General features: G+C 47.9%; 11 protein-coding genes; 4 read left to right on the top strand and 7 right to left on the bottom strand.

Moving 5' to 3' along the window:
* Positions 1-2,025: 2,025 nt before the first annotated feature.
* Positions 2,026-4,404, bottom strand: GSTUM_00004345001 (uncharacterized protein; the record flags this gene model as incomplete). XM_002835571.2 has 1 exon in its annotated part: positions 2,026-4,404. The coding sequence occupies one exon, from the start codon at positions 4,402-4,404 to the stop codon at positions 2,398-2,400; it is 2,007 nt and encodes a 668-aa protein (XP_002835617.1). The 3' UTR covers positions 2,026-2,397.
* Positions 4,405-10,910: 6,506 nt separating this feature from the next.
* On the top strand, positions 10,911-11,159 carry GSTUM_00004344001 (uncharacterized protein; the record flags this gene model as incomplete). The annotated part of the gene is made up of 1 exon (XM_002835570.1): positions 10,911-11,159. One exon carries the CDS (start codon positions 10,911-10,913, stop codon positions 11,157-11,159), a length of 249 nt encoding a protein of 82 aa, XP_002835616.1.
* A 646-nt stretch (positions 11,160-11,805) lies between these two features.
* On the top strand, positions 11,806-12,120 carry GSTUM_00004343001 (uncharacterized protein; the record flags this gene model as incomplete). The annotated part of the gene is made up of 1 exon (XM_002835569.1): positions 11,806-12,120. The coding sequence occupies one exon, from the start codon at positions 11,806-11,808 to the stop codon at positions 12,118-12,120; it is 315 nt and encodes a 104-aa protein (XP_002835615.1).
* An 8,315-nt stretch (positions 12,121-20,435) lies between these two features.
* On the top strand, positions 20,436-22,919 carry GSTUM_00004342001 (uncharacterized protein; the record flags this gene model as incomplete). Its single annotated transcript, XM_002835568.1, has 1 exon — positions 20,436-22,919. The coding sequence occupies one exon, from the start codon at positions 20,436-20,438 to the stop codon at positions 22,917-22,919; it is 2,484 nt and encodes an 827-aa protein (XP_002835614.1).
* A 12,333-nt stretch (positions 22,920-35,252) lies between these two features.
* On the bottom strand, positions 35,253-38,430 carry GSTUM_00004341001 (uncharacterized protein; the record flags this gene model as incomplete). The annotated part of the gene is made up of 4 exons (XM_002835567.1): positions 35,253-36,903; positions 36,959-37,899; positions 37,959-38,096; positions 38,164-38,430. The coding sequence occupies 4 exons, from the start codon at positions 38,428-38,430 to the stop codon at positions 35,253-35,255; spliced, it is 2,997 nt and encodes a 998-aa protein (XP_002835613.1).
* A 1,409-nt stretch (positions 38,431-39,839) lies between these two features.
* On the bottom strand, positions 39,840-40,674 carry GSTUM_00004340001 (uncharacterized protein; the record flags this gene model as incomplete). XM_002835566.2 has 1 exon in its annotated part: positions 39,840-40,674. The coding sequence occupies one exon, from the start codon at positions 40,672-40,674 to the stop codon at positions 40,471-40,473; it is 204 nt and encodes a 67-aa protein (XP_002835612.1). The 3' UTR covers positions 39,840-40,470.
* Positions 40,675-56,192: 15,518 nt separating this feature from the next.
* On the bottom strand, positions 56,193-56,700 carry GSTUM_00004337001 (uncharacterized protein). XM_002835565.2 has 1 exon: positions 56,193-56,700. Exon 1 carries the CDS (start codon positions 56,636-56,638, stop codon positions 56,369-56,371), a length of 270 nt encoding a protein of 89 aa, XP_002835611.1. The 5' UTR covers positions 56,639-56,700; the 3' UTR covers positions 56,193-56,368.
* A 1,506-nt stretch (positions 56,701-58,206) lies between these two features.
* Positions 58,207-59,309, bottom strand: GSTUM_00004336001 (uncharacterized protein; the record flags this gene model as incomplete). XM_002835564.2 has 1 exon in its annotated part: positions 58,207-59,309. One exon carries the CDS (start codon positions 59,307-59,309, stop codon positions 59,091-59,093), a length of 219 nt encoding a protein of 72 aa, XP_002835610.1. The 3' UTR covers positions 58,207-59,090.
* A 1,493-nt stretch (positions 59,310-60,802) lies between these two features.
* Positions 60,803-61,138, bottom strand: GSTUM_00004335001 (uncharacterized protein; the record flags this gene model as incomplete). XM_002835563.2 has 1 exon in its annotated part: positions 60,803-61,138. The coding sequence occupies one exon, from the start codon at positions 61,136-61,138 to the stop codon at positions 61,019-61,021; it is 120 nt and encodes a 39-aa protein (XP_002835609.1). The 3' UTR covers positions 60,803-61,018.
* A 4,670-nt stretch (positions 61,139-65,808) lies between these two features.
* GSTUM_00004332001 (uncharacterized protein) lies at positions 65,809-68,268 on the bottom strand. XM_002835562.2 has 2 exons: positions 67,934-68,268; positions 65,809-67,873 (listed from the first exon to the last, which is right to left on the bottom strand). The coding sequence occupies exons 1-2, from the start codon at positions 68,158-68,160 to the stop codon at positions 66,253-66,255; spliced, it is 1,848 nt and encodes a 615-aa protein (XP_002835608.1). The 5' UTR covers positions 68,161-68,268; the 3' UTR covers positions 65,809-66,252.
* A 999-nt stretch (positions 68,269-69,267) lies between these two features.
* Positions 69,268-70,401, top strand: part of GSTUM_00004331001 (uncharacterized protein) — a 2,240-nt gene continuing 1,106 nt past the window's right edge. The window contains exons 1-3 of the mRNA XM_002835561.2: positions 69,268-69,904; positions 70,057-70,252; positions 70,354-70,401. The exon at positions 70,354-70,401 is cut by the window's right edge and continues 248 nt beyond it. Coding sequence (XP_002835607.1) covers positions 69,790-69,904; positions 70,057-70,252; positions 70,354-70,401 — 359 coding nt within the window. The 5' untranslated portion in view covers positions 69,268-69,789.

Here is a 70,401-nt window from a genome sequence, read left to right as displayed (position 1 = left end):
CATCAAGCAACGGAGAGGAGACCTTAACAATATAATATTGTTTTTACGATTCTACCCTACTTTACCTATTTTACTTCGCTCCTAGTAGTCATAAACGAAACGAGTAAAGTCCGAGCCTTCCTAGACAATCTCCGTCTACAGAAACGAATCTCGATTGGCCTAGACAACCTTGAAGTCTATCAAATTGTCTCCGCCTAACACTATAACAATAGCGGTACTAGGGTAGATCATGAATTCATGGTACGGAGCAGGGGTGGTGCCAGATGTTTTAAGGTAGCACTTTGGTACACTACAACCGAAGCAACATTTCAACAGAAAAATATGTGTTATGGTGCAGAACCTCTTAAACTAAACCTTTACCAATATTTCCTCTCATCTCCAGTTGATGGTGTTTTTGGCTACAACATCCCTAGAAAAGAAATAAAATATTAAATAGTAGACCAATATATCCTCTAAATATGGGTAACAAAATTTCAAGGAATTGTACAAACCCCTTAACAGAATTTTGTATCAATCAATAGTTCCTAAAGTGTATAAAATGCAATCAGGATTTAAGGAGTTACTTACCACACTACAACCAGCCCCTAGGAGTGTTTATTTTTATGAGCTCATGAATTTATCAATATTCCTTATCATAGTTTTGCTTGATTGATCTTCCTGGTCCAAAGAGAAATCATTATTCTAATGATGTTTTATTTGAAGCGTACTACATCTACTGAGACATTACTAGTGCGGTGTACAGTACCATGAATTCATGATATACCCTAGTACTGGTGCTGCGCAAGTATCTTGAGATACCAATTGCCCGATTCAGTACTATGTCCTAATTTGTACTTGTGCTCGACATTTCTTAAAGTTTCCTGAATGTGAGTCGCGTGTCCGTATTCCCGAGCTACTGTACCCCCAGCGGAGATCTGGGCCGTGAAGCCCATGTTCCATAAGTTACCAGAAGATAACCATTGAACCAATTTCCGGCAATTACGATACCACAGTACAGTAAGCAATACACCCCCTCCCCACTCAAGCACCGTACCGTCAGTATCCCATTTCCCGATACGGGGATTTGGGGGGGTGTCGGGGACGTCGGATATACTCTGGGGGACCAGGAAAATACACAGCGGGAACCACCCCGGCTGTTCGTAGTCTAGCTTCACATGGCTCAGCCCCTGTTTGGAATGGGCTGCGTATTTCTGAGCTGCCAGGCGTAGCTTGCATTCCGCCATAATTTACCTAGCCAATGTGACTCAACCCCCCGAATCCAAGCTCCCTCTCCGTAGTCATCTTTTCCCTAACTCCGATAGCGTTACACACACCACTCAGTCTGGCCATATGTGCCATCTCACCTTCTGCACTAAGAAGGATAAAATAGTGCCAGAATCGCTTTCAAGATCATATACGGAAGGAAGGAGAGAGAGAAGGCTCTCATAGTGCACACTCGAGTAAGCACTCATGCACTTTCTGCAAGAAAGGTAGAGCGGTACAACCACTGCGGCACTGCGGTCAGGAATGCTCAACCATCACTCGGTTTTGGTCTCTCTCTTTTTTTTTTTCCCTTTCTTTCCACAAAACTCCTAGTTTACCCACCATTTCACGCTTCCGAATGGTTCAGGTGCAGAACCGCTGGTCGGTGAGAAGGAGAGTGGGGTGATACTTAGACTAGAGTTTGTTATCCCACCATAATATAAGCTTAGGAAGTATAAATATGGATCTCGGTGGAGTATATATCAGCAGAGAACACGAACCCTGAGATTTCTTCTCCCGTCTCAAAAGGTTTTCGGGGAAGGCTGGAAACTGCAAGGGTGTGGGATCTAACGCTCTTATCAAGGGAACCCGGCCTCACAAGCCTTGGGGATGCGGCTCCATCAAAATTCACACTTCATGCGGCGACCTCTTGTATGATGCTCTGCGATGCCCAGACCATTCACTAAAACTGCGGGGTGACGAATATGGCCACAGAGTTGGGAAACTGCTCATGGCGGTTCGTTCTTCAGCTACGCCGACAAAGGCTCTAGAGATTCGCGGACATAAACCCAAACACAGTACTAATTACCACACCAAATCCGTGAAATCTAACCTATCTATCGGTAACTGCCTGAACCCGGCTCCCCCTAATGCAATGCTCCCAGTAGTCTCTCTGAGAATATACGAAACCCTTTAAAACCCGACCCACAAACACAAAGAGACATGAGAGGAAGAAAGAAAGACAACCAAGAGAGAGAGTGAAGAGGTATATGCTACAGTACATCAAACGCTAAATTCGCCGGTAAAATTCTCTAGACTAATGCCGGGCCCTCATGCTTAGCCTCATCCAATTCGTCTAGGATTGCTTGAATAAAGGCTTTGATCTTTGAGACCTCCCATCTCTCTCCACCAATCCCGCAACAGCCTTTGATGACCCTAGCGACTCTCTGGCTTTTGAGTTCGATATCCTTTGGAACCTGACCACCTTCGGAAAGCTTGGACAAGACTTCCACACGTTCCATACCTGAGGGAAGTCAGCAAATGCAACACCACGTTATAGAAGGGCTTCTGAATCAACTTACGAGTCCCGAACTTCACAAGCAATTCTAGCAGTATAACTCCCAACGCAAAAACATCTCTTCCAACAACGTCACCTTGAATGGCGGGATCGAGATCCACAGGCTTGTAAAACTTAGTACCGACAGCCGCCGTGCTGTCATGACCATCTTTGCCAATACTAGTCCCAAGTCCGAAGTCCCCAATATGCGGTCGAACCACAGCTTCTCCGCAACGACAGCCCCTCCTAGAAGGTTCAACGTCTAGGAATATATTACCAGGTTTTAAATCCCGATGCGCAATCCCTTGAGAATGAAGATACTGGACACCGTCTAGAAGGCCTAAGAATATGTCGAGTGACGACTTGACGCAGAAACAATGCCTTGGGGTAGTGGGGCGAGCAGATGTCGAGATAAACGAAGTAAGGGTAAACGAGTGAAGGGACATCTGGATATAGAGAGTCAGGCCAGAAGATGTAGAGGACGGTTTTTTCCCATGACCATTGGCAGTAGACATAATTAGTGCCCCACCACCGGAGAAGATACTTGATCCTGAGACCTCGGGCCCTGAGAACTCGGACCCTGGGTCAGGGTGCGATGAGATATCGAATGCGACTTTCGGTTTTCCATGCTGCGCGTCGGGCTGGCTACGGCGGCGTCTAAGATAGGATCTGGGAATTAACTCAATAGAATCTTCCAAATCATCGCTGGCTTGACCGTTGGCACCGGCGATGGTGGTAGCCTCCTCAACCGTTTCGATCCCCTCGTTTTCCCCAGAATAAGCGAATACTATTTCAGCACCGATGTCTTCAATCTCGCTTAAAACCTCTGCTTTAGGTGACCGATGGCCTTGCGCATTTTGAACCCCCACGTGATCTCCGATGAACTGGGAAGCAGTCAACATGTCTTCAATCACGCCCTCAATCCAACTGCAGAAGTAACGAACGATGCCAACATGATTGAGCTGTGCCAGTGTCTTGATTTCATTCATAACTCTCTCCAGACCATCCTTCCCACCTAGCTCATTTTCAAGGATACTTTTCTTAATAACGACCTTCTTAACCGCGTATTCGACCCTATCAAGGCGATTACGAACATGATAAACTGAACCATAACCCCCCCTGCCCAACGGTGCGATCTCAACAAAGTCATTAACGTAACGAGACGGTAATAGAATGGTTGGTTGAATTGTCGCGGGAGTGGTTTGCGCATGTGGAGGCAAAAAGGGTGGGGTGGCAGTTCCAGCAACGGCTCCGGGAGCTGTGTCGGAGCTGTTTTTGCGGGCATCGCTCAGAACACTCAGTGAAGAGCTCCGATGGATAACCTGACGGTCATTAGGACTCAGGTTTTGAGTAGCAGTGCCTCTAAAAAGACGACGAAAGGTACGTCTCGTCTCAGCCCCATTACTAGATTCTGCTCCTCTCCTTCCCAAATCGCCAGCCAAGACTCTTGCAGCCCCATTTTCCTCGGTGATCTTTTCAATCTCTTGCGTCAGAATTTGGTCGAGGCCACGAATATAGCCTTGTCTAACGGGTGCAAGGCCTTCGCGTGCCAGATCCCCGCTGGTCTGGGGAACAAAACCTAGATTTCCAAGATGACGAGCGATAACGGCGAACACCCTATCAGCGAGTTCCGGATCTGAAGCTGGCACCCGGGATCTCACAAAGTGTTCTATCAAAGAGTTCATCAAGATGGCGCTATGGCGATTGGCCGAAGTTGTCGGGGGGATTGGAGAATAGAGTGTCACAGGGTTCACAGGCTCAAGCGCCTGTTCCGGGGTCCCCGCAGTCGGCTGACGAGAGGGATCTGAAGATGTGGATGGTGGGTCAGAAGATGGATCAACTTCATCCTCCGAAGAGGACGAAATCTCCGAAGGTTTACGAAACATGAGATTAATTGCCGAGATTGCGTGAGCGAGGTCTTAATCGGGAGCGCTTTACGGTTTGTGGAGATGGTGAGAAGGGAGGTATGTTTGAGATGGAACGAAGGATGAAGACGACGACTATCTCACAGATCAAGTCATCGTTAAATGGGGGGACTCGGCGCAGGACTCCCCAACCGCCGTTCTATTCGTCGGGGTCTATCCGTCGGGGTTTCTGTGCTGTCGCTACGGCGACGAAGTTGAAGGCTGGAGGTTGGAGTTGCAATGTGGATGGGCAACACGTATAAAGTAGTATCAATCTGGGGAGACGCGTTATTCGTGATGATAATGATGAGGCTCAAGGAATAAAACAACCGCTTTCGTCTGAAGCCACGGCTTCGTATGAGAGAAAGAAATCTCCAAATACCCGTATAATATACAAAGCCAGTCCTGCTGCAGTTTGTCCCCCTTTATCCTGTGAGATTTAGCAAGAGCAATGTCGAGTAGATGACACGATTTGGTAGAAGACTGTCGAATCCCGAAGATTCAATAGAATCCCGCCGATGTGAAACAGTGCAAGATAAGGTTGGGCCTTAGATCAGAATCTATGCTCAGTCTACTCCTTGTTATGATAAAGCGGGTGAGCCCTCAGCGAGGCACCACATGTCTTGGCGACAACCAAACCACATTTCACATAGAGCAACCAAATTCTTTTTTCTTTTTTCTCTTTTCTCAATACAACCTTCCCAATACCAACATCAGATTGCCTCCAGAGTATCAATCTACTTTGGAGGTTTTAACAACAAACCAGTGACAAGTCCACTGATTCAAGTTCCTTTCTGGGAGCAGAGGCTTAATCGGCCTCTGCTCCCTCTTCAAAACCTTCTTCTAGTTCGCGCTTATCAAATCCACTTTCTACCTCTTCCTCTGGACTTCCAATCAACCTTCTGGCCTCTCCTACATCTTGCATCAATTCTTCAAGATGTTTCTCGAATTTCTTCACCCTCCACTCGGCTTTAGCAACCTGTTCAACAAGTTAACCTCCTTCCTCTAATAGGGTAGATCCTGTTTTTCTTCACTTTGGTAGGTTTCCCTCTTCTTCTAACCTTTCTACCTCTGTTCTTTTCCTTATACATTCACCTAATTTTTGTTTTCTCACGGTGACTAGATGGATTGCATTATCATATCTCTTTTGAGTAACTTTGCGTTCCTCATTTGTTTGGAATTCAAAGAATCGTGCAATGTCCTCACACTCTATCTATGTCTTTCCTGCTATTGGTATTCTTGTTTGATTTGTAGTCTTTTTATGTTGAATTTGGACTAACTGTTGCTTTAGATTCTGCAGTTGACGTTCATTCTCTTCCACTTCCATGAGTGCTCTAGTTGCACTAACTACCAAATTACTAATTATCTTTTTTAGTCCCCAGTCTGTTGGAGTGTTTTGTGGTAAGGTTACAAGTGCGATCAATTCCTGTCTTTGGATTTCAACCTTACTTTGAGGTACCTCTAAGCTATCAATCTCCTGTGCTGTGAAGTTGCTTAATGGCTTGGAACTAGGAGATCTTGGTGGGATAGGTGGAGAAATGCTTAGTTGGATAGCTGTAGAGCTAGGATTTTCGGATGTCAAATAAGCTTCGGGGGAAATAGGTTGCATGGATTGGACTTTTGTGATAATTATTTGTCAGTTGATGGGAACAAGTACAGTATTTCAGAATCCACTCAGAATATTGACTTGGGTAAATTATGCTCGTCGTGCTATTATGAGGATCTCATAAAAGTTGTCTTTAAAGACTCCATACTCATTTTTCTCAAAACGGCAGGTGAGTTCTTTTCGATACTGATGCTTGTACGGACTAAAAATACAAACATCTAGAGGTTGCAATCGGTGTGTCGTATGGGGAAGAAGACAATAGGGAATAATCTTATGTGCAATACAGAATTCTAAAAATCTAATATTGATGTGACTGCTGTGCCCATCGAAAAGTAAAAGTTGAGAATTATCTCCCGCCTTTTATGCAGAAAAGCTATCAGGTCCGAAGTTTCGTTGTAGGTATTCGTAAGCTATATTTTCATTGGTCTACCCATTATGTGAATGTCCAAAAAGTATATCTTCTGGTACACCTTTTACCTTTCCAAACCATAGAGCTATAAACTCTTCTGCCTTTAGGATAATTGTTGAATTTAGAGATGTTCCATCTGCACAGATACCTTCAATAACTGTAACAAACTCTCATATACCATCTGATATATTGTAAGTACTTTTTCTTATCAATCTATTTTTAATATATACTAATTGAAAACTTACTTTGAGCATGATATTTCAATTTTCCATTCTCTCTTGGGTTTCTTATCACCTCCAATACATGTTCTGACTGACTAAGCCCCAGTAGAAATCCAACCTCATCAATGATATATGTATTTTCAGAATTTATTTCGTGCTTACTGATAATAGCTTTTAACTAAATATATAATCCAGAGTTAATATTTAATTTAAATTAAAACTAATTCAACTTAAAGTTATAATAAATTTTGAAAACTTGAATAGAAAACTATATTGACATATGAAATTAAAAAAATAATAATAATAAAATACCTCATCAAAGAAGCGATTCATTAATTCAAGATTATTTCCACGAATATTTCTGATAAAGTCCAACTGTTGACTAAATCATGTTTTCACCTCCGGATGCCTTTTCCTAAACTCCTCTTTCCATCTCTTGCCTAACCTCTCACTCGGATTTCTCCTTTGTACAACAGAGGTGGCAATTTCTTATAATTGTCATATTGTCGGAGGAAATCCCAACCCGCAGCGAAAGTAGCAGCGCTCAATCACAATCCTCTCCTCTTCCGGCAACAGCTTTTGCCTTCACTGTTCCTCCTCCTCTCGGTTTCTTCTTCCCTTCTGCTGATGCATAACCGTACTAGGTGCTGCCCCAACCATTGCTGCCACACTTCGAAGACTCGGAGCAGTTTCCACTGTGGCCATCTCAATAGCCATTTGTTCACCTACTTGGACTGGAACCGGATTCTTGTTTGGCACCATTATTGAAGTACTCTGGATAAAGGAGATTGAATCTTGTATTTGTTGGTACGTTTACTCTAGATTTTGTTATAAAATTTCATTTACTGATTGCGCTAAAATGCCAGGTCTCATAGTGCCTCGCTGAGGGCTCACCCGCTTTACTGTGTGCGCGCGCAGTTACAGTCATTGAGGTTGGCAGGTATCCGCAATACGCAAGTCAGTGAACTATTCGGAATGATTGGGCCCTGCGCACATCTCCGAACGTCTTCCAATTCTCTGGTTCTAGTATCATACCTACCCGGGGCCGGACGAGATATTAGACTACGCCTATGCCAAACACCCATACTTTAAAAAATATTTGTATTTTTTAAAAATACATATTATTGTCTTGTATGCAGCCAATTATACTAGTAATCATAAAACATATGATGTACACGCCGAACATTCCCTTATTCATGAATGCTCGTGGGAGAAGCTAACCCTGTGTATAACTACCCATGATACCTTTGAATTATGCTCCGATCCCAAAACATAGAAGGGATCACTATAGGAGGTATACCGCACCAGTCTATCACCTCGAGCGGTCAAAATTGCTGACGAGGTTTTTAGGTAAATTGTCAAGACAGCCATGCCGATGCCAATGAAACTGGGTAAAGGTAGCTCATATTTCACGCTTTTTATTTTTACTAGTTTCAGGGGTTTCGATATAGGCACGCGAGAGGCGGATACAGTATCGAAGGCTTATATTGCGGGGTCCTCTCAAGGCGAGCATCCTAAAACCCAAGGAAAGATAAAGCAAAAGCACAGAATCTCCCCAGCCGATTCCATACTTATGGTTACCCAGGTTTTACCGGGGATAACTTCTACCGCCGCTGACAGAATCCGATTTTACTGGGATCCTCCGCTGGGATTGGACAGTTTACCGTCCCAAGTGCCGTAACTATTAGTATAGCAGATTAGGATATATTTTCTAGAGCTGTGCAGTATTCTAGGTTCAATTGGAAAGTTAATGCGCGACAATATCTCTAACACCCACTTGTAGAGCAGCTAGAGTTTCTGGCCCGTTTCCTCCCGTAAAGAGTCCTCGACAAGGATAAAACGGACTCCTTCAATAAGGGTTTTACTGCGGACTCCGTTTGTAAGAATCCTAGAGTGCAAGATCAAGAGACGCCATTGTTCAAAAAGTCGAGTGATAATCCGTGAGTCGATAAGTGATCAACGCTTTGTCCAGAACCGAGAACAGCACTTGAAAGACTCTACTAAGACTCTGGCTAGAGTACAGAAAGGTGGCAAAAACTTGTGTTCTTGGCTACTTTACACCGGAAACTGGTTGTTTTCCGAAACTCATAGCTCGACACTGCACAAGAGATTTCAAGAAGCTGTAGGATCATGGGAGCAACTACTTCTTTCCATAATAGAAGTGGAGGGCCTATAAATTGATAGCTTGGGATGCCTTACACTATTGTATAGTGAGATCTAAAGGTAACTCGGGGAATTGTACAGGAGCCACACAAAAGATACCGGCCGCCTTTATTCAAGGTTATCGGTTGTTGCTCAATTCCATAAACCTTCCATCATATCCAGTTTCCCTTGCAGCCAACTGCCCCCCCTACTTGTTTCCCGGTTTGAATTGGCCTAAAATGGGGCTCCCGAGTCCGTCAGGGACCAGAAGACGGTCAGTGGAGAGGGCTCGGTTCCGAAAAAAAGAGGGCCACCTATGATATGACACCTGAGTTTCTATCCCTAGTGCTATACTTTTGATGTACCCTGGGCTTAGTGGTGGCAGCCCTATAACCTATGCTGCTACCCAACAGTCGAAGTATGATAGCCGCCCTACCGTCTCTAGTTGGGTCCAAGAACCGGCTGCTTTTGCCTTAGATGTTAGTAAGGAATCATCCCTTTTGGTGTTGCCTTTTATCAAAGTGCTCTGCTAATACCAAAAGTTTGACAATTTATTCACCAATCATGGTGACCATTCTAGACACCTGATACCTACCTGCAGAAACTCTGTTTCTTAATACCCCCTAAGGTTGCTGCCCTGGCCAATGCGCACGGCTAGTATATTATATCAGCCATTAGAAGAGGGTTAGTGAGCTGTACCATTACCGCTCTAATTTAATTTCTAGTCTATAGTATGTAATTTTTTCATTTAATATCCCCCTTTTGCTTTGCGAAGGAAGCATAGGATCCCGTTGTAACTTAGAGTATAGCACGGATAGTGCCTCAGCTGGAGCCTTCGTCAAGACTTTTGTCTAGTGACTGTAACCGCCCTTTACTAGTATGCGAAGTATCTACCGTAGTTCTGTGCAGTTCATTAGTATAATACTTTTTAGGTGCGTCCACGTCTGGCCTAGTACTTTAATTCTTAGAAACTAGGCTGGAATGCCGACTGACAGGAGATCAAGCGAGCGTAGAATATGTAGTCCAAAATCTGATCTATGCCCTCTATCAATAGAGATACGATACCGGTACCTTATTCTTGAAAGAGATCAAAAACCTACATAAGAAGCAAATGACACCAAGTTGAGCTCAATACGTAATCTGAATTTCACCATTATCACTCGAGCTATTTTCTCCACTGCTTCTAGTGTTTCTCATTGGGTGAGGATCTTGATCAAGCCTTGGGGCTTATTTGTGCCATGAGGGCCGCCGCGCCTTCTTAACGGCTTCCTTAGACGGAGCAGATCTCATGGCTTGAGCTCAACCCCAGAAACCTCAAGTAAAGTTATTATATATCAGGCTGAATTACCCCACTCAGCTGATAAAGTGGTAGCGTCCTAAATCAAACGTCCTAGACTGGGCCAAGAATCGGTTTAGTTTTCTGTTCTCGGTTAATACTTGACCCTTTTTCCTGCTGATCAATAGTTGAAGATGCTGGCTGTGAACTCCTACGCTGTAGCAGCATCCCGAAACCGTTAGCGGCACTAAACCTTACAAGCACTTAGTGGGGAATGACTAAGCTTCAAGGTAATCAACCTGTGCACCATGTGTTGCCTTGCATCCCTTGTTTTTTTTACTCATAATGCTGTCTGGATAAAGATAAGATACCTTTTAGGTAGCGATACCTGGGTTGACCGCCGATGCTTAATCTGTGACAATCCAAGCTCCATGGTGTATTCTAGGTCACTATGGGGGAATGGGGTTGGGCCAAAAAAAAAAAAAAATACGCAGCGAGAGGCACAGTAGAGAGCTTCCCAAGGGGATTGCGCAAGAGAGAGGAATGATATAAGTCTGAGCGGTCCGTCTGCGCCGAACTTGAGATGTGAATAGAAGGACTTCGCAAAGTTGAGTAAGGTATTGGCTTTCTTCTTCATACCAGAACCTGAAGATGACACCAATATGTATAGGATAAGTAATATCTATGGTACAATATTCTTGGGTAGGGATTTCGCATACCTGGATCATCAAGACTTACCAATCAATGATGCACACTGCCTTTGGCACAATTGGAGGTACTCTTTTCGTCTCGGCATTAGTTCCATGAGGGCCACGGATTGGAACCCGACAATTCATGGACTGTTTCGGTTCGCCCAATTCATGCCTCCGAGGGGATGTGTTTTTCTCTTTCCTTCCTTCCTTCAAACCAATCTACTCAGGTACTAAGGATGCCGAAGGACAAATTACCACTTCAATATTAGATGGGCCCTTTGCTGGTGCTGTGCGTGCTGGATATCTTTCCGATGTACTAGGTCTAAAACATGCCTTGCTTGTCACCTCCATTGTTTGGGCTATCGGATCTGTGGTCACCTTAAGTGCCTAGAATGTCGCCAATCTGGTCGCTAGTCGTGCTACCAACGGGTTAGCTGGTCAGTACCAACAAACCTACCAGTATACCACATTCCCATATTTTAACATCTCAATTGTATAGTTGGTGTAATGTACCGTACGTCTCCCTAAGCCCCTGTTTACTCCACCGAACTTTCCCTAAAAAACATCCTTGACTGAATCCTTGGTGCCCAGGAATATCCTATTGTTGCACTTTTATTAACGGGCAAGAACCTTTTAGATCAGCTTGAGGAATTCAAGCTATCCCTGCGCTATTATTGATCGCTACACTATTCTTCCCAGAGTCTCCACGTTAGTACATCTAGAAGGATTTCCGGGATGAGGCACTCGGTGTTCTTGCTCTGCTATATGGGGAGGGCAACATCCACGACCCACTAGTGTAGGTAGAGTTTGAAGAAGTGCTTAAGGCGCAAGCACTTGCTGCCCCTATAAGCGAACTGACAATCATGGGGTTGTTTGGGCCCAATATTCGGAGGTGGACTGTGTACTCGAGTACGCCTCTACCCATCCAATCCCACACCCTACCCTCTGCCAGCGCATTAATCGGTACCAAGCTCCTGTCTTTTCTGTAAAATCTAGCAACAGCTTCTCGGAGGCAATGTTATGATGTACTATATCGTATGTCTTCAACCCGGCCAAACTCACTAGAAATGTTAACTTCATGTCATCCTCGATCCAGTGCCACCACCGCGGCTACACTCCTTCTATTCGTGGACCTCCTGGGTGGTCGCCTATTGTTCCTCTGTGGCGGTATTGCTAGGGAGCCAAACTTTGCCATCGCTGGGTTGATCAAGACTGGTGGTCACCGCATCGAAGAAGTTGGCGGAAATGCAAACATCAAGTTGAGGGTTCTAGGAAGCTATGCGACAGGTGTAGTCGCCTGCAGTTATCATATGATACCATACACAAATATTTATGGCCTTTTATGGACTTGAGTTTGCTACCTGTATTATAAACTAACCCTCAACATAACCTAAACGCAACATATAACTCTAGTGCCTGCCGCCTATATTTTCATATCTAAAAATCTTCCCTCTTCAATGGCATGCTAAGTAGGTGGGTGTATCTACTGCCGTGGGTTGGGTCTCCAACTTCGCCCTTGAGTACTTTGCCCCTCCAGCTTTCCATAACACCCAATGGCTTGCGTAAATCACCTTCGGTGTGTTCTGCTTCTGTGGTGTATTACACAGTTATCGCACGTTCCCTGAGGAATTTCCCACTGCTAACATATCTTAGATGATATTCAAATGCTGCAATACTACACCAGGTTAGTGAAATCTCATTTAACCCCTAAGAAGGAAGTAGGAATTCCAGATTGGCTATTAAAATTATGATATCATAGTAGAAAAAAGCCAGGAGAATTCCATTCCTTTGCTTTTGGTGGGGTTCCGTTTGCGCAAGTTTTGTCACACTCTAAATTAACAGACTAGCGCCTGTTTCTCTTATTTAGGTTAATACGGTATGATACCCGGGGAAAAGAAACATACCATTTTACTGAGGTGTGTGGATTGCTGACCCAGTAAATGATAACATGGGGAAATGTACTCAAATGAGGTATCATACCCAGAGTTCCTATCCGATATTTGTATTAGTGATATCATAGATCTTGTTGAGGGATGGAAATCATAGTCCGCCACTCACCAAACTTTGGCTAAAGGTATTGTAAGACGGAGGAAATTATCAGACCAGAGGTTGTTCAGATCAAGATAAGAAGATTTAAAAGACACAAGAGTAATTGTGTTAGGGGAGAAGAAGTTCGTTGATTGTTCAATAATGTGAGGCGGACAAGGCAAAAACAAAGTTCTTAATGCTAGTGCATTTGTACTCGTAGGTACGCACTTATGTGGATATTTACAGCACAAGAGACTACTTGCAGAGTGGGAAGTGCTAGTAAAATGAGCACTTGTTCCATTAGCTGTTCCCAATATCTACACCAAATTGAAGGCGTTTTGAATCTTCTACTCTTGAATAATCCAACTTCTGCACAGCGTGATCTTGCAATAATTCCCTCCATAGCCCCACGACATCCATCCTCCTAACCACCCCAAAAATCACTAATAGCCCCATATCCACCACAAACACCCCTACACTTTCGGTCATTTGAAATACACCTGGTTTACCAAATCGCACCACCGGAATCTCTCCAGCCGAACCTACAGCACCATTGGCCAATCCATCAATCAAAGTCTCCCCCCTCCCCTCTATCCCCCAACCTCTTCAAAATCCCATCATTCCTTTCCGAGCCATAAGTAACACAACTCCACCCTTACACTCCCGATCTCCAATCACGTTCGCAACGTTTGATGTGACCTCTCCTTTCTGCCCCAGCGCCCCAAGCGATTTCGCCACACCCAGATCGAGCCTTCGGAAAGGTTAATTGGTGCAGAGTGCAGTATAGAGCGGTATAGTAGGTGACACGACATACGGACCACAGCATTTCAACCTTTGTCCCTTATGTTAGGGACCCAGGCCCGCCCTTGCTAGGCGCTAGGCGAGCGGTGGTGGCATAGCACTGCGCAAATGCAGTTCGGGGGTCTAGATATGGTTAGTGGGAGATTATTATGGGATGTAATGGGATTGTCATGTATTGGGAGTAGGGTAACAAGTTATAAAGTGTGATACTAGTGTGACTAGTGGAGCACAATACCTCGTGATACGGGGCCATCGGGACTTGAAGCTGTACTGCTTCTTTTATTGTCGATAAGAAACTTCGGGTGTTCTCTTTAGGTTTGACGTCGTATATTCCTTTGGGTCGGATTTGATGCCTTTTTTGTGAGCGGTATGATACCTTGGGTGATCAGAATGGAGTAGGAAGAGAGAGGTCCCGGGATCAAGCAAGCTGCGGTTCATGTCATAGGACTAATCAGTACTTCAGTCTTAGTTATCACCCTGCGGTTCCAAGGAATCGCTGTATAATACAAGTGTAGTATTAGGTCAATGATTTGACCCACAGCAAGCTGGTGCTGCCCGAGCCGATAGCGCTTCATCCCTGTATCTAGCTGCCCCTGTGAGTTTCGGGTAATCGTCTTTGAATATAGCATTTCTATCATCTTTTGACTATGCCGTGCAATTCTTCAATATGCCTGCCGGTGTATCCGAGAAAGCCGTTCCCGGAGGAAATATAAATATTCACAGCGCAAATACCCCAAAATGGAAGTCTGGATTCGATAGCTGGAACTCTGTTGCGAGTCCGGACCCCCTTTGGCCACCACACAGCGCCAAACCCTACTGACCTACGCCTTCAAAGGAGCAAGAAAAGAGGCTGGAAAGTTGCCATAGAGGAGGTTGCTGAATCCCAATGGGCGATTTTCGAAGCTAGTTTGCCTCCCAGATATATGTCTTTGAGGAATAATGGTGTTGATATGTATACACTTTGCAACCATTATAGAAAACGATAACATTATGGTCATTTTCTTAGTATCTGAGTCCAGAATGCGCTGGGTGGGGTTAACTTCGTGGAAATGATAATAAAACTCTAGAAGCGGTCTAAGTTTCCCCTGTGATACTATGATATCATACTTAGTCCGGGATGTATTGATCGCAGCGAGACCCCTTAGTGGTACCCAGTCCACAACGGTGAGCCGGCGAACCTAAGCAATCAGGAAGGTCCTGGGATAAGAAGCTGTGAAAATCGAGCTCGAACAAATTGCCTCCAGAAGTACCGTAGCCTCAAATAGCGGGGTATGGCGGAACGAAATTACATACACCGGTGGAGGGGGGAATATGCAGCAGAAATTGTGGTGGTGTTTATAGCCTCACCTGGTTCGATTCCATCAAAGCTCTTACAGGGATAGAGTATTTTTACCCGTCAGTGAGGGGTTTCTTCCAATAATGGTAGTTGTTGACCTTTTAACCAAACTTTGTTATCTAATTCCTTGCCGAATAGCTATTAAAATGGTCAATGACAAAAACTTTCCTCGAAAGTCTCTCTTCGGCGTCTCACTATCGGGGCAAAATATATCAGCTATCTATCATCCTATGACTAGTAGGCAGACCAAGTGACTTAAGGTTGTTGTTGAGCTGTACTTGATACACTATTCAGTATTGGAAATCATCGCACCATATAGCATATAGAATTCTACATAGCATCTCATTCGAGTAGTATAACGACTGAGGATAACAATACTTTCTCAGCATTTGTCACATATAGACTTTAAATCTACATCTAGTAAATATTGTTAATATAAAACTTAGGTATTAATGTTGTATTTACTACTGAAATTTTGTTACTACATTAAGGTATTATACTCAGAGATGGAAGTAAAAGTGGAGTTTCTCAAGCAATCTTACTATTACAAGTACTCAGCTAGTCAAGATTATTGAAAAGATTGGCATTAGAGGTAGCCACACCAAGTGGTAGTTTGTCTCCTTTCCTGTACTCAATTGCTCTTGTCGCCTTTTCAAGTGAGATACTTTGTATGGGAATTGTCACCTTAGGTGTCTGGCACCGGCATCACAAATTGCTCGATCGTATTTTTTATTTTTATTTTTCATCCACCCTCTTAGCTGCTTGGTTTTTCATTTATCTGCTTGGATGCCTGACGTCAACTGAGCTGGGAAAAATCTTGTTTGATCATTTAACTGTTTTATTACTTGATAGTTTATTTTTCTCATTGATAGTTTTTTTTTTTTTTTCATTTATCCACTTACTTGCTCCACCGCCGAATTGTTGAATTGTTTACTCACTTGATTGCTTTCAAGTTACTGCTTGATTATTGAATTCCTCACTCACTTGATTGCTTAATTTTTGTTCGTTAAATTACTTTATGCAATCCAATCTAACTTAACCTTTTCCTCTCTATGTTCAAGTCTGTAGAGTTTTGTAGCTATTATACTCCGGAGTTTTGACCTCCTCCGCCCCCCTTTATTTTTCATGTCAACAGTACGATTCCCAAAATCCCTTGTTCCTATCCCTGTTTTGCTCAATTTTACTTCCATCTCCGAGTACTAGTGCTAGTACAGTTGCTATGGACTGCGGGGAAACCTAGTAGGGACACCAGCACTATACTATACTGTACAGTACTCTGCGTCTGCTGCAACGCTTGCAGCCGGACCCACGGCACCATACTGCAACTGAGCAGTGTTAATCTGAGCTTCGTTGATACCAAGCATTCAAACCTCCCTAATGGGAGCGAGCCACCATCGCCCACCGAAACCGGCGATCCAGGCGATGAGTGCAAAACAGACCCGCAGAAGGAGCAAAGACCGACGATCAGGGTCTTCGGCGAATCTTGCCAAGTTAAGTTTTACTGCATGACAACCCTTCCAACCATTTTACTGCAGGACGGGCTCTTTTAGGGACGCTGCGTTTCGCTATAACGAACGCCAAGTTTTGGATATATTGTAGTACTGCTATTCGTCCCAGGAAAGAAGTCAGGTACAGTATGGTGTCCCAAGTTTACCGGTAATCTCGCCTCCGCTGCTCGGACATTCCCGCCAGCTCAGGTGAAATGTTGACTAGCCTATTTTGGTAACGGTGATAAGAAAAGCTTAGTTGCTCCAAAGAGGTGTAGTTTTCAGAATTCCGCAAAATCTGTGCTGCCCAGCATGGTCACTTTCGAAAAGTGAAAGCCCCGCCATATTCACTCCTGATTACTCGAGTACTCAAAACAGTCGTGTTCAACATTTTAAATTAGACTCCTGTGCCTCAGCAGCCTAAGAGATAGTGATGGGATTAGCGCAGCGAGAATACCGGTGGAGTCATTTAGGCCTGGGGTTAAGAACGTTTATGCGGGTTTTTCAAGTGAAGGGACCTTTCGGTGTGTGACGTCTTCCCTGCATACAAATCTGGAGTCACCCCCGAAACCTAGCACCAGAAAGATGCTTTTTCGATCCTGGGGCTGCATGCCTCTAGTACGGGAATTACAGGACGAGGGCGATAAGTGTGAGTGGGACCTAAGGAGGAAGACGGGGGGGGAAACGCGGAAGTAAGTGGAAGGGAGTGAATCCGTGGACGAGGCGGAGTGAATTTTGAGAATTGGAACTGCAACCTCGGAGCCACGGCCAGCTTCGTGTACTGTACTGTACACCCATCCAATTCAACTTGTACCTTTTCGTTAGAGTGACGGTTTTTGTAGGCAATCGAACCCCTGCTGAATCTTTTCATTATAGAATAGAAAAAGGACGTTATAAGGAGGTGCTAATATGCTGGTACCTTCCCCGGTCAAGTACCGTACCCGAAAACATGGGAGGTACATTTTATATGGGCGCTCAGATATGCGCAGATATTTTATAATACCACATATCCCTTGAGTCCCTATTTTCGGGCACTGTACTGGAGTACTTCTTGCCCGAGACAAGCTCTAGCGCGGAAGCAGCGGAAACGGTGGCGCATAATAGTTCGCTCCTTCGAAGACAAAAGGAAAAGAGATCCTGCCCACCACTTCCTTGTTAATTCATTCAATACCGGTAGAGGTTTGCCATTGAGCCGCGGGGATTATTGCCTCGGCTATTGTGGTCAATAGGCCGCATCAACTGGCGAGATTCTCTTACCGTCAGTAGAGCACTGTACTCGAGCACAGCACTTGGGTAGTCCACAGTGGATTGAAATAAAGTCGGAGGTGAAGTAAAAACCTCCAGTTCAGTCCAGAATAGGCCCGGCTCTGGCCATAAAAAGTGGAGAGAACGCGTTTTGTTGCCACTTGAGACGGATTATAAGGAAATCCCTATTTCAGCGTACTGTACAGTACTTGACAGTACCAGCGGCAAGCGAATCTCGCCCGTTAATCCTGTAAATTAACCCGCGCCGTGCTGCGCTCAACTCAGCTCTCTGCCTCTCTGCCGAGTAGATGGTGAGCGGTATTAGGATATGATGACCAAGTGGCGCGGTCCCCCGATCTGTAAACAGCACGCCCAATCTCTCGCTTCCGCTAAAATATCCTCTCAGGGTTTATTATCGAACCAAGACAAAGCTCAATGCCGGTATCTGCAGGCTAACGCTTATCCACATATTTGTGGAGTTGGTCTTACCACCGGAGCTGCAACGTCCCCCGCAAAATCTACTCGTAAGGTAATATTGAGCCTTTGAGTAGGCTAGCTTTTTGACGGGCCTTCACCCCGTCAGGGGCAATTAGATCTTCGTCCACATATTCAAGCCTTCCTTGCAGAGGCGGTAGGATTGATCCCGTTTACAACTGGGTTTGCATGAGAATGAACTTGATATGAGAGCAGGGCACTCGAGTTGTAAGAGCTAGGACTTTAGGAACCGAGAAATACACCTCTAACACTCTTGTTACCATACTACTGATTGGCCTTCAATCAACAAGAATCCCAAACTCACAGCTTGGAATTAGTTTGCCTACCTTACTACGATGTACCCTCGACCGTGTACAACATTTCCAATGCCCTCAAAAAATTCAACCGATGACGAGAGATCCAGCGGTCGGGGGCCAGGTATCACAAAATAATCTCTAAGCAGCGGTACTCTGTTTGCATGATGCAAACTTCCGCAGGTTTGTCCGCAGGACGGGTGCTTGTGCGTTTGTCGTGTCGTGGAATAAAACGGCACCGAAGTCGTTGGTTAAAGAGTAGGATAACCACGACGCTTGCGCTCTCCCCCTTCTCTACCAAGTCATCCCATAGTACTTCCTAGAGACACAGGCTTCTGCAAAACTCCGTTCAATTCAGTCTATCTCCCTATACCCAAGTCCCATCCTCCCTCTCTCTCCTCTTAGAGCTTCATCTCCATAACACTTATCCCAACCACATACACTCTAATCTCCATCGACTCGGCACCCGGAGTGCTCCTGTAAGTATCCTACCAAACTAAGTTAACCAGATATTTCCATTGACTATTTCTCAGAAACCAGATCTGAACGAATTCCCGACTCGTTCTCATAGCTCTCTTGTCTCAATGGAATCTCCAAGGCCTGGCCGCTGCTGCTCAAGGGAAGAATGCGACGAAAACCCCCCTCGTAGCTCTCTTGTCTCAATGGGATCTCCAGAACCTCGTCGCTGCTGCTCGAGGGAAGAATGCGACAAAAAAACCCCTCATAGCTCTCTTGTCTCGACGGGATCTCCAGAACCTCGTCGCTACTGCTCAAGGGAAGAATGCGACGAAAATCCCCCTCATAGCTCTCTTGTCTCAATGGGATCTCCAGAACCTCGTCGCTGCTGCTCGAGGGAAGAATGCGACAAAAAAAACCCTCATAGCTCTCTTGTCTCGACGGGATCTCCAGAACCTCGGCGCTGCTGCTCAAGGGAAGAATGCGAGGAAAACCCCCCCCATAGCTCTCTTGTCTCGATGGGATCTCCAGAACCTCGTCACTGCTGCTCGGGGGAAGAATGCGACAAAAAAACTCCTCATAACTCTCTTATCTCGACGGGATCTCCAGAACCTCGTCGCTGCTGCTCGAGGGAAGAATGTGGTGAAAACTCCCCTCGTGTGGCCCCGTCAATTGAGCACCATTCACACGATCATCTCCATGAAATCCAAGACGCGGGGTGCGAGAGTGACTGTGGCTGTGGGCACGAGCATACAACCACAAGCATTGTAGAAAGTTCAGAACCAGCACCTAGGGAAATGTCGGAAAAGACCATAAAGCAGTGCTGTTCATTAACTGACAACTACTGTTCCTGCGATGGTAAGGGTGCTGTTTTTTTTCTCCTATAATCCCGGTGGTATACGAGTGGGGTTGTCGTTGCGCCTGAGGCTAACGCTCTAAGCTATATAGAAAACTGTTTATTAGATTATGCCGCTACTCTTTGCAGGAGCCGTTGCAACGACTCTAACGGGGATACCGACCCGGAAACTCGCTGTTGTAACATAAACGGTTCCATTTCTTCTTTGCCCAACCTCAATTGGACCAGCAAGTCACAACACACACCTCATCATGAGGACGAAGCCTATCACCACCACCCCGACCACCACGACAACCACCACCACCATAGCCATGGACGGCAAAGAGCCCAGCATACGGAAAAATTAACATGCTCTAAATGTTTTGCGCTCGCCAAAGACACTGCTCTCACCCTTACTTCTGCCTCCGGGAATTTAGTCAAGTGCTATTGCGCACTTATAAAGGATCTAAGAAAAAGAGCCAAAAGTGCAATCTCAGACTACAAGACACAATCCCAGGTCTCTCTTACCCTATCGGAGGGATGTTGTCAAATCCCGGAAAAATACACGGCAAGCAGCTGCTGTTCCCCCCATTCTCATAATCACGGCGGAACACAAACCGAAAACGCAGCGGTCTCTATCACAGTGGAGGAGGACACCCCGCCCCGCTTTCTATCCCTTGGGGTTACTGGCATGACGTGCACAGGTTGTGCGGACAAGGTCGTGCATGCCCTCAAATCGACATCCGGGGTCCAGAAAGAGAGTGTAAACGTGAACTTCCTAATGGGTAGAGCTGATCTAAACTTCCTTCCCGATTTTGCGCACGAGAACGAGATTATGGAACAGCTGAAGCGTTCCACGGGGTTCAGAGTAGTCATTCTGGATTCAGGAGATATGCAAGATGCTGGGCTCGCCAAAGCCTGGATCTCAATCAACAGCAGTAGTGGTGGCTATCGGGCTATCGAGGGCATCGACGGGATGGCAAAAGCGAAACTTCTCGAAACCGCTAAAGGGAGACATCTGTTCGAAGCTGCATATGACCCTACCGTTATTGGAATCCGAGATTTACTCGCTGCCATAAACGATAGAGATCACGGAACCGAAGCACATCTCGTTCCTATTCCAAGTGAAGAGATGTTGACAGCAGACTTAGAAAAGTCTCATATGAAGATTTTGGGGTGGAAAACTGTCATCGCGGCCTTGTTAACGATCCCGGTGCTGATCTTTGCATGGGCTCCCCTAAACATACCTCGTCCTTCGGTGTATATTACCCAAGTTTTCTTGGCAACTGCGGTGATGGGTACGGCATACAAAATCTACCAGAGCGCATGGGACACCATAGTTCGAGGAGGTGCGGGTGGTAAGAGGATCGACATGGACGTGCTCATCACAGTGGCGACTGGTGCAGCTTGGGCTGCTTCCGTAGCTATCTTAATTATCTCCGGACGCAATGGCAGCTTGACACCGGAGAGCCAACCCGTTGAGCCTTTTTTTGAAACTTGCTGTCTCCTTGTAACTCTCATACTTACCGGAAGATGGATAACGGCCAAAGTGAGGATGTGGGCGCTCAAGAGGGTTGTTGATGTTGGAGAAGAAGCGCCAAAGGATAAAAACACCACCAAGGCTATGCTTTCTGTCGAAGGCGCTACTCCAGAAACGATAAGCCCTGATTTGCTACAATACGGCGATGTCTTGGTCGCTGAAAAGGGCGACGTAATCGCTACAGATGGGGTAGTAGTTGACGGTAAGGCAGAGGTGGATGAGAGTCTTTTGACCGGCGAGAGCAAACCTGCAGTTATGAAGGCTGGCAGTCTTGTAATGGCTGGAAGCACTGTAGTTACAGGGAGCATCCGGTTTCGGCTCACAAGGCTCCCACACGAGAACACCATATCTGTTATTAGGCGTATGGTCCGGTCTGCTGGTGGAGAGAAACCAAAAATTCAGGCGATTGCAGATAAAGTTGCCCTCTATCTCACTCCTCTCATACTTGGGGTTGCAACAACAGTGTTTCTTATCTGGATTCTTGTTCACGGACTTACTCGCCAGGAAACTTGGGGAAAGAGTGCCGTTATTGCTATCACTTACGCCGTCGCTACTCTTGCAGTATCTTGCCCTTGTGCAATCGGACTGGTTGTTCCGATGGTCATTGTCTTCACCAGTCGAGTTGGCATCAGGAAATGTGGCCTGTTACTTGTGAACCCGAAGGCCCTGGAGAGAGGGTGGAACGCCAAAAAGGTTGTTTTTGACAAAACCGGAACCTTGACTACTGGGAAGCTGAATGTGGTTACAGCAAAGTGTTTCCTCAATGGAGAATGGGGTGGTTTTGACGCCGATGCGGAACAAATAGTTCGAACTCTCTGCAAAAATGAGAAACACCCAGTTGCCCGGGCACTAGCAGCAAAAGTGGGTTCCGGTGAAGAAATCTCAGGTCTTGAGGTTGAAACCATCATCGGGAAGGGCTTGCAGGCCATTTCTGAGAGGAGAACCATCAGAGGTGGTCAGCCAAGCTGGACCGCGACCGGAGGCGAAAGCCACCCTTTGGTATTGGAAATCGTCGAACAAGGACTCAGCGTATTTACTATCTCGATCGATAACAGTCTACGGGCCATATTTGGCCTAGAAGATACTATACGACCCGAAGCCCCCGCAGTGATTGCGGAACTTCGCCGCAGGAAAATAGAGGCCTATATTTTTTCAGGGGACCACAAGGGGGCCGTTGAGAAGGTTGCCACAGAGCTCGGCTTCCCCAATCAAAACTATAGATATGGCTGCTCGCCCGACCAGAAATCCGCTGAGATTAAATCTCTCCAGGAAGCCTCCCCTGGCACGGTCTTGTTTCTGGGCGACGGCACAAACGATGCAGTGGCACTCACCCAGGCCGATGTTGGTTTTTCGTTTGGGGACTCAACCGAAGTCGCTGTCTCCGCTTCCGATATTGCTGTTTTGTCTACCTCTTTGAATTCGATCCTTGAATTCTTGGACCTATGTATCCGCGTCAAGCGATGCATTCTGGCAGGCTTCTCTTGGGCCATCTTCTGGAATTTATTCGCTGTTCTCGCAGCAGCTGGTGCTTTCGTTAAATTCCGGATCGAGCCCCAATGGGCGGGTCTAGGGGAGCTCGGTAGTGTCTTACCCGTTGTTTTCATCGCAGCACTAGTAGGGATTTTTTGGCGTTAGACTTCCCCAATCTAGTCCTTAGCTCTCTCTCGATATTTCAAGATCATTTTCTTTCCTTCCTTGTCACTCTACCATCACTGCGGGGTTCCTTGATAAGGCTGTTATTTTTGTGAGGGATCCGCGAGCATTTGGGTCCAGTCAATAAACTTTCAACAGCCTTCATTTTTTTGGCCATGTTCATAGCCAGTGGGTGGATAATTTTGCACATAGATGCTGAATAAACTAGCGATTCAACATATTTTATTTCTTTTACATTATAGGTGATTGTCACAAGGTAGCGGAACCTCTACACCTTCTCTCTCGCATAGAAAAAAAGGGAATAAATGGTGCCAATTGGAGACGAGTCACTCCAACTTGCATACCGGTAACAACATTCACATTCCCATAGCATCGACACCTATTTACGTCATAAATTTATCCTTGCCGACGTTATTCAACAAGACGCAACTGAATTTATCCCTAACCCTTGGCTATGCCACACGCCAAACCACCGCTTAGTTTGAACATATTGAGTCCCCTGGTATGATACCGTAAATCCCGTTAGTCACGGCCGCCTTCCTAGGAAATACCTGTAGACAAGATGATAGACCTTCTAATAGCACCTCAAGCAGCATGGGACCAACTTGAAAACCCCGTGCTAAGAGTGACGTTTCCAAATTCGCTGCCATGTTGACCACAAGGAGGCTGCGACACAGATACCTACCGTGCTCGATTACTGTACTTTAGACTACTACCCCGTAAAAAAGCTGTCGAAACGTTCGTTCCTGTCCGAATGAAACGTGTAACACTAGCCTATTTGAGTAATCGTTATAACAGGAAAAAAAAAACCTTGTCGTCCAAAAAGAAGCCGGAAGGTGCAACCCAGTGCTCAGAACACCGCGAAATCCGTACCGCTCAGTATGGGCCACGATGAAAACGACCCGGTCCGCATAGATTTATAGTACTGTACTCCCATTCACCCAAATAAACCAGTGCTACACATTCCAATTCGGACCGGAACGTCTGGACAGCTCAAGTGATACACGAGTATGATACAGTACCGTGCAAACGACGGCGATTCCACATGCAACATTAATTACACGCAAGTAATAAGGCATGAAGGGGGAGGGGGGGGGATGCTCCCAGCGGTTGAATTCGTGAGGTTGGTGACGAGGATGGAAGAGTACACAATGGGATCTCGACCTTTCTTGATTATTGGTGATGGAATTATCTCACCTGCGGCCGTTCAAGCTGGAAAACGAAACCACGATAGAGTCTGTATTCTGTAGGGACTGGGTCAACTCGCTGGGGATGTGCGAGTTGTGGCGAGTTGTGAACGAAGGTTTATTACAAGCCATAGATGAAGTGCGTCATGGTCTCTACCCCGCGATGCGCTCTCCGGCCACAGATCTACAATCATAGCTCCACCCAAATCCTACCCTTCTTCTCACAGCTAACTTAAGCTCTACCCCTCCTGCATCACCACCGATATTCCCAGTTATCGTTATTCCTGTTGCACCACGGAGGGATTTTTCCGTCAACTCAGCCCCCTTCCCGAAAACATGTGTCTACCGCCCATAATTCGTTCAATGCAATATCGCTGTTCATAAACTCAGTCGAAAGGTCCCAAATCCACCTTCAAGCAAGGATAAGTATCAGTTTCCCACGGTGATAACATCTCACTACGTGAGATATCCAGCTCGCGGCAGTGGTCAAGACGCCAAGAACCAATAAGCTCCTATAATTAGCAGGAGACTATAGATCTCACAATACCGGTAAGTCACAGACAGTCAAGGGATCTATCAAGTACCGGTAGGGCAGGAAGTTAACAACAGATCCTACCCTATGGGGTGTGGGGGTGAAGCCAGGGGACTGGAAACCTTAGCCTTTCTCGGTAAAGCGGCAGGGAAAAAAAGATGGTCAGTTTCGAGGTGGTTGAACTTGATCTAGGTCATGTACTCGTACTCGAGTACATAGGACATGGTCCCTCTATCTAACTATCTATCGCCCCACGGGCGGGGGAGCGGAAGAAGAAAAAAGATAAACAAGGATTGAAAGAAGAAGAAAGAAAAAAAATCCGAATTTATGATACGATACCTCTTTGAAGTTTACTCTCTTGTCCAAAAATAAGTGGATCGGGCTGTGAAGCTGTCAACTTTCAAACAATCCCCGTCGATCGCGCTGCAAACTTGCACTATTTTTCCCGATGAAGGGTCTGGCATGAAACAATTACAAGCTGGTATAAAATATCTGTCGGAAGGATTGCTTCAATGCGGTGGAAAGTACCGACGTGTTCTAGCCACGTACCTACCGTGACCACTCGGGACGTCAGGATCTAGGAAAGGACAGGAGTCAGATAGATATATATAGACGCTCCTGATTCCTATGCAAGACAGTCTCAGGTGCATCTATCGACCGACAATCAAGCAAGGAATTCTCTCTCTCTCTCTCTCTCTCTTTCTCTCTCTCCACTCAACCGATACCCCTCCATACACCTCTCATATCATACCACCTCCCATCTCCCGCTCCCCCGCGTATGTGTGCGCTGCCCGGGGCAATACCTTCAAGCCCCACCCGAGTGATCAGGTATGACAGCATCGTCACCCGATCGATCCTGACCACGAGCAAAAAGAAACCAACAAAAGACCGATGGGAGGATCAGAAGGGATGTAAGAAATCGTGTGGGAGGGGTCAACGTATCATGATTAATGACCTTCTCCTGTAAAGTGTTTTTTTTTTTTTATCTCGTGCTGCATGTTTGACGGATGGACGGATAAACGGGTGGATTCGGGACCACTTCCGTAACCGGAAAGTGCGCGGGAGTGCTGTTGCTGTCGCTCGGAGTGGATATGGAAAGAGCTCTTGTCTGTCTGTCTGTCGCTGCACCTGGATATCCGTGGAAATGGGCATCGCATCTCATGTAGTTAGAGGTGAGAACCGATAAAGACCGCACCGATCTATACACACTTCTAATCCACCTCTATCGATCGCCCAAGGGCCCCATCAGATATCAAGTTTTCCATCCGGGCTGGGATGTGGTAGTCGCGGCAGCGCTGCTGAAGCTGGTGCCAAATCTGTCTTGGAATCTCATCATTCGAAACACCCCTCTTGCGTCCTTGTGATTCTTAGCAGCGGGAGGTTCTCAAAACGTGATTCCTTTCCCAATTGGACTTCCCTCCATCCGGCATTTACGCGATTCGTGGAAAAGGGGGGGGTATCGCACGTGAACTTGCCAAGTATCATAACTTATCCATCAGGACTCAGCCACTCCGTAAACGGGTAATGTGTTATCATGAAAAATCACTCGTGCAATTGTCTCAAGTATTGTACAGTACTTGGTTGGGTTACGAGACTGAACCACAATAGTTGCCAGTGGAAATAATCAGATTCTAAAAAAATCAAAAGGCAAAACATCTCGCGGCGAGTCCACCAAGGACATACGATCCCTCACTCGGCAGGAAATCAAGAGAACAGGCAATTACATTTCAATGGGAGCTTTGCCACAGTGGAAAGCGATGAACCATCTGATGTGTTAGAAGAAGTATGATATCACACATTGGAAAGGATCTGTACGATCAATACATGAAGGATAAAGGGTGGTCTACTCCCCTTTGTTATCCCCCGCACAGCATGTGGACAAAAAAATCCTCGGGGATTGAACAGTTTCTCACATCAAAAATTGGCAATAAAAAAACCCTCACTCCTCAATTTCTTAGTTACTGCTCATCCGAAAACTGAAACTCCTTCTTCCAAATTCGTAATTCAAAGCAACCATGTGGCTACAATATCCCATTAGTCAATTCGTCGAGTCGATTGCCATCACAACAGTGTCCCAACATTTGACGAGTCGAAACATGGTGGTAGGGGGGGGGGGGGGGGGGCCGGGGCGCCCCGGAAAAGATTGGGAAGAAGGAGGAAAAACTTTTTCCTGGGGAAACATATCCCCCTGGACAGGCCCCGGGAAATTTTTCCTCTGCCCCCGTTTCACCTAATCCTAAAAACTTGGGAAATAAAACTTTTTTAAAAAAAAATTTCGGGTTTCCACAAAAGAGCTCAATCCCCCGAAAATTTTTTCCCCCCCCCGGAAAGTAATTAAAGGCCCCCCCTTACTTTTGAAAACCCCGGGATTTTAAAATCTTGGATTGAATATTCCCGTAAATTCCAAAAAAGGAAAAATCTCGGAATCCTTTTAATTTCCTAAGTTGGAAAAAACCCCCCCCCCCCCCCCCCCCCCAACCGTTAAATAAATAATTTTTTTTCCAAGTTTAGATTTTGGGAGTTAAAATGGGGGGGGGATGGGTTGGCTAGGGGGATACCATTGATATGGGGTTTTTTATAAAATTTTATTTTTTTTCCTGGGGTTCCCATTAGGGGGTTCAGTCCCCCCCTCCCCTTTCTTTCGGGGGATAAAAGATTTACTGTATAAAATTGGGGTTTTGATTTTCCTTTTTTTCCCCCCCCCCCCCCCCCTAATCTCCGTGTCCTGAAACAAAAACCTTCAAGAAGGATTATCATACCGCAGTAGTGTTTTTCCCCCACTCGGTAAAAGCCTGAGCTTGCTAACTGTTGTCGGATCCCGTTAATTGGTTATTCGCAATTCTGTTAGCCTGGAAAACTAGAAACTATCGCGGGATGATGATTCTAGGATTGACAAGAGATTAGAGGTGATACAGTGCTTTAATTCTCTCGAATTTAAGCTTTAGGCTGGCTAGCTGGTGAAATCGAATTATGCTTGAAAGTTGATATCTATATGTCTCGTTCTCTCTCTCTCCCCCGGAGTATAGCATGTGTATATCAGCGGACACAAGAGGCCCCCCTCCCCGTGATCATAGGAACTGGATTAAGGATTTTCAGGGCACCATTTCTCCAACTACTCTCATTCCAGCTACCGTTTCATCTCTTTTGCCCATGTCTCCATGTGATGTAATTCATTCTTCCATAGTGATATCCCCGTGGTCACTCATTCCATCATCCTCACCTAGCACCCTATAGTAATCCAAAAGTACAACCACCCATCTCCGCATCCCTAGCTTTTTTAGTAACCGCATTCTATTTCAACATGATTTTTTTTGTCGAAATATCCGGGGGGGCGTAGCAGCCATCTTCCATGTTGAGACCATCATCGGCATACCCCGAGTCTTCAAAACATCTGTCACCCATGTCAATATTCCTATCAGCATTTCCAACGCCGTCGTAGCAGACGTCTTCCATACTGTCACCGTTATCGAAATCCCTGTCTGTACGGTACATCCGAGTTTTCACTATTTTTCCTATGCAGCCCCTGATAAAACCTCATCCCTTCGCTTTAACCAAAGAAGAACCCTCCTCTTTGGACACCCCAGACAGGTGCTCCTATACAAATTAGGGTGGTGAGAACGAAGACCTGGGCTCCAGGGTCCTAACGGTTTTGGGTGCACCGGTTGTGCCATACGGATTGACCAGATCCGGGACTGCAACATTGACATCGACCCTGAATTAAGCGAATTTGATCTCCTCTCAGCCAGTACCGTCAGCACGGCAATCTGGTTCACCCGCTGTTGACACGACCGAGCCTGCGCTAGGGAGTATTGTGGCTCCCTTTGAGCTTGCATTCCACTTTGCTGACAACCCAAATATACGACTTTTGCCGGCCATTACCTCCCTGGCTCTAACGAGGAGGCCCACTAGAGCTAGGATTCCGAACCGTAAGGAGCCCGCCAGGAACCCTTCCTCTGGATTAGACGTCGATGAAGCGTCCAAAGAGTCAGAGACCGGGCCCAGGATCAGATTTGTTGGAGGTGCGGGCTTACCGGTGGCCTCAGTGGGATTGAGGGTTCGATGGTCAAGGTTGTGTAGTGTCCGTTCAAACCAGATCAGTTGAGCGTAGGCTGTAGACACGGCGGGTCTATCGGTGTCAGGGATATATCCAAAGTCCTTGGACCCCACTCCCTGCTCCCTATCTCCCCAACACTGCCCGCGCTCCGATACTAGCCCATATTGCAGCAGCACCTGAAGCCGAAGAAATCCGTCTCGTATGGGGTAGCGACATCTGCAACGTTTGCTAGAAAATCTGATAGAGCCAAGATCGCCCATTCGCCCAGAAGCCGTGTGAACAGGACAGTAAATGCTCACCCCCTTGCACTGGAAAGGCCCACTTGGAGCATCCCCGGGGCCCTATTTCCACAACAGTACGCCAGACGAGACTCGCGCCTTCCGCGGCCAAGGCAGAGTTATTGACAGCTCTGAATGGACCCCACCAGGCGTCACCATTTCGCAGGCTAAGGCACTCTCCATCTCATAATCCTCAGGGATCCCCCCGCCCTTCGAGCATCAAGCCGGACAATCTCCAACTGCGCACCCTAGGTGATCTGGGTCTCCGATGGGACTGGCTACCCAACATCACTCTCTAACACTGCTGTAAAACCCCCACACTTGAAGATGACCACTGTGCTCCTCCAATTTACGTATACAAAGAGTGTCGCCCAAACCATGAGAATTGGCAAGGCCGCTAAAGCATTTCCAAGAAACTCAGCCCGGATATTGTCGAAGGCCAGTAAACTATCTTTGCGGTCCCCAGTGGTGTAAGCCCTCAGAACCGCTCTCCCCGGAAGAAGAAACCGCAAGCAAATCTCAAGATTGCCGCAATGGAGTGTATTTCAACAACACCCAAACCAGTGGTCTTAACAACGCCATCCAGCACCCCACACTCTGCGATCCTGTCCCAAGATGGTCATTTCCTCGCCGGAAAAAGAAAAACAGGTGCATGAGAGCACTCACCGACAGTGCTTGTAGGACCCGTCGGTGCCGAGTGCCAACCATGAACCTGGCCATGGTCAGCGATGGGCGGTCAGGAAGAAGGCTTGGTATCCCAATGAGAGATCAAAGATAGGAAGCTGCTTTCATAAGTTTATAGATTCAGGCGTTGTTCGCCACTACCGGTGAGGATATGTCGCGGTGTTTTTGGAAGCAGCGTATCTCCCGGTGCCCCGGGCTGGATTAGCTCCAGGGAGGAAATTAATGTCATATTCATATAGTAGATGCTCTTCTGCTTATTATATGATACGCAAAAGAAAAAGAAACACAACGCCCACCGGTTAAGTAGTATCCTGTAAGGAATGGCCACAGTCTATTGTGAGATGTCGTGGGACAAGAGTGAAATATTTCGCAACATCACAGTTCTCCTTGTTAACAACGCTTAGGCCTCCAGCTGCTCTTTTCCTCCGCACAGAATCGGTGGAGGAGCATCTGCTATCTAGCTATACCGGTAATACCAACCCCTCCGTCAGAGCTAGCTTGCTCTGGGTATATAGAAATGCGTTATTTCAGACAATATCGCGATATATCTTTACTCATAAGTGCCGAACAGGGCCCCAAGGAGGAAGAAGTTGATAAATAAATGAGTAAACAAAAGATTAAAAAGGGCGAAAGAGTGAAGAAGTAAGTGATCGAGTCGGTGGAGTATCGATTGTGCCCATCCTGTGATAATTGTTCTCAGTTTATGCTGTATCATCATACAGTAAAATAATTCCAACCCTACCGGTAATCCTCGCCACAACCCTAGCTCACCTATCCCCATGATCAGTCATGACTGATCCCCGTCACCTTCCAACACGGATCCCGGGTCAAGCCAGGCTCCGGGGATGACCACCCGTCCCTGCCAACACTGCTCACCGAACCTCCAACCCGAATACTAAATAAAACGGGGAACGAGGCGGAGCACAAATCGTAATACAAGTACACGCCCTGACCACCAGAGCGCGCGAAAGCCGCTGTCAGCCCCCAGAAAACTGCTGGTATCATCGTTACAAGTATGTGTGTTCCCCTGCCCGGCGTCGAGCGCAGCCAGGGATCTGGGGGAAGCGGAAGACTGGCAGAAATCTGAAATCCCCAAATGTGCCTCTCCCGTAATGCCAACACGCTGCGCATTGCAGGGAACGAGGTGGAGGGGAAGAAAAATTGGAAAAAAGTTATTATTTCAAAAGTCTTCTTATGAGAGCCTCCGGGTACCGTGACATATTTTGGGAATATCCAAGTGACGTGCGGCACGCTCCAGTGAGTAAGGGTCCCGAACATCGGTGAATGTGCCGTGGTCGGCGAGAAGGTTTTTTTTTTTTTTTTTTTTTTTTTCCTTTCGGCGAATTCCCTAACAAGGCCAATTGCTAGTGCTTGATACTGCCATGATAGGATGGAAATGGTTTCACCGCTAGTATTCTTGTAATACCGGCAGTGAAATGGAGGGACGGCCTCTCCGGGAGAATTTTGGACTCGTAATGTTGTCTTTATAACCCATGTAACTGTATAGTATCTCGTTCGTGTTTGCTTTCTGAACCACGCTAAAGTCGTTCTCATCATCCTCATTTCTCTTCGAATATACCCCCACCATAACTGCTATACCAACAATATCCGCTGGTCTCAATCTCAGCACACCCAAGAGCCATCCGCATCATTTCCGTTCAGTACCATATCCATTTCGTGTGAAAACATCCACCTCAAGTTGTACCACGGCCACAATCACATCGCGGCCGATTTGTGTGAGAGGGCCCACGGGAAGGTAGTTATACTAGTACAGGAATTGAATACGTACGACAATATCATGATATTTTGAGGTTCGCAAAGAAGTTTGAGTAGTAGTAGAACATATACGATTGAGCGGGGAGGAGACAAGCGAGGAATATCCCCCGCCCCCTCCATACCCGGGGGGCAACTAGGCAAGGCATTAGAACATCGTTAGGCTACAGTTTTGTGGAGATTTAAAAGCACAATGGTTGATATATGATACCGACAAGAGAGCATCTCGGAGCGAAGCTCTTGAAGCGTGGGAGGATATATTCTACACTCGGTGCGAGCTCCCAGATATCATACCGGAAATGGTAATCCTTGGAGAGGTGAAGCAAATGAACGAAAGGCAGTCAAAAGGCCGCGCAACCCGTAGCGGCTCTATCTACTACGGGGCGTGTTGACCTACCCCTTATGGGAAAATTGTACCAGTACGATACTTGCACAGTAAGCTGTCAAAGAACTTTGAGATCCAAGCCTCTACTACATCACCGGCAACTCTAAAGCCTGGAGAAGAGGCGGCTACACATTCCAGACACCACGAATCCATCCGCCATCCCCGACCTTTAAATGATACTGCAGCACCGGCTGTTTCATTCATACCTTCAGCTTGCCGGTACATTTTAAGAGCGCAGTGCAAGTTCTCACCCTCATCGCAAGTATATGATCCAACCCACCCAACTCAGCCAACCCACGACCCTACGGCCGAGCGAGCGAGCGACAGCGCAGTGTCCAATTCCTCACCTATGCATTGAATCTCATCCAGGCCCGAGCTGAGGGATGGGAAGGGATTGTCAGCCACTAAAAATGGACATCCCAACGTGTGGCCTGTGACAATGATCGGCAAAAGGGAAGCTCAGCATCTCTGGATGAAAAGAAAACCAGCACTTGAGCTGACATGATACCACAGAGGTGAAGTTTACGCGCTGGAGTTCGTTGAATTATCACTCGAGTCACATGTCCCCTGTAAAGACGTCTGACACCACGATACACGGGCAAAGAATGAACGGGGAAGCGCGTAAATGCTACTCTGCCTAACCGGCGGAGCGAAAACAGGAGGGAACGGAAACGAACAAATAAACCTGGCATTATTGGAGTATCGTTAACAGATACTCAGTTATCCCCTTGACTGCATGAAACCTGCAATAGTCAACATAGTACGAGTAGGGAAGAGAACGAACAGGAGGGGTAAATTTATGATGGCCCTACCAGATTTGGTGTTTTGCCACCAGATTCTTGATGCATCGTTCGCCATGCACCCGCCCCCCCCTACTATTTATCCCCGTCTATTGTAAGCTGAATTCGAGTGTCAAACTTCCCGTAGCGGTAAATAAGTTACTATAAGTTACCCATGAGCGGTGAGTCAATCACTGTTGCGGTAGGCTACAAGGGTAGAGTTGATAACAACTCTCCTTCCTTAGGGGGTAATTTTATGTGCTATGCTTTTCCCTTACCCACACTGCTGAGCGGTAAATTCCAGAAAGCTAAACTTCAAGTGGTAAGGTTCGAGCGGCAAAGACTATTTTCCAGTACTCGTACACATGGATCCCCCCACCCCATCAACTAAAGCTTGGGAAATAACTAAAAAATTAAATCGGGGGGGTACAGTATTTTGGTAAGGTTGTGAAAAGCACCTGTGCTCCCTGGAGATAAGAAGTGGATGGGTTCATCTCACCTTTTGTAATAGCTCCACGCCAAGAGTAACTAACTTAACGTCCTCGCCCTATCCGAATTGCCCCCCCCCCCGATGTTTGCCCGTTTGACTTGCACTCTGCTCGTAGCTATTGATTACCAGCCTCTCCATAGCATTATACTACTCGAGTATTAGTACGGCTAATTCCCGTTGGTGGAGTTCTTTCGTGATATAGGGCGTTATTGTAACTACAGTATACCACCATATTCAAGGGTCCTGCCAAGTGATTGCGAGTAGATGTACCACGGTACAGTACTGTACAGTACAGTACCTGGACATTGAATGAAGCTCTACCCCCAAGCGCCACTGTTGGCGCGCATACTTGCAAGTAACTTATATCCCGTCATATCGAAAGTGCTTGTTCAGGACGTTTAACAAGGATGCATCAGATCACCCCTTCCCCAAACCCCGAACCTCCCCGGACGTTCGATCGAGCTCACCCATATCCAAGGGAATTCCTCACGAGCTCAGACCAACCACCACTCTCCGGAGAGAAATATAGTCGACCACCACTCACCCACCCCAGAGAACAAAATACAAACCTTCCACGAACTGTAGAGAAAGAACTTAACTTGCGAAATGCGGAGAAGCTCCCCGCGACGGCAGGAACCTACCTAGCCATCAACTTCGTGATACATATATCCCCTTGATATGCCCCAATAATCGGGGAGTGAGACGTAAAAAAACTCCGATGCTGATTCACGAGAGGCTCGAGACCGCTCAAGCCGAGTTACGCCCATTCATTCGTTCATGCCAGTACGATATGATATATACACGACCTCACGCCTCCAAGCCCCACAATCGATGCGGAACAAACCGTCAGCCCTATCCACGATATCGTAGCCGCAACGAAGCCAACCGACTACTCGCACAGTATGACAGAATACCGTGTTTACGCTCACTCGCCGGAAACAAAAAGTTATCGTAAATATTATCATAACGATCCTCCGATTCGGCCTAATTTACGTGTATCATGCAATATCATAACCTGCACAGGCCCCAAACCTGAACCGAGTAAGAAATACCGGTATCATATGATACTCTACAAGTAGACTACTGAGTACAGTACAGTGCCCCCATCACTCGCCCTCCAGCCACTCAAACCCAACCCCCACAAGATCCCCCTACCCTACCGCACTAACCGCCCAATGGCGCAATCCCGACCGGAACAAAGCATCCGAGAATGAAAAAGAAAAAAGAAAAAGACACAACACAGCTACCGTACCGTACTTAGGTTACAAGTACCGATCGAGATTTTTTTTTTTTTTTTTTTTTGACTTCCCCACATTGCCGATCTTGGCTGTATGGGTTTTTATCCTGTTTGTCGCTTTCCCCCACATCCCGGGGTCCGGAAGGCTCCGGGGAAGGTGGGACCCTCCTGTACCGGTACGTTTGGTCGGCGTGTTGGTTTGGTTGGTTGACTGGCTGGCTCACGAGAAAGAGAGAAAGTGAGAGTATCGTGAACCATCTATGATATATTCCATCTAGCTTACCCATACAGAGCGAACCTAACCACCACTAACTAGCTGACTGAACCTGAAAGTAAGGAAAATTTTTTTTTAAGAACTCGGCATGACAAGACAAACAAAAACAAAAAAACAGAGAGACCCTCACTTCCTTTTTTTTGGAGTCCGGTTCTCGGAATATCTGTATGTGAGAATGTAGAGCTCAGGAAAGGTTCAAACCGCAGGGAAAACAAAACGAAGCAAAAAAAACATTGGTCATACAAGTACAATTGGTAAGCTAAAAAAAAAAAAAAAAAAAAAAAAGGGACGAATCGAAATTATGAAAAAAAGAAGCAAAATCCCACTAATACCCGTTTTTTTATTTCACCAGCCATGAATGCCCTAAGCCCAACGAAAATGTGTTAGATGAAGCGAAGAGGGGAGAAGTGAAGACCAGGGAGGGAAGAAAAGAAGGGTCCCCGGGGTTTTCTTTTATACAAAGCCAAACATGAATGAAAAAATAAAGAAATGGATTATTCCCGCAGCCGCCAAAAAAGAGAGGGGAAAAAAAGAACTAAATTAATCCCAACCGAAATGAAAACCCCAAAAACCAGAGCACCAAGGCCATGATCGCAAATAGTGTCATACCAACCCCAGGGCCACCGAACGGCCAAGCCCTGACTACTTCTCCCACATCCCATCACCACCCAACCAGCTATCTCCCGGTGTCCATTCTGTGATACCGCGACCATTGACAAACACCGCGACGTCTTCAGTCCCTCCGCATTTATCGCCCTTGTCAACCTCACGTTGGAGCTGTTCGTGTTCAGTAAGCTTCTTCACTAGTTCCGGGTTCGGCTTTGGTTGGTCTAGCGTCGGCTTTGGTGGTGGAGATAGTTGTTTCTGGATGGTGCTGCGCACCGCGGGGGGGGAAACATCGCCACCACCCAAGGAAGCCGCTTGTGTCTGCCCTTGGCTAGGGCCCGACACCGCACCCACCGGAGGCGGAGCCATAGTGGAAGGTTCTTGTGACTTGAGATGTGCAGCAGCCGGGCTCGGGCTGGTGTTATTCTGAGGCATCGGTTCTTGACCTGCTGCAAAAGTTGCCAAAGATGCAAGAAAGCCACCATCCGCCTGACCTTGCGCGGGCGCTTGCGGTTGAGGGGCCACCTGCGCCTGCTGTTGTTGGGTTTGACGGGGTGTATTGATGGCCATCCATCTATCTCCCCCACCACCGCCAGTAGCTTCGGCCGAGGCACCTTCAGTGACAGCAAGAAGGAGAGCATCGACATCTCCCTCACGTTTGACCTCCTTTTTGATCTCAGCAGTGGTGGGATGGTCAGCTCCCGCCTCCGAAGCGTTGGCCCGACTCCCGGGTTTGACGTCAGGCGATATCCCAGCACGAGCGTTAGTGGCAAGTTCGCCTTCATCCATTCCACTAAAATCATGGAATAGCTTTTCAAATCGGCGATATTCCTCAAATCCACCTCCGAGACCCTGCTTCAACTTTCTGGCAACAGCAGCTTCCGCCGATTCTCCAGCGACTGGACCAGCGGCTCCCTCGGTGTCGCTCCCAGGGCGATGAAGGCGAACGTATTCATCCCGAATTGTCTTGAAATAGTTTCGCAGTCTCCCCAAAGTCAAATACCACTCTTCAGCCATCTTCCATCTCTCCCTCATCTTAGTGATCAATTCAATTGCCTTCCTAGCTTCTGCTCCGGAACCTTCCGGTTCCCTTGCCCCGCGACCGCTCTCCATATTCTCATCCTCGTCGTCCCCAGAATGACTAGGCGACTTGCTAGCGGGATCGGGAATGGACCCAGTGATATACCCCTTCTGATCCATCCAAGGGAAAGACCAAGCATAGACACCACAAACCCCAACCATGTAGACAGCAAACCCGATGGCAGGCGTCTCGACAGAGCTGTTCCATTCCTCCAACCCATTGACAATCTGCATTATCCCTCTAGCACATCTGAATACTTCCTTAGCAGACTCTTCCCACCACATAGCTATTGTCATGCCAGGCTCCAACCCTTCCCTATCGGTTTCAGGATCGTCAGCTGGAAACAAGGGCGGGTCGAGCGGGCCTTGGGGTCTAGTGAGGCGAAGAGGCAAGAATGGGATGTACTCCCTATGCATCACAACCTGACATAAAAAATGAGTTATATGCATAACGGCATACGCGCTTGAGGTGCGCGAAGACATGTGCGCAGAGAGTGTTTGGGGTGAGAAATGAAGGTGCTCGGGGAGCGAAGAGTGGAAGTCGTCCAGCATATGCTGTAGCTTGTAAAAATTCGACCTAGGAGACCAAGGTGGGTATTTTTCGCTTCTATCGATCATTAGTACGCCGGAAAATGCCCGAGAATTAGCCCAGAATTATATACCTCCTACCTCCAGCCGCGCAAGCCCATGACTGCACTCTCCCCCAGATCTCTGTAATGCGAACTACTTTTGCGAGGATTCCTTCATCATCTCCAACCTCCCATCGCCCTCCAATGCTATCACCGTTCCTATCGTCGCCCCTTTCATCCAGGCCATCGACAGTCAAAAACCCAGTTCGTACACCCTCCCCAAACAGGAATCCTCTCTCTTCGCAAGGCAATTGGACCCTCGCAGCATCCGCAAGCTGGATCACGCTCGGCCTAAACCTACCAGAACCCAACGAACGGTCCAACATGAACAAAGCCCAAAACGTCCTCCTTCTAACTTCCTTATCCGTAAACTCTTTCCCGGTGACCTTGGCACCTGTAGACTTCCCACCTTCCAGTCTCCTTCTCTTGGAATTAGGGCTACCTTCATTTCTATCGCCATTTCCAGGAGAAAGAGCAGGCTCTGAAATCGGATAGCCTGGCTCTGGAGCGTCATCCCAACTCAGCCCCAATGCCATAGCCATCCGAATAGCCACACCAAGCCAAACATAAGCTTCCGCCCCACGGCACATCCCCCACTCGTGCACAACTAGCATGGAAATAGCTTGTACCTTCTCCAAAGAGGGAGTGGCGAAAGTTGCGCCAAGTTCACCGTGGCCGACATCCTCATCGTTCTGCAAGCGATATTTGAGCGCCGATGCGTAAAAATCTGAAACAGCTGCCGGAGTGGGCAGTGCCGGCGCGAAGTGCTGTGAGAGGGCGGATACATGACGTGAAGCAAGGCAAAGAAGACCCAGCATCAACAATGGAGAATGACCTCTATCAGGTGCCGGAGGTGATGTAGAGCTGGGTCCAGTGTTTGCGGGTGTTGAATTTGGTAGACGCAACCGCGAGAGAAAGGTGGGAGGATGAAGGAACGGAAGTGTAGGCGAGTGATGCAGTTGAAACGCCTCGAACTGCAATGACGATATATTTAGCGCAAAACCCCAAAACAGAGGCCAACAATGGGACTTACAACTTGGGTCAAAAGGGCCTGGTTCAAGACAGGGGAACCAAGCGCTTCTTTCCATGCTTTTGGCCCTGTGTAATTCGCTGCGCTAGCTGCAGCGCCCCCAGAGGGAGCTGCTTTCTTGGGCTTCGCTTTCTTCGTGGCCTAATCGAATCAAAAAAATATTGGTCAAAGTTACCACAGCGCCTCGAATCCGATGGAATAAACGAACCTCTGGTCTATCTCCACCCGTATGTCCGTGATGTGACGAGGCACTACCAACATTTGGCGCAAGGTCCTTGTTCGCACCCGAGCCGCTGGTGTTTGGCCTTGAGGGAGTCGCACCGGACGCGGCCCTAGGTGTGCCACTAGTGACAGGAGCCGGATACGTGCATTCTCTATTGCTGGCCTCACAGGCGCGGCAAGTTGTGTTCGGCCCAACATTGACACACTTTACCTTGGACCGCCGACAGCGGACGCAAGCAATAGACGACCGCATGGTTTGATTATTATTATCCCGAATGAAGAAACGCGCAGGTGTGGTGGGACCTATGTTGCGAGTTTAGGTAGTAGGCAGGGAAAGCTTTCCGAAGGAGAAAGAAAAAGGAAAGAAAGGGAAGAGAAGAAAAGAAAAGAAAACTGCGAAAATATGCTAGCGTCAGTGCCCAGTCGCGAATGCAGATGATGGCCGAGAAAGCGGCGATTGAATCATACGGACTCCCATCCGGGCCGAACTCACCAGACTGTTGATCAATAAACGGCAATGGTTGCCGAAATCGACGAATAGTTAACTATCCCAATTGGCAGCCAAGGGAACAAGCAGAGGCCAGATCGCCTAAAGTAGGGTTGAAGGATGTTGTTTGCGAATGACGACCAAAGAAGGGATTCCAAGGAGGAAATTCAATGCGGTACTCGTATTCCCAGGTGTGGTTGATGGAGGTTCGGAGTAGGGTACTCGCGGGTAGGCCAAAACTGAACAACGTAACAACAACAGTGCTCTATCGAGTGAAGGTATGTTGATGAAGGAAAAATGTTGTGGAGGTGGAGGGGAAAAGTGTGGAATGGGAGGGAGGAAGGGGGTGGATCGAGGGAAAGAAGGGAAGAGGAGGGAAGGAAGGGAGACGGAGATGCCGGTCTAAGGTCAGGCGGACGCACACGGGGGAGGCCTCCGGTTTTGGTCGGCAAGCTGCTACTGCGTGCCTAGAGGATTGGGTGAGTTGGTGAGGAAAGGGAAGGGAAGGAGGGGGGTGGATTGGATGGGATGATGGGGGGGAGGTTAGGATAGCGGCGGAGAATAGGGAATAGGGACGGGGAAGGAAGGGCAAAGGTTATGCGTGGGTTCAGATCCCGTTGGCTTCTTGAAATCTTTTGGTGGCTCCCTGTGCCGGTATCATCGGTACGTACATAGGGCGCAACTCCCATATGTAGAAGAAACAGGGCACATACTGTACCAGCACTCCCTCCCTCCCATCCATCCATTCACTCGCTCGTTCAATCATTCATATCATACCCATTCTCTCCCGCTGACATATTTTGCTGTAATGCCACTTACTTCACATCCCGCCACTGGACTAATCCACACCCTCTCACTCTGCTTGAACGCTTTTTCGTTCTGCCTCAATTCACATTCCGGAAGAGTTCACCAGGGCGAGTTCACCAGGGCGACAGGACATTGCCGTGCCCACTCCGCCATCCATCCACCCATCCATCCCTCCATTCCCTTCCCTTCCTTTTCACCTTTCTCCACCCTCCCCAATTCAGCCAACCAAACATACCGATGGACAGATAGGCAGTAACTCTGAGCCCACAATGCAGAGCGCAGAGCACAGCACCCACAGACAGACATGCCGACCGAAGGCCCATTCCTTCCATGTGGCCCAGCATAGAGTCCTTCTGAACCCGAGTCGTGTAACTATCACAGCCTCCGTAAATATCCTGCACCCACCTAAGTCGTGCTACTGAACTCCCTGTTACCTGCTTATTGCTACTACCGGTAAACTATGCTTTCTCCCTCTGCCTCTCCCTCTCCCTCTCCCTGGTGATATCTGGGTCCGAAAAATTGTTTCCGCATAACACAACGACACGGTATTACTACTGAGCTCGGGGATGTTTTACTCCTAAAAATTTCCATTCTCCCTCGCCTCTTGTTTGTGCCGGATCTCCCCCCCTTTTTTTTTTTTCCTTCTGTTCCATCCCCTCACTTTGTACGAGTACAGTACGAGTACTTTTTACTCTTGCCTTTTGGTACAAAAACATTATTTGCCAGCCTCACTATATGCCCTGTAATTATATCCCGTAAGATATCGTTAAAAAGGTGATAATAATAACAATACATTTTTAATTAGCGCTCTAGCCGGACCTCGCATTATTTCTTATGTATTCCTTTTTTCCTCTCCCCCAATCCACCGGGCAACACGAGAGAGGAGGGAGAAGGAGGGAAAGGATTTGTAGGGGGGGAGGGGGGGTTAAGCCTCCTGCTGGCTCCCTCCCCCCCTCGGAGGTGTCGGCACTCCGGCTCGCCAGAGGAATGAAATTATTATTATTGTTTTCTGGTGCAAAAATAATTTAAAAATAAATGGAGGGGGGGGGAAAGATATTTTGCTCCCTCCTTCCTTCTCTCCTCCTCGCCTCTGGCGTTCCCCCTAAATTCTCGGTTGCCAGCATCGGCTATATCCTCTCCGATGGGACCAGCCAACCGCCTACCGCCAACCCCCATAGATCTTCCAAGACGGAGCTGAGGCATTCGCCCAGTCGGAGAAACGAACTAATTGGGACACGCCGGGGCGGGCGGGCGGGAAAGAAAATGATGAAGGTTAGGGGAGGGGTGATGGCACTGATGGTTGGAGGTGGTGGTTACGCGGTGGTGGTGGTGGTGGTGGTGGTAATAGCGGTGGTGGTGCTGGTGGTGGTGCTGGTGGTGCCGGTGCTGGTGCTTGTGAGGTGATGATAGCTAAATTTGTTGGACTGCCGGTAGGGGTTTGCCGGCCAACACGGAATCAGCCCCAGGAGTGACAATGCAAGCAACAACGACATGCCGTAAGTTAAGCCGGGGAGAAAGGCAAGGGAACATTTGTGTCACGGGCCAGCCTACTCGTACTCATCCATGATAGGTTATCAACACGAAGTGCCGTGGTGTATGTATCATACCAGCACTCGCACAGTACCGGTACTGTATCTATACTCGCACTCGAGTATGCGCTCGAGCATGGGAACATAGCCTTTGAGTCCCCCTCACCATCTGCCCTCATCGATCAATGGGTGACAAATCCACGTCGATACCTCGGCACAGCGCCTCTCTCCACAATCCCTCCTCTTTTTTCCCCTTTTCCCCCCTTCTATCCTTTTCTCTCAGCCGAGATTGAGGAATATGGTACAAGTAGCGAAGTCCTGTCTCCAGAGCTCCCGTCATGAGCCGAGATACTGGTGCAATATGAACATTACACACTTACATATGCCGAGCATCATCTGCATCACTGTTTATCCTTCCACCGGTAGCCATGATATGTATCTCCTTGGTTTCTCCGGATCACCTTACCGTACCGTATTTGCTTTTCCCCATCACACACATCTCCCGCTCCCAAACCCCCTCTCCCCCCTGACAGGAACCCGACCCTATGATATTACCAGTATATGCTATCATACCCCAATCCTTCTCTCGGGGAGGAAACTATGATACGAGTATGTTTTACTCTGTTCCTACGACCAATCGTGCAGCACCGTACATGAAAGGCCAAGGGAACGGGGGAGAAAAGGAAGGAAATAGGAAGAGAGGAAAGGCCGAAAAGAAAAAAGGAAGGAAAACGAAAAGAAGAGGGAAAAAAAGAAAAGAAAAACTCCACAGCTGCAGAGCGCGGCCGCCTTCCGGGACCTTTCCGGTGTTACGATAACCCACCCCACCCACAAAGAAAGAACGACGGTGCGATACCGTATCAGGTTCCGTCCGTTTGCAGAAGGCTCGATTGCTCTTTCTGCCGGTTGGTTTTCCCGTTCCGAAGGCAAAGGCAAAGGCATTGGCACATCATAGGCAGCTTCCCGACACAATAACAAGGAGTGCCACAACAACCACCACCACCACCACCAACCCTTGCCACCCCTCACCCAAAGGCGCTGTCGAGCCGGGAAAGAATTTTTTTTTTTTGCGGCGATGGGAAAAAGGGAACGGAAGCAATTCGGATCGGAGACTCTGGTGCATCATTATTACTACATCACCGTACCGGTTGCTAGAGTACTTGTATTATGGATGATACGGCGCTAGGTAGTGTCATATCACCCTATAGCTGGATGAGGATTACCGTACTCGTACAATAAGGCGGCGGTTTGCCATACGACTGGACAGGATACGGCATGTAGGGAAACTTGGATTTGAGGCAATGAAGTCTGCGAAAAAAAAAAATTTAAACCCGAGTCGCGGCAGGCAAGCAAGAGCTCCTCACGCTGAACGGGCCCCACCCGGTCAACGGGAAGTGGCTTCGAATGGAAATGGCAAAATTTGTTGAATCGCTCCAACCGAGCGCCAACGGGACAAGCAAGACCCAGCGCAGGCACATCCCGAAGGGAAAGGAAGGGAGGAAGAAAGAAAGAAACAGGGAAAAAAGCAATCATCATAATAGGCACGCACACATCAGAATCATCATGCGCAGATCAATCAAGCATGCTTGTCTTGTACTCGAGTACTTGTATCACTTTATAAGATGTCGTCTTGCACGACACGATTCAGATCCACGGTTAACCTTTTTTTCTTTTTTCTCTTTTCCCCCCTTGGAGGTGGACCCCTTCCTTCGATATCTGATTCGGGAGAAACGAAACGGAACACTCAACATGAGAAACCGGAAGGGAAGGGAGAGATATAAGGAAAAGTTCCCCCTTTCCTCCCTCCCTTCCATTTCCTTCAACCTCCGAGCATGATTGAGCTCACTGGTTACAGTGAATTGAATGAATTAGGGGGAGAATGGAAGAATACCGGTAGACGGCTTTTTTTTTTTTTTTCAAACAGAACAATCCCGGCCACGCGCCCATCGTCTCGCCGCGCGGCCGGACATCATGCGCTCTCCCATTAATGAGGTGCATTCCTCTGTTGTCTTGCCCTGTTTCCCTCCCCCCTCATCATTAGCTAGACCAGCACGATACTTTCTCACCCGGCTATTTGCATCATCTACCGGTGCTGTTCATTCGCACATTGAACGCCAGCGAAACCGTTTGTATCATACCGCACAAAGGCAACTCCAACAGCCCGGCAACTGACAATAACAATGACAGCAACAACACGCCGTTATCAATATGATTATTGTTGCTGACCATCTTCCCGGATGTGGAATTAGGTTGAAATGCACCCAGCCGTAAAAAAAAAAGAAAATAGAAAATAGAAAATAAATGTCAAAGACAAATTTAATGGAACCCGAGGTGTTTGTCATTGAATCACCCCGGGAGCGACGGATGAACGGACCGAACGATCCAACCCCGTCCAATCACAGATCACCCTAGGAGGGCTAGGGTGAGTTACTTAAACGATTACCAATCTACTGTACCATTACCGCGGCGGCCGGTACCGGGGACCCTTTAATCGTGTTTCGCGTTTTATGTCTGCCTTCCTCCATTTCACACTCCATCGCACATCCCCGGGGCGAAGGAAGAGGGCAGGGGAGCCCTGGGCGAAAGGGGGGGCTAAAGGGCTCGGTATTCGGTAACCTGAGCACTCGTGTGTTTCTTGTGGCTGGATGACTTGGGCCATTCATGTTCGAGGGGAAGGAAAAAAAAAAAAAAAGAGAGAGAAAAAGAGCGGGCGGGGAAACTGTTGCACGACTGTCTACCCGCAAGTGGTGCGTGTCGGGCTGAGGAATTTTCCCATTTTCGGCGACTTGTGAAGATGGTTTGAAATTAGATCTTACTCGTAGCTTACCGGAGGAGGAGGAAGAGGAGGAGGTGGTGAGTATGATGCGGACGGTACCGGGGTATCATAGGGAAGATGGCGAAATGGTTATGTGTGCATCGTATCGGATCTTTTTGATAAGGTGTTGGTTGGAACACGCGCAGGCAGCGAGTGTCCTTCTCCCATCCCGAAAATGATGATTCGCCTTATTTTTTTTTTTCTTTCATTGTGAGTAAATTTTCCCATTTTTTGTTGGAGGCCAAAATTTTGACCACTGCCGTACCGATATTTGATAGGCACGATTTGGTATTGTACGAGTACGTTAGCCCTAATGAAAACGTGGAAACCGAGAAGAAAAAGAAAAAAAAAGAGATTCGTTTCGTGTTCTAACCCCCTCCCTTCCCTTCGCTTCCCATCTGTGCAGCGTGGTTGCCAAAACGTATGATAACTTATCACACTCTAGACAAATGAGGCTCAAGAGGGTAGCACAAAGACTCGGTAGATTCGTTCAACCTCCCTCCTCCTTATCCTGTCGGCCCTCACTCCGAGTATATTTCCGAGCTCCGGTCAAGCTCTCAGCGAATGAACCAAGGAGAGGGGAAAAAAGAGAAAGAAAAAGAAAAAAGCTATGGCAATTCATGATATTTATGACACGACAAACATATAGCTTATCCAAAGCTAAGCATCAACAAACGAACCCCAAGCAACAACGGTCCCCAGCAAAAAAAAAAAAAAAAAAAAAGTGTAAATATAAAGGGGGTGGGGAGGGCACGATATCTCACTCCTCAACGCGCCTCCGATCGACTGAATAAGGTGGGTTTTTCCCATCCATCCCCCCCCACACACACCCGCCCGTCCATACTCCTAACTACCGCAGTAATCATGCTGGCAAGAAGAAAAGATCCCATGCTGAGCTTCTCTTGATTTGCGTTACAGTAACTGGAACAGTACAGTACGGTGAAAAAGAGTTGTCATGCGTCCGAACCACAGTATGCACTGCACTGCACCGCACTCTGCTGGGATAGGTTGGTTGACATGATCTCATCCCCCCCCTCCTTCCCCCCAAGTGAGCGCCGCACGTACAGTGGAGTAGAGTATTGTACAGTATAACAAAAGTCATCCGGCCGGGTCGGTCAGCGAGTACTGTACTGTACTGTACTAGTACATACCACAGGTCATCCATCAGGTTCGGGAGTAAGGCACTCCAGTACGGTACCGTGCTCGAGTACGTAGTACGCCGGGCTGCCGGTACTGTAACTCATGCTGAACAAGTTATCGATGACGCTATTCTAAATTTAACGCATACGCGTGCGGAGGAGAAACGGCTTACTAAGTATTGTGATGATGATGATGATGGTTGCGCCTTATGATGTTATTATGCCTTCTATGAGTACCGGTTGCTCGTTGATATTGCCGTACAGTACACGATATGGCACTCAGCAGCATCATACGTACTTGATGCTCCGGTGCGGAAAAAAATTATTATTCTCCGTTGGCTAGCGTCATCATCACCATCTATCCCCCCCCTCCGCTTCGGAAGTACCGGCGTTGTATGTATACCCATCTTACCCGACCACCCATCTCGCCAACGGAGAGGGGAGCAGGAGTGGGAAGTGAACACTTCACAATCTTCCGCCAGTACCAATAGTTTTTCTTTGGGTTCCCCCCCCTCCTCCTCCTCCCCCGCGGAGCGCCGTTACCGGTACGATACCGTACGATACACTACACTATTACACTATGATACCTTGTCCTTTTTTTTTTTTTTTCCCCTCCTCTCTTCACTATATCTATCGTCACCCCACCACACATCTTGTGCACGAATAGGAGGAGCTTGTGGATAGATGGATAAACGGGCATCACCCGGTTGGCCCGTCGGCTCGGTCGGGTTGGTCTGTTGGCTTGGTTTTGCGTTGTGATGGATGATGGATCCCGAGTGATCTTTTGTGATGCATAGTCTTTCTTTCTTCCCTTGACCTGCCAGTTATCGTGCTGCGGTTCATCCCGTCACGCGCGGGGGCGAAACAAAAGGGAGATGGAGGATCTGGTCTAGTGGGGTGGGGTTTTTTACGTGTATAAATGAATGTGGTGGTATGGGTATGTGTGTACAGTACTCGAGTACTGTAGTGTACAGTACCGCACCAGTACACCGAGTACTCGAGGTTGGTGTTACTTGCTCACTTGCAGTGCGGAGGAGGGAGCAATTGCTTGCTTGCTATACGAGCAATAGCTTGTGAGATAGATCGTAGTCTACCAGTATGCTGAACAGCGTGAGTGAGTAAAAAATAAAAAAATAAAAAAAAGGACAACCTCTTTTTCTCTTCTCTTCCCCACTCCACAGGCAAAAGGGTAATTAGTCTAAACCTCGTAAGCTGGTGCGTGCGGTGGGCAATTCTTTTTAATCATACAAGGGAGGGGAGGAGGAGGAGGATGAAAAGGAGGGGGGTGAGAATGGTATACCGATTGGATATCGGGTACAGACCCCTCTCGGGAAATCACCCGAGAGGAAGAGCTCAAGACGGCTTCGGCATGTGCTCGCATGGAAAAGTGGGAAAAGCAGCAGCAAACCATTTTTCATTCCCCCCCTCCCATTGGACAATTCTTCGGGTTCCAAGTTCGTTGCTCGGTTGGGTTGAGCCGGTTATCACAGTTTTTTTTTTTTTTTTTTTCTTTTCCTCGGTTAGATGGTTAGCTAGGGCTTTTGCCCTCTCTCTCTCTCCCTCGAATTTGCTTGGACCCGGCCGCTGAAAACGTCAATACTGGTAGTAATTATCATGGAAAAAAAAGAAAAAAAAAGATAACATCATGGCTCATTACCACCCGGATTCCTATAGTCTACCTACCGTACTCGTATGATAACCCGGCACCGGCGCACTTGCGAATCCGTCCGGTCCGAAATGCTACCGTACTCGTACTGAGGTATCATGGCAATTCCCGGAAATTTCTCCCGGTGCCATACAGGAAGGAACATGGTAACTTCTAACACCCCCCCCTCCCCACCACTCCGATAAATCTCCCCTCTCCGTGAGAACCATCGGCTTTTCCACTCGACTGCATCTGCGCTCGAGTGCTCGTTAGGAACCGGGTAGTTCACGGCGAAGGCGGCGGCGGAAAAAAGGTGACAAACAAAAGGGATTGTCGTGGAATTTGTCTGTCTATCTGCTAGTCAGGCGTGGGCGGCCAGACTGTGCAGTCATCATACTACCGGTAGTGGCGTATCGCTTCTTCTGGCATAACCGGTAAAATGGGATTGCATAAAATTTCGAGAAACCGGTATGTAGTCCGATCCCTTGCGCCGGGGAGTCTCGGGTTGCTATGGGGGTTACATACTCTTTTTTTTTCTTTTTTTTTTCTTTTTTTTTGGTTTGGTTTGGTTTTGGCGGAACGGGTTTCAAGTATTTTGAGTTGTACTCGTACTGTTGTGTTATTTAGGAGGGATTGCGATGGTGTATCTACGTTATTGCGAGCGCGTGCGTGGGGTAAGGGTAAAAGCAGGAGGTGTGTACCTTTTTAGCTGCCGGTTATGGGGGTTCTTTGGAAGGAAGGGTATGGCTTTTGCCGGTGTTGGATAAGGTGGGTGTTTGCGTATTGGCTGTATCTAGGATCATTATTAGCAAAGCCTGGATTGAAGGATCAAGAGTAACTGGAGTAATTGGAGGCGATTATGGGATATCAAGTTGTGATGCGAGATCAATTTCTAGGGTGTTTTCTCTCCTGGGATTACTCCCCTAGACTCGGTATCACGGTGGGTATAGTAATTGGCTTCCGTCATCAAACTCCTGGAAAGCCATTTACCGTGAGTTCACAGGCTGGTAAGCGCCTCAGTCAGTAGCTTTCCTCCTTCCTTCTCCTAACCGCCGCTAACTCTCTACGAGTACCATAAACCAATATCCCGGAAAATCCACTGACCGAATCCCAGCGGGTAAGGGAACGACCAGTACGTGCTGTCAGATTACATGTCCGCGCTTCCTCCCTCCGCGGGGCGGAAAGCATGCTGCAGCAAAATCTCACCGGATCCCTTGTCATGATGTTTCAATATGCGAGTATGATACCAATGGATTCCCGTAGAATACGAGTTCTGTCCCCCCCCTTAGCTTGCCCGGAGGGGTGCGGGTTCCATGCTCGAGTGATGACTGGTGATCGCAATCCGTTTTGCAGTTCCTTGTTTGGCTGCGACTATGTTTAGGGCTGGGATGGTTGGTGGTTGTGTGGGTTCCTAATTCCGGTTTCGGGATGTGGGGGGGGGGCTTGACCCTGAATTACCAATGTAAAACTTGGAAACCCTGCCGGGGGGATGGCCCGGTATCGCCCCCAATATATGGGAATGTTATCAGAATTGGTTTTGGAGTGGGTTTTTTGTGATTTTTTGGTGGTATTAACTAGTGATACCAAGGTCGGGTGGGAGAGCGTGTTGGAGGGGTTATCCATTGTTGTCTGCTTGAGGTAACCGAGTTCTGCATTGTTGACCCATTCCCTATGGAATTTATGAATTCTGTTTGGGCACTGTTGTTCTTGGTGTAAACTGGGCCTTGCGTTGAAAATCGTCTTTTATGCTCCGACAAAAACTCCGCACCTCGAGTGACATTTAGTGACTGCTTGGGTCACTCTCATGTCCGTAGGACCGCCTCTAGGGCATTCCCCCCTTCTCCCCTTTCTCCATTCTCCCCTTTTCCGAATTATTATGATATCACCTTCTTTAGGAGCGATCAACACTTCAATCCCAAATCCTACACCTGCTCATTCAGTCTCTGCTCCTATGATTCCGTTCAGAACCTTGGGTCGGCTCGTATGGTTAGCGTCCTCAAAGGTGATGCTCCACCCTGTTCATGCCTGATCACTCGCGTCCAATGTGAGGTGCAGTATTTTGTTGACTTCTGCTCCACAGAAGTGCACACTAAATCAGGCAAATTTTTCGATACTAGCGTGCTCTAGTGCGTAATTGTCCACGTATGCCCATAGTAGCTGTTTTCGGTATTTCCTGATGTCCCCCTTTCTTCTCCCACAGCCATATTTCTTCTATCCTGCCCGATTCACCTCTTATGCCCTTTTTCGTTGTTCGTCGCCGAACCAGGTTGCGGGCAACGAAAGTTCCACACTACAAACGGGTCCCATGTTTCCACCCACCATCCCCAGTTGTCCGGAGCCATCATAATCCCTAAAGCCGATGTTCTATGCTGAGCGACACAAGTGGCGGGATAAAATAAACCAACTATCGTACCCTATGCCAACCTGCATAGAGGGCGGACGACAAAGGTAAACCATACACCCGACGCCCGATGCCCAATGGCAGCGGTATAAACGAAACGAAACCAATACCAATATCCCATGAATAACAATCCTCCACTTATGCCTGATCACAGCATGCCCCATAACCATGGTTTAGCCCTGGTCCACCACAGTAGATTCGGAGGACGTGCCTATTCCAACCAGATCAAATGCTAAAATGTCGGATCCCATTTGGCAATTTTTGGAGTAAAGGCTTTTCCCCTTTGGCTCATTGATAGAAACATGAGACCACCAACCGGTTCATTCGTTCATTAACAGAGCCTCTATATTTGTATTGGTGAAGATTCGAACGGCACTGGAAAGCTAGGACCTTGCGGTGAAAGCAAGGGAACCTGATGGTAGGAAATTGCATGTTTGATCTTGTTGCCCTTGGTAATGAAATTGGCTGGCAAACGAATGGTTTAATGGTTTACCTTTCCGGCTGAGCCTCGTACTTACTGACCTGGAAATCGATCGATACGCTGGCCTAGCGGAGGTTTGTTCTTAGTATCCCCATGTGGGGAAGTTTGGTTCAGCCAGCAGTATTGCGTCCTAGGAAATTATGAACGCCAGGGGTGACATGAATACCAAGTTTGCCGGATAAGGTGGCAAGATGATAGCCATGCAACGACAGCAAGGAACGGTTACCACCCAATCACCGACGCCGGTGGAGTAAGCGTTTTCACTATCTATTTCTTTGCGACAACAGCCCTGACAGACCGTTCCAGTTCGTTGTAGGATTTGAGCGATAGGTTTGGAGAGGGTACTGTATGATACGATACGTTATGGTAACTTATGATGAACTTAACAGACGCCGTTAGACCGGCCAGTGTGGAAAAAAAGGCTCCAGGTATTAGCTGAGATGTAAGAGAGATATGGAGGGTTCACACTTGACACGCGGGAGGGAGATAAACCCGTTATAGCTTCCAAAGTATGATACAGAGCACAATTAACCCCCGGCATTTCCTGGAAAAGAATATCGTGGGCCTAACTTGGCTCTTCCTCGGGAGAACCTACCTGCACACAACTCTCCTGACATGCTACCAAAGCCTCATCTTTAGGTCTTTTGTCTAACCATCCCGCAATCTGCGGGTTCGATGGCTGGAATCCACTTGTTATAAGGGGCTTAACCAATCACCAATTTCGGCAACCTGTGCTCCTATGGCGAAAAGTACCACTGCTCGGGATCAAATATCAGACTGCGAGATAGTGTTCTCAATTACTACACAGTATAGCTACAATTTGCGAGGTGGTGAAAGCGGTGCACGATACGGTAACGCTCAGCACCGTATTATTCGAGCACTATTTTAACGGCTTTCCGGTGAGGAAAAACGCGGATGCGTTCGTCCAACAGAGTGCTATCAGAATGAAGGTAACATCCAACGGGACATTCTTGATACTACTGTATATCCTTATCTAGACCTTGTGGGTAGGTAGGTAGAGCGGAGTCCCGAGTGAAGCGTGCCGGTGGGTGAAAATGAGTAGAACAGTTAAAATCTAAGACTACCAAGTGTCTTTAGGCGCCATTTATTTTGGCCCTGGCTAGGATACGGGCCGTTGGTGTTGGCTTACAAGCTGATTTCCGATGATTGTCTTGTGCAGGTATGATAGGAGAATCGCATAATATTGTGATAGGACATTCCCACCACGCCTAAAGGAATTATCGAACGAAAAGATTTCCCCTCGTGCATCTGTTGTATGATATCATACTAGCTTTCCCGTCTCTCAATGGTCCTTTCCATGAACGGACCGTCCCGGGCGACCCTAGCGGGTTTGGCCTTTATCACCGGGGTTTTCGGTGGAACCCCAGACCCCAAGTTTCCGGCCACCACTCCCCCCCCCCCGCACCTTGTGTCAGTATCTATGGTATAATACCCTACTCGCTGCCCGTGTAAACCGCCGGGGCAAGAAAAGTATCCTACGGGAAGGCCAGCTGTGGGGGTTAGGGTTGCCAAGGTTATCCTGGAGGGTCATTAGTCTCATCGTGTGATTGGAAATGGGTGTGATTATTCGATGAAATTTATCGTAGCTATCAAACTTACAGATGAAGCCGCCGGGCCGGAATTGCCACCTGTGGCATTACCCCCATGATTGGAACGGGCACATCTTACAAATGCTCGGATTTCAGAGTGAGTCCTCTAAGAAACCTCATCAAACCTATCATACTATGGTGCAAATCATCTAAAGCATGTAACTATCTCGGTGAAAGCCATTTAATACCTGGATTTGAATATGGGTAAAGAGTTCTAAATATGTAAAAGCGATTTCCTGAGCCGTGGCGTGATAAAGCGTTTAACCCCAGGTCATAATAACATTGTGTTTTTTTTTTCATCAGATTCTCATACTTTACAATGTTAAAATTAATTTCAAATATTGCTTGAAGTATGGTATTTTGAAGTTATATTCAAGTATAATCACAAGAGTAATTCACAGCCTATATCAGCATTGAAAATATAAGAAAAAGATTCAACCAGCACCAGAGTTGAACATGCAACTCTCCAAAATCCGTTTTCAGCGATTAGAACCCTATACCGTCCACAAATCCAGGAACTACTACATGGGCGCGCCTAGATGGGTGTGATATCGTACACGCGTTAGACGCTTTGCACAATACTGCAAGGCCAGCCGTCAGCACAGCATTCTCCGTTCCAAAAATTCGCCATTTTTGTCAATGTCGGTTCTATCTGCCCCAGGCTTTTGCACCTGTCAGCTTTCGCTAATGTTGCAGCTATCACTTGTGGACTTTTGGCTCAGTTTACCCCCAACCTTTTTGATCAATCGAGATGCTTTTCTCTTGTCTCAATAGTACAGTATCATACTCTGTTAATCAAAAATCGGTTTTTGTATCGTCACCTAACCGCTGTATTAACCTATACCAGGTATTAATACAGCACGAGGTTCGAAATTATGCAGGGTAGATAGGGATATACAGTATCATACAGTACAGTATGGCACGGGTTGAGAATTTTGCGACAAAGCCTGTAGGAAAGGAAATAAGTCCCTTAACTAAAGCTGCAAAGAAATTTGTCCCGTTTTGTTTCGTGTCAGTGTGCACTGTCCCAACTGTATTTGCCCAAAAACGTATGTCGGCAGTTTATGGCTGTGCCAATTTGCCTAGGCGGTATGATACAGTACTATTCTTGGGTTATTGGCTGGTGAGCTGTTCTCGGTATCCGCAGTACGGCACTCGGAGCTCTCTAGTGAACCCCCACTACGGAAATGTGCGGAGAGGAGACTGCTAGGCCGTTAAGGGATTGGGCCAAAGGCTTTTTTGGACGGGTTCACTTCCTATCATACCCTGTATGATAGATCTCTGCAGCAATGAAGTACAGGAACGGGAACCCTTGAGTTACCAAAGTTAATTTTACAGAGTCCTATACGCCCTAAATGTTGTTTTGGCAACCGGAAAATTGGCATAATCCTTTTCAACGGCAGTCTATGGGCGGAGATGTATATCGTGCTCGGGTTTAGCCAACTGAAATATGGGAGGGTCGTTCTCAATGTCTGCGGGGAGTCATCGGTTGTGGTTCCCTCACGATTCGGGACTTGAACCAGATACCATGCGTTGGACCTTGGGGGACTCTCTTTTGATGAGCCTTGCGCATGTGGCTGTACCCCGAATGTTTGGAAAAAATCGGCATATGGTTGTGGGCCTTTGAGAAAGGCCCCGGAAATCGAGATGTGATGGGCACTCTTGTCTGCCTGTCTCTGCGCGTTAGAAGTGCGCACTAGATTCCACTCTCGGGGTGGCTCTAATATATTGGCACGCAAGTGCTTGATACAGCAGCGTTGCAGGCGGTAGCCTAACTGCGATAAAGAAATTTTAGCAATAACCAATGCCTGGTTATTGGTGGTGCGCATTTTTTTTTTTACCAATTCGACTCTTCGATCACATGATTGAATACTCTAGCTGTCCTTTCGGAATTGCCATGGAACTTGAATCCGTTTTTTTTGGGGGGGGGCATCCGACTCTAGAATTTATGAGAAAACTGGTATGGATCACTTCTTTTGCATGGGGTATCACTCGACCGTGAGTGGTACACTACTGGTAATCAGGTGCTGTCAGTTATGCCCTTAAGCGGGTCAATGAGCCAGGCGTAAGTCATTCGCATAACCCTTGCTAATGAAAGTTTACCATAATTATCCTGGCCCTTTGTATAGTACCCTTTTGTGCCCCTTATTTTCCCCACAACAGAAGACTCGGGTGTCCCACGCATGTTTATCTTCTTCTCTCATTATAAGGGATTCAGTGGATTGACAGCGTCATCGTATCGGGAGTGGAGGGAGTACAAGTTACAGGCATTTAGAACCCGAATTAGAGGGATGACAGATTTGTATGGCAAATTGTCTGTGCGTGTCTGACCGCCGATACAAAATTTGGACTCCAATGTTCGGGTTCTTCTCAGGCGACCTCTGGAACGACCCATGGCGCCGATAAGTGGCGCCTATCATTGGCCGGTCAAGCGGAAGTTGGGGAAGTGAACCAATGCTTCTGCACCTCGAAGAACCACTCCCGTTCCTTTGCGCAGATTTGTGTTGTCGCAGGAGTGCAGTGTCACCGCAAATCCTGGCCAAACCAATTTCCCGCTCCGGAGCCCATGCAAAAGAGCACCGCTCAGGAACCCCTCCGTGGCGGGCTGTCCCGCCTTAGGCCATATGTAGGGGATCTAGCATGGGTAGCCCTATCCAGTCCCCATTTTCTATGCTGGGGTCCGCCATGAAATCTGCCTCCGCCTGGAGCCACAGGCCATTTGAATTGTTGTCACTCTGCGCGTGCTTCAAAATGAAAAACCACATCATTCGCTTCGTTTGATTCCGCTCTGGCGTAGTATGCTTATCGCCCAATCCAGATTGAAGGCAGATATTTTTCCCCCCGTAGGTGCAGCAAACCCCTATAACTGGGCCATTTGAGGCTCTAGTTTTGACTTCCTACGATACCCATTATAACCCCATAATTGCTGTTGGGCGTCATGGTCAGTATCCACTACCGTACCTGTGATTTTTGTCGTGAAAACTCGTTAGTTTCCAGTCTTTCGCAGTTATCTCGTCCTTTGTGACACCAACCCGCCTATCATTGTGAACTATCCCAAAGTCAAGACAGTGACAGAGGGGCGCACGGTGACCAATCAGGTGCGAGAGTCAGGCGTAGAATTATGTTAGGGTGCAGGGGGCATGACCAAAATCACCACCAATACCCTGCTCGGTAATCGTGCCAACTCCCTTATACCCAACCCTTAGCTTCGCGGGAAATTTTGGAACGATCGCGATTTTCAGATACCAGATACTCAGGCACAGATTAAAGATCGGGACGCAGTGACATCAATATCTATGTTGCAATCACGACTTTTGGTTCCCAATCTTTGATTTGCGCCCGAGTAGGTCAGTTTTCAAAAACTTTTAAAGAATATGATACTCGAGTATCTCAGCGGGCATACGGGCAGGCTGAAGAACGGGGGACAGGGATCGGTATGATACAACCACCAGGTATCCCTTTGTTACCCTACTTTTACCAATTCACTTATGATACGCCTGCATCTTCCTCACACCTTGTTCACTGCTGCCCTGGTCCTGCCTTGGTCCTGCGCCAGCCAAAGACAAGCAAGTAAGACATCTCGAGCTGTAGGACACGGTACAAGTACAGTACTCCCCCCCCCTAGGAGCAGAGGGGTACTCGGAGTACAGGCAATCATATCATCAACCGCCCAAAAATATTAAAATTTAAGACACTTTGTTGGTATTTAGCTTCGGTTACCACATAGATTTTAGAAAGTTCTTGTCAAATGATTCCCCTTCTATCTGCTAGATTCGATATACGAGTACCAGTATTCCCAAACAAAGAGATCAAAAGCAAAGAACTAATAGGACCAGTATATGAAATCGGTCTCACCCCAGCTCTATCAATGTGCGCAAACTCCCTATTTTGGTGTGTGACTGGCCATGTCCCACTACGCTATTTTCCTCACTCATATGCCTGTAAGTTAGGTACTTGTATGATGACAAAAGAAATAAACCTCTGCTGCTGCTTGACCCCTATCCGTCACCCAGCCGTTCTGGTCATGTCAGACTCTATCCAGATGCGGTACCGTGCTGTCGTGTTGCCCTCGTTGATTCCTGACAGGCGCAACACCACGCCTCCAGTGAACAATCAGTAGATGGGGAAACGACGATGAATCAGGTTCTATTAAACCCCCCTCTCTCGTCAAGTGTCCAGAACCCACAAATCCTGTCCTGTGCCACTTGTCTCCAAAGCATTTTTGCTACTACACGAACTATGAGCCCCTTTGCCTTCATTTTTGCAATGACCGTAATTGGCCGATTCGCAGCTGCGTACCCTCACCCCCCCAGCGGTGCTATTACACTACCCTCACCAACCAACAATTCCAGTATTCAGCCAACAAGCGCGAGCGCTACTCCGACTCCGGGAGAGTCTCCCCCACCGAAGACCGAAGAAGTGCCCGGTTAGTCCACTGTTGACAACTATCTCCCCCAGTTGCTAACTCTATAGTTTAAAAGACCAGTCGAAAAACGCGTTGCCGATTGCCTCCCCTAACCCATCGCCCATTGGGTTCGGAGCTATAATACAAGCAATAAATCTAAATGTAGAAAGCGTTCCGCAGAACAACTCCATCAGGATATGCGCCCAAGGTTCGGGAAATGAGCTGGTCTCAACCACGGTAATCATCTATGGTGCGTGAGGGTCTCGTTTTCTCCCTTTTTCCCCAGTCTATGGCCATGGGCTCATCCGTTCCTTTCCGAGATAGACTGCCTTCGCTATGTATGAAATTTATACTCACCCAAGACTGCAGTATATTGGTTACTCCTCTGTTCAGCCGTTCTCTTAGGCCTAAACGTCATACGAAATGTTTTACACACATACTCCGATTTTAAAGCTTGTAGGTCCCCCGAGGATCAGAGCGAGGAAGACCCCGAAAAGAAGCCGGTTGGACTGTAGTTGGAAAAATTGGAACCCTAGAAGCTCTCGGGGACGAGAGGAGGTTGGGAAAAAACCCCTCCCGTGTCCCCAATGCATATTGGACCGTTATGATGACATTGTGTGTACGTTACGCAGTAATAGCTGAGAATATCTCTGGTTTCCAGGTCGGCTGTTGGTTTCGAAGACGGGAATGGCCCTCGGGTGCGCGGCTCCACCTCAGGTGTGTAGATATTTCTCTTTTTGTCAAATATGTATCATACAAAGAGCAGAGAGATCGGGTCTAGCGAGCTTAATTATCGCCTATTACTACATCCCTCTCGGGACGATACCGGTATAGTACCGCAGTCAAGCTGTACTCGAATATACTCAAGTAGGTCAAGGACCGTTCATATCACGCCCACAACCAAAAAGTCCTAGCTGAAAAACAAGTGTAGACGCTACAAGAGCATCAAAAAAAAAGGGGGGGGTTTTGATAGTAGAGTGCAAAATCCTTTCAAATATCTCCCCAAGTATCAATCTAATATTCCTGGAGATCATTAGAGAATTGCTAGCGACTCTGGCACGCGATATTACTCGCCAATTGCAAAAGTACCGGTATCCAGATACCAGTACCGTAAGTTGCGCCCAAAGGCGCCAAGCCCCCATAACGTGCAAATCTATATTGACCCAAGGTTAGGTAGGATCCGTGGGTAGCTTGATGCGCTTTGGCATCTGAAAGTTGAGAGGAGCCATGGCAGGCGGTTCAGAAAATGGGCCTGCCGTCTTTTCCTCGCTTCCATACCGGTGTGATACCTCAAAACTTGGTACTGTACTGTACTGTACACACATGCGCGCATGGTACGAACCGATCTTACTGCAAATGAGGGCAACCAAATGTATCCCCGCATTACAACTCATCCGATGTCAATCTTCCTCTCGCTTAAGTATCATGGAAGGCGGTGAACACGGGCCACAACGTGCCGCAGGCGCTGTGATAAGTTCTTACTCGAGCCAATGAGCCTTTCAGCGGCTCACGGCGCTTCGCGAGAGATTAGAGCCAAGCCGAACTGAGGCAACACTTTTGCAAAAGGAAATTTGAGCGATAGGCAAGACCCGGATAAATTACACAGACATTTCTTAAAACTGCAGTCACTTGCTTAACCTGTGCACACAGACCTCAACCTCGCCCTAACCACGGTGGAGACAATCTCCCTATGATACTTGGAAGTCTACGATAGCCGATACAACACCAATCCTTTGGGGTGGGGGTTTTTGGCTGAAGTCTTAGAGGTTCGGCTCCAGGATCCGCCCCCAAGCAGGAGCTCCCTCAGAGTTTATCACAATCACATTTAACGGGCAACCGACGCGGCCATCCGCATCCCCGCGAACTACCAGCCTCTCCCCAATCCCTCCCATACCCTGTTGAAGGCCAGGCAGGCAATCAGAGCGCGATAGCATCACTATCGGCTGGCTGCGCAAAAACTTCTCTGTTCCTAATATAACATTATAGGGGAATAACTAGCATCTTCAACGTAACGCCCGCCAACGATCCCTAGCTGTCCTCAAGCCGAGCCTGCAAGCACAGCACACTGCTACAAGCTCGCATTCGTCGTGAGGCCTCCCTAGCCAGGATCGCGCAGGGCTGCGAGCTCGGGGAGTCTTCAGTCTTGGTAGATGCGGTTGGGCATGCTCTCACCGCCATCCTCATCATGGATAGACCGAGAGTCAACTCCAATGGCCTTCTTTGCCTACAGGTGGCAGTAGACACTGCTATATTATGTGGGCCTTCTCACAAACGCCGATATCAACAGGGCAACCAGGTCCCCCCAGCGTCACATCATCGTGAATACGCGTGGAACGCGAATTAGCCGTTTCGCGGAGAGAAGCATAGCCAAAAAGGCAAAGGCTAGGTGTTTTCTTTTGAATTCCCCCCGATGCGAGAGGGATGGCTTACATCTAGGGCTCCCGGCATCCAAAACCTGCGCAAGGCTACGACTTTTTAATCGATTATATCTCACTATTAAGGTCTTTGATAAATTCAAAATTTCAAAAAAAGAAATGTAAGCCTGGGTATCATATGTGTGAGTGTGTGGACGAGTGGAGAACGTTGGCCGCTGTATTTCCCAGCTACATACTGTACAGCACCATCTATCCAAGGTATAGTAAATACCTAACAGCCAAGTTTCGCCCACAACTTGTCCCAAGATCTGACTCTCATAAGGATAACCCAAGTGCCCATACGTGCTGACAAAAAAAACCTCTACACTACTCTCCTCAGTATTCTCAATAATCTAGAAGTTTTTTTTTTGAACCAATATTATACCTTGGTGGAGGAGTATAGTCACTTAAAAAGGCTAATTCCTCGTGCAGGTTTTGATTGGCAGAGCTTTTCTAGAACAACCTATCCAAGAGAAACAGTTTCGTCTCACTCCTCACTAACCCCGAGAACTGCCAACGCCCCGAAATTAATTGGCAAAGGCTCTGAGAAAGGTCCTGTCGAGAAAGGCCCCGCTCCCCAAGTTTACTCGGTGAGCCTTTCAAGGCTTTCCCGCCTACGCCATCCGAAGAAATCTCTCTCCATGCTGGCGATGCCGAGGGGCATCCGCTGTGACCTACCCCTAGTCTCCTGTCTCGAGCTTAGCGTTTTTCCATGAGGATTTTCACGAGAGCCAGTGGTTGGCCTGGAGGCCCCTCGCCTGGAGAGAGCCCGGACTCGCTGTCCTCCTGGATCTTTGAGGGTCCCCTTCGAGAGTCGGCGTCCCATGATGAAAGCTACTCAAGGTGTTCCCCAGATATACAGCACTACGGATCTCACTGGGGAGAGAGCAAAGGATCAACGTGAACTCCTCCCTCTTGCTCCTTTACCTGCTCCTCGAAATGGATAAAATGGTAACCTAGAGGTTAATAACCAACACTAAATTCCTGGTGCTAGCATGACGGCCTCTAAAATCCCACCTTGAAGCCCAAAATCTAGAAAAAAGCCCCAACACCCCAATTAGCGACCAGAGGCTCCGCTCGCCCCCCAAATCCTCCATGCATCTTAGCACCCAAACGCCCAAACAATAGCTCCAGTTCAAAATTCCCCCCACACACACACCGAGTGACGCGTTATGATGAATCAACATTGTGAACCCCTGCTACCACCCAGCAGTGGCCAAACCAAGCTACACCGCCATATCAGGTATAAATTATCCAGGTGAAACAGGGCACCAATTAACACGTCAAGTTCTACAGTACGAGTAGGGGTATCCACATCGCCAACACACCACGCGCCCCCTCCGTCAACCGTCTTGGCGCCACACAACGCCCCAGCCACGCCACATGAAAAAAGGGCCATCGAGCTTCACACGGAAATTTTTGCAAGGCAATAATTTAGGCAAACCGGATTTCCAATGACGACAACGAAACCGTTTCCAACCTGCCTGTGTGGATATTGGCGGTAGGGCGCCTACGAGTACAAAGTGGCTACCCTACGAAGGGCGAGAGAGAGAGACATGTACAGTACTGTAGAAAGAAAGAAGAAAAAAAAACAAGGTGGAGTCATAGAGTGGGGAGAAGAAAAAACTCGTTACGTGGGGAAAGATATATTCTCCATGACCGGTGGTGTGTTCTGGAAGAAGAAAAGAAAAAAAAATTCTCTCTCAAAAAATAATTTGTCATGGTGGCGAGAATTTTTCATTCCGGGTCTTGGCGGGTTCGCTGGATGCTATGCCCGAAATGGGGGAGATGGAATACGGGTTATCGCATCGGAACCGAGAAGGTGAAGATGTGTGGAGCAATTTCGGTGGCGAGATTGGAAAAAAATGGGTGTTTCGTCCTCTATGGGGGTTTCTTTTCGTGGGGAGTAATCATATGATATGGTCGAGCGATTTGTGGATTTGTCCTAACGGCGAGTGATAGCTCGAGATTCTGTCGTGATGCATTGTACTGTACTGTACTTGCGTGACTTGTACAGTACTGTACCGGTTACTGAGCGGACCCGCGGGCAAGTTGTATCATAGAACTATTCCTTCCTTCTTCCCCAGGGGGTTCTATCCAGCTCCCGGGAAATCAATCATTCGCCCACCATAGGATTTTGGTTAGACGGGTTGAAACGCATTCAGTTGGGGCACGGGCATCATATCGGTGGAAAACATAAACCCCGAGATTTACTTATAGGATTTCAAGAAACACCAAAGGAACCCAACAAACTTTATATCATCATAGTGTATACACACACTGGGCCATTACACCAAGGAAATATTAACTTATAGATGAGTAACCTAGAAGATACACTAATACAATTAGGACTTTTTACTCGACTTTTGTCTCACTCAGTCTTATGATACTTGTAAACAGAGTCCGGGGGGTTCCCCACCAAAGTTTAATTCAACCTACTCCTCCTCCTCCTTCTTCTTCACCCGCCCTCGACCTGGCCGCCCTGGCCGCTCCAACCGCTCCATATACTATGCATACGCCGACTGGAAGCGCATTCTAGCCTCACAGTTCAACCTTCCATACACCGTCGAAGCTCTAAATGCAAGGTGGAAAAAAAAAAGTGGAGTGCATAAAACGCCTATGTACAGAAATCCAATCGCTAGAGGCTTTCTTTATCTCCCCCCCCCCCACCGCAATACGAGCAGCACAATGTTCTCAGCGGAGGAACCTCACGCCCAAGTTAAAACGAGGCTAGGAGTGCTCATGTAACGTCACCCTCGTATCGGTATCGTGCATACTAATCCGCGTGCACACACACTCTGCTCGGTTTCATTTGCACTATCTCGTATCAGCGTTTTATCCTACACGGGTTTGTGTCGTGTACTCGAGTACACGTCTCAAATTAGGCCGTTATTATTTATACAGTGCTTTATCGGGCACTCTATTATGGATTACAAGTAGTGTGGTAGTATGATAGAGATAGTAAAGAGATCTATCCCAAGTGTATCCCAGAAAGTAATATAGGCCCAAGTAAAAAAGAAAAACGCCAGAACGCCAGAACGCCAGAACGCCGGTTTAAACCCCCTCTACCCCCCCATCCTATGATAGCCCAGCCTGTGGGGGAGAACTCTAGACCCTCATGTCCCCCAAAAACCCTAAACAAGGCTCGGAGCCTCCCGTCCGTACCTCCAACCTCGCCCTATCTGCAACAACCCCACCCCAATCATTCCCTCCTCCCTCCACCTCCATCTCCTCCTCCTCAGAAACGTCGGCAAAATAGCCAGTATCCTCACTCCCGATACTCCCATACCCCCACTCACCACCACCATACCCCTCACCATCAAAGTCCCGCTTTGGCCTTTGCCCCACAAAGTAAGCCCAAAAATCGATCAACGGCCTCAATATCGAAAAACACATGCTGCTGCATGAGCGAGAAGGGGGAAAAAGATGCGGCAAAAGGATAGGGTACCGGTACTGTTGACGGACTGATGAATGGACGGGGAGGGGGAAGGCTATTTAGAGCAACCGGAAGCTAGAAAAAGGGTGGGTTGTATGGTATCATATGGTAGGTAGACACCGGGAACAGGCAAATCCCCCGCGTGCATTGTTGACTCACGAAACGTGATACGCGCGCACACACGTGATTTTTTTTTTTCCCCGCCGTGAGGCGCATGATTTGCTGAGTGCACTGGAGTCTCTGCTCACATGGAACTGGGCAGTTATGGCATGGCATCGGAGTGCACCGGTCAGTTTGGTATGGAGGTCAGGTTTCGGTCACCTTACTCTGGGGGAACACTGTACGAGTAATGGAGGGTCGGGTTGATCATGACAATGTTGTCAGCCGAGTAACTAGGTTAGAATAGTATGTATTGGTGATCCTGACACCGCACTTTACTGACATTTCGGTATTATCGACCCGGCCTCGCAGGTGTTTATGTCATGGAGTTAGTCTAACCACCGCAAGAACTCGAACAAACGGTCCATGTGGTAATCAAGTACCGGTACCAGTATTATATCATAGTCCAAAATCTCCCTTCTGGAAAAGGGGCAAAAGACACACCAGAAAACCCGTTTCCGGGAACAAACAAAGGAGGAAAAGAAATGCCAGACATACTGACGTCTTTCCACAGGATCCGCTGGTTCAAGCTCTTGCGGAGGGAGATGAATATGGAAAATGGCGATGCTTCAAACTCGTGATCCGTCTCTGGCGCATTCGCTGTCACCTCCACTCCATAATCACATCATGTTCCGGCGATTCCCAGATCTCGATTCTATTCGCTGCATGATTTCGTACATCCGACACACCAATACCAGCCGAGAAATTGGAGCCAAGAGGCCAAAGACGGAGGAGTGTGGGACCCATAAATTGATCAAACGTATCAGCGCATCGAGGGGGTTGATAAATTTGACAATGGGTTGTTGTGCCACCAACCATACCACCCAACCTCTCCACACCACACCCTGCCCCAACCAGCACACCAGATAGCACAGCCAACCGCAAAATACGTTCAGGTCAGCGAGCAGTCACCGAGTTGGATCCTTCGATCCTCAGACGGGCGGCAACACTACTCCGTATAGTTTGTCCTCTTACAAATAGCAAGTGTCCCCGACCAACTCCAACCTCCCTCATCATACATCGACCAAATTTTCCAAGTGCATTCTTCAAACCTTCTCTCGGACGCACTCCCCACTTCACACTCAACTCTACTCCCTTCTCACTTGACACAGCAACATTTAACAATCCTCCTCAGAACTACTGCTCGCTTCTCCTTCAGCTTTTCACAAATCAATCACAAATCAATATCACTCCTCCAACATGACGGGAATCCTCAACTTTCCCACCCCATCGTCCTGTCCGAGGGCCGCAGGAAGACGTCGAAAGTACTGCAGCACCCGCGTAATACCTTCGCTCCGGCGACACGAGACCATGTTATTCGGCTCCCTCAAACCCGTCGCCTGCCAGTCGCAAGAGAATGCGCCAATGTACTTTGACGGGTATGAGGATGAGGACGTGGACATGGCCCTGGCAAGCCTTAGCAGCGGCATGAATTCGTCGCAGGAGAGCGTCGCATTCCCAGAGGGCTAAAGTGGGGGTTTTTTTTTTTTCTTTTCCACGGTGGATGGATGTGGATTTCGCGTTAAACGACAAGGGATGGGAATTGGAATGACAGTGCCCCCCGCTTTTTTGGCGGAGGGCTCGGGAACGCGCCATCACAATGACCACAAAGCGGAGGCGGTCGGATTACCATTCGAATAATATCATACCGCGATCGATTGCTCTACGCCGACACTTTGAGAGAGAGCAATGGCCAACAATCATCCGGGCTCCAACTCTCCAGAACACCTGAGTGAGCTTTCTTCCTCTCCTCGCCTCGCTTCAGGCCCCTCCGAGTAACTAGTAACATGCGCGCGCCACCGCCACCTCAACCACCTCGCTCCCGGTCGTTTCAATTCACCTACGATACCGTCGAAAATTTTTTTTATCTCTCTCAAACATGCATAGCAGGGTGTAAATGGCTCATATCATGTACTATATTTTCTCTCTCTTAAACTCTGTATCGCATTCATACCCGGTATGCATTGGTTTCTTTTCTTCTCTCTTCTTTTCCCTTTATATTTCATTACTGTACCGTATTTCATTATGGGTAATACGGGTGGGTTTGTACGAGTAGGAGTTATTCTATTTTCTTTCTTTTCCTTGTTGCTTTTCTTCCTTTTTCTTCCTTTTGTTTGTTCTTCTCCCTGGCGTACGTGTGGGGGGGATGTTGTTTTTGCCTTTCGATTAGGGGATTCTAGAATTCATTATCAATATTATCATTATCCACGAGTTATCATAACCAAAATTTTTTTATATATATCATACTCAATCATTCCCCCACCCCCTCCATTTCCATTTGGGGCTCCTACAGCTCCCACCTAGACTAATTATTATCATCAGCCGTCCCTTTCCGTCCTTATCAAATACCGGTACGGTTAATCCTCGTGACTGTCTCACTCATTGCGGTTGCCCCCGCCAACGTCGCGCATGACTCACTCCACCCACACACACACACAAGGGGGGCTGTGCAAAAAAGTGAACGAATTCTCGAGTGATACAGTATGAAGTGCCGTCGGATTAATTATTCTTCCAAGCGCGTGATGAGTATGACGGTCGGTGGAAGCGACCGGATTAAATTTACTCTTAAGTTCCGGGGCGAAGTTCTGTCTGACGATGCGAAAGCATGATGAATTTACGGTTAGGAACGGGTACCCTACTGCGAATTGGCTCACTTCTGACAAATGTACAGTACCCTACCTCTGACCAAGATGGGAAATTTGCTGTGTTGCTGTACTTGTACGAGTAGACTAATGTAATGTGCGGTGCCTAGCGTGACAAGTTATCGTGTTCGATATTGCTGGCGATATGAACCATAGACTACTGCTATTGTCCCATCAGGACCTGTCCTGCGCAGCAGAGTAGGGTATCGAGCAAGTTCCAGTCACATATCCCGAGTGAAAACACACATGAAAAAGAATGAATCAATCCGAGGTTCTTCTTCCACTCCTCCTCCTCTCACGGAGGAAAAGGAAAAGGAAAAGGAAAAAGAAAAAAAAACACCCCTTACAAGTCCTGACTCACTTCGCGCGCGCGCAACTCCAACTCCCCAAATCTCGATTCCAGGGGCGGTGCAAACTTATCCTCGCTTGCCTTGAATGGCCAAATGATTCGAAAAGCGAAAAATGAGAAAAGGGAGGGGGGAAATATGACTTTTTTGTTGGTACTGTACTGTACTCGTACCGTACCTGATCGACGGCGGTGCCATCTTGTGTTACATATAATAACATTGGTGGTTTGCCCGGGGGGGAGGGGGTTCGGCGGATTGGTCGGTCGAGTTAAGCTTACGCTAAGTCTACCCGTTGTTGGGTGGGAGATGCGGGGCAGGGGCGGATATGGTAGGGTGTATGATTGTTGATGTATGAGTATGATAATATACTCCTACAACTCGCTTGGGAGTAGGGGAGGGGGCGAGATTGATAGGTGATACCAAGACTTACCCTAAGTCCATGTCGCTGGAAGTATAGTTGTGAGTGTATATATATTTGATAAGCGCTTTTAGTGGAGTGTTGTTTGGGCTCCTGGATACCATGCCGCCACAATATTAAATTTATAACTCCCGTTTCCTTCGGAATAGGATAGGGTTGCTATTGTCAATGGAGGTTCTTCCCCCTCCCCCATCTTCAAACTTCTAGCCCTAACCCTTGACCATCTCACCAGCCTTGACAAGCATATCATACCCCATCACATCCTATCCCCAATTAGACAGACAGACAGATGGACCCCCGACTGCAAGAGCGCGTAATCAACGACAACCTAATGCCAGCGCACACTCCCAACAACTGACGTCGATAATGCCTCACTCACCCATTCCAGCCCATTGGAGCAAGATTTGCGCGTGCGGTATCATACTTCACGTACTGCTGGCACAAATGTTGCCTAGGTTGTGATAAAGTTGACCTTGGCTACGTTGATGTACTGTACCGGTACCCTACTGCGCCGCGGTTGGCAGCGGGGTGGCTCTCTATCAACGGACCCACCTCCGTGACAGCCTTGCTGTGGTAGAGCCTTCCTGGAAAGGGGGCGGAAAGGGGGTTTAGGCGGGCGTGGAAATAGGTAGGAAATGCGGAATCTGTGCATTGACGAAAGCGTGCCAGGGTGGGTACGACAGGAGGCTGCCAGGCGTTGGTGACTTATTTGCTGGCCAGTGGGAGGGGATGCCGAGCAGCTTCTCCCAGTTGCCCGTATCTGCCCGAGAAATTTTATTTTTCCCCATTTTCGGCTGCTTTTTGGCCAGCCTTGGCCTTCCAGCACACCGGTCTCGGGGTGTTTCTTGGTACTATACGATACACTTATGACATGATATCACGTGAAAAACTACAATGCGAGTGATAGATTATGATTTGTTGTCGCGATCGTCTGCTTACAGCTTGATAAGAGAAAAAACCATCATACCCCTAGTGAGATCAAGAACCCGGGCACGTGACGACGGTGCAACCGAAAAAAGCCAGAAAAAGTGGCTTTGGCGGGGGTTCGCCACCTCTCGGAAAGTGTTGGACGTTTGAGGAACGGGTTCTCGAGTACTATAGTTAAGACACGGCAGACCAATCTATAACCTACTCTCAAATACCTTAGGTTCGTCAACGCTTTGGGAGTGTCCGGGTTATTAATCTCACCAGGAGTGGGCTAGAGTCGATTCAGTAACTAACAATGAAATAATGTGCGTCTTCGCACCACCCCTCCAACAAGGTTTGACTCCCTGGCCTGAAGGAGTTTATTAAGGAAGATATCCATGAAAGCCGTGTGAAATGTAAACAGATTATGCACCTTATGCGTCGGCGGGGCCACCCCTCTTTGGAGGCCCACCTCCACGACCTCTGCCACTTCTGAAGCCCCCGCCCCCGCCACCCCCACCCCTACCCCCACCTCCGCTATTTTTCCTGCCCTTCTGTTGCGAGTCACCCGCCGGCGCAGTAGGTACACCCACCATGGCCAAAGAAGCCTGGGCTGCGGCTGATATAGCGCCGCCTCGCGGCGGCCCTCCTCCACCCCTTCGATGGCGCCCATTACCCTTCGGAGCTGTAGGCACGCCGTCTCGATCGGGGCCAGCGACGCTCGCTGCAGGCCCAGTCGGTGGTGCTACGGAGCCTTCTCTTTTGAGTAGGCCTGGTGCTGCCGATGGTTCGGGAATTGGTGTCGGCGCCGAAGGGGCGGACGCGTTTGAAGGCAACTTCTTCAGGATGGCTACTGGTGCTACTGGCGGTGATGCGGGCCCGGGCGTAGTTGCAGATGAATTAGAAACAATGCTGTCTTCGCGCTCCGGCCGACGGCCATTACTACGGCCACCACGCCGTCTTGGTCGTGCGGGTGATTGGGGTTCCGGATTGACAGGTGTTGGGGGCGTGACAGTAGCCACTGGGGCACCATCGGTGGCGCTGGTAGATGTTTCAATTGTGGAAGGCGTTTTTGCCGCGTTGCTAGAGCGTCTTGTGGAGGTAATGATGCCGAGATCGCGTTGAAGAATTGCTGCAACACTGGAAACACCCCCTCTGTCTCTGCGGCGTTCACGACCCTTCTCCTTTTCCTGGGATTGCCCTTTCTCCAACCTCGAACTGTTGCCGGCGGGGTTGCTCCCTTGCCTCGTCAACGTTCCTGGTTGACCCGAGTTTTGTCTGGAGAGACTGCCGGATAATCCCGAATTTTGTCTTGATAGAGTACCAGAAATTCCGGAATTCTGTCGCGATAGGATCGTAGTGCTGGTGCTCTGTCGAGACAGCGGGCCTCCGATGGGGTTCTCGCGCTTCAGGATGGTAGCGGCTTCCATATCAATGGCTTGGACAGCTCGTTTAATGGCCCATTCATCCTTTTCATCGATGCGGGGGTCCCTCTCCTTGCCCTTGGCACGGGATTTCTCGAGTCTCCGCTTTTCGCGCTTTGTGGATGAGGATTCTTTATTTGGCTTTTCAGTTTTGAGGCTTGCCTTGCTCAAACTAGATTTATCGGAACTTCCATTCTTGTGCATCCGGAGATACTCGATTAGTGGGGTTGTCTTTGGTTTGTCAAGTTTCTCAACCACAGGCAGGGGAACCGATAATGGGTCGTTCGCTGGTATAGTAGTTGGTGTGCTGACCACTTCGCCGGGCTGAACATTGGTAGACGTATGGGTAGTAATTCCATCGGTTATGGGGGTAGGTGTAGAAGCAGCCTTTAATGATGCCACAAATGCTATGAAATCGGGGTCGGACTCGATAGTGCCGGCGCGGGCATCGATACGTACCGATCTCTTTGGAGCTTTCTGGAATGGAGAGTATTCCATTTGAGGGTTGGTTGTGTTCCCCTTGCTATCGGTAAAAGGGCCATGTAGGCGCAGTCCCTCGCTAAGAGCGGTGATTTGTAGAGGGTTCTTGAACTTGATGACGCATCGTGAATCTTTGGGTGCTTTTGTACGTCTAAATTGTGGAAGAGTGAGTTTGGTACATGGAAGAAGATGGATGGGAGGGGGAACATACTCCTCCGGTATCTTTCCCTGAACCCAAGAAGCCCATTCTACAGTTTCCTCGTTTATGTATTCCGCCATTGCACCCTTGAACTCATCCTCCTTTATCAAACTTGGGAGATGGCGAACAACGACTTTGAGGCGAATTGTGGCGGGATTGTTACCGGAGCTGGCCTTAAGGAGGGGTCCACTACCACCTCGGGATTTCGCTTTTGCGATGGTAGGCGAAGGGGACGCCATTTTAATCTCTGGGAGTCAAGTCGGGAGAAACTCTAGAGAAAGAAGAGAAAGAGAACGACCGTGGATAAGAGAGGGGGAAGAGGACGAAAGGTGATATGTATAGTGGGCTACGTATGCTCTCGTCCTGGTGGTGAAAACAAAAATTGGTTATGTCAGGTCTGTCGGGGTATTTTCTGTGCGCAATTCCGAATACTATGCTTACCTAACCCTGGTAACCCGAGAAGGCTAGCCTACCCATCCGCTAGGACTCTCGAACCCAATGGGGGGGGTGTGGTTTTGTGTGTGGCGTTGGATGGGATCGTGTTCATTGCATGTAGGTCTCTCTCCCGACAACCAAAACCTGCTCTTGAGGCCAACTTGATCCAAAATCTCTAAATCGGGAATTGCCTCTTCTCTAGGGGGTTATTGCCATTTCCCTTCAGGTGCAATCGTTCAAATAATCAGCTAGAACCGGTCTATCATCTCTTTTTTACCCAAGGTCATACATGAAGTCATGGCTGATGGTTTCGTTTTTGGAGTCGGAGTTGAAGATGTTGCACACCTTTATCAAACAGCCCATTGCAACGTGGTCTCAGTTGTTGATCGATCTCGAGCACATTGGAGGGTAGAGGGATTCTCTACGAAATTGCCAGGGGAATCATTTTCTAGAGCTTTTCTATTTTTCGAGCGCTGATAATCCACTTTCAGTGTGCCTGCGTCTTCCAAGGGCGGGTTTTGGCTGACTCGCACCATATCGCGCCCATGTTGCAATAATCCTGATGCAATAAGCGATATGGATACCAGGGAGCTGGTCACAAATATGATTGGATGTTACTTTACGATACAAAGAGAGAAGCGCCTCGCTTCTCGAACGAGGGGAAATTACTTTGGGAGGGCGAAATTTCGGAATCAGTGACACTCTAGCTTTTTCAGGAACGGGCAACCAATTAATGCGTGGCCAGGCGGCAGTTATCATACGGTAAAATCAGTCGACTGGTTTTTGTGCCGGATGAGGGTTGATGGTGGATATGGGGGCTCTTTTTCCCACAACTCGGCTCGCTTCTAGCTGTGATCTCAGCTGTGATCTCTCAACTCCCCTCACGCCTCATTTCGTTACCACAGTTACCAACGATACATCACCAGCATAGTGCAGCACAAACAAAGCTCTCTTCCCTCATCCTTGTCCAGCTGTGTGAGTTTCAGAAATTCTCCGTCACTTCCGCCGCCTTCGCCGTGGCCATTTTCCAGATTGGGACCTGATCCCCTTATCCCCTTATCTTGTCATTATTTCAAGATCTAATCTAAGATTCATCTCTCCCAATACTCCCTGCCGTCAATACCCAAACCAAACACCCCACGCCGTCATCCGAAGCTATCATTCTCCCCCTTTCCGCCTTTTCTATAACGATACCCTAATCAGCAGCCATATCCTTCAAACAGCTTCTACCGCCTTTCCTTCCCTTCTCAGCCGCTCTTACCACATCACCCTCGGGTTCCCCCTCCCCCGCTGAAAAGTCATCGTCATCGTCGTCATATTCCGCTTCCGCATCCGACAAACTTTCATCGCCGAACAATCCAACCCCTTCGGATACTGCGTCATCAACTTCCACTGCGAATATGAGCGTTGGTGAGAAGGGTGGAGGAGCCGCAATGGCTACCGGTGGAGGTCCGGATGAGTGGCTGGAGATGGCCAAGAAATGTAAATACCTGAGTGAAGGTGATATGAAGAGACTTTGCGAGCTTGTGAAGGAATGCTTGATGGAGGGTTTGTAGTATCCTTACCCCCATCCTTCTTGTCACTCTTACCCTCCTCTCCTTCTGAAGCTTCGCTGTCCATGACAATGTCATGTAAGTAGTTTTTTTAAAAAGAATAAAGGGCAAAAACTGAATTAAGGCTTCGTCTTGGTGCATGGGCAGAGTCAAACATCCAACCGGTATCTACGCCCGTCACTGTTTGCGGCGACATTCACGGCCAATTTTATGACCTGATGGAGTTGTTTCAGGTCGGTGGGGGTCTCCCGGATAAGGTGAACTATGTCTTCCTCGGCGATTTCGTTGATAGGGGCTACTTTTCCCTGGAGACCTTCACATTGTTGATGTGCTTGAAAGCCAAGTTCGTTCTGCTTCCCCCCCCCTTCTCCCAAAAAAATCACATACTCTGGATACCAGGTCTCGTCCGGCAAGCGCCAGCCACTGATCACTATTCACCGCCAGATATCCAGATCGAATAACTCTGGTCCGTGGCAATCATGAGTCCCGTCA

This window comes from Tuber melanosporum (genome assembly GCF_000151645.1).
Source record: "Tuber melanosporum whole genome shotgun sequence assembly, scaffold_11, strain Mel28".
NCBI classification, from domain to species: domain Eukaryota; kingdom Fungi; phylum Ascomycota; class Pezizomycetes; order Pezizales; family Tuberaceae; genus Tuber; species Tuber melanosporum.
Note: the sequence above shows the minus strand (reverse complement) of the source record. Positions and strands in the feature narration are given on the sequence as shown.

Excerpts from the sequence above, each read along its gene's own strand:
- GSTUM_00004337001 (XM_002835565.2), bottom strand. The coding sequence starts at position 56,638 with ATGGGGGCTTGGCGCCTTTGGGCGCAACTTACGGTACTGGTATCTGGA.
- GSTUM_00004332001 (XM_002835562.2), bottom strand. The coding sequence starts at position 68,160 with ATGGCGTCCCCTTCGCCTACCATCGCAAAAGCGAAATCCCGAGGTGGT. Across the intron at positions 67,874-67,933 it reads CAGGGAAAGATACCGGAGGA|ACGTACAAAAGCACCCAAAG; the intron begins GTATGTTCCCCC and ends TCCACAATTTAG.